Genomic DNA, 69,857 nt, shown 5'->3' with positions numbered 1-69,857 from the left:
GACTGAAATTTGGCTGGCCAACAGGTCCAAAACGTACAGGGGGCAGAAAGCCCAGCAAGTGGCAGGGAGATTTACAAGGGGAGCTGCACGAGCCCGTATGTTTCACTTTCTTAGGAAACCAGGCTATAAATATGGTGGCTAAGGGTCCCCCAGATAAGAGGTGCGAATCACAAACTTTGTGGATGGATGTGAGAAATAAACTGTTTGATTTGGAAAGGCACCTTGATTTCAAAGCCTGCCTGGGCTGTACTCGTACATCAGCACGCGTCGGAGAGCCGGACTGGATCTGGGGAGGAATTTGGCTCTGGGTTCAGCCCTGTCTCTGTTTTCAGCGGCGGTTCCCAAGCCGACAGCCGGCTCTGGGCAATCCGGCTCTCCTGATGGATCATCCAACTGCAGCGGATCTCCAAGGGAGTGCTGGCGTCTCCCTGTGTGTGCTGATGTCCCGGATTGTGTTATGATGACCCGAGGAGAAGAGCTGGGCTGCTCACGGGAGAATGGAGTCGCTCGGATGAATTAATTGTTGGACCTCTGGTGATGGGTCCTGACCCTGGTGAGGTCAATGGGAATTTTCCTGTTTGTTTCATCACAGCAAGAATTTCATCTCCCAGAGAGGACTTTTCCCTGGCTCTGACCAATGCCTTGCCTGATTGGCATAGCTCTCTTATTACATCATTGTTTTCTTGCTTTCACAGAAATGATTGACCCAGAGAGAAATATTTTACCTGGAAAGGGAGACCAAGAGCTAACTGGCAAAGGCGGGGTGGGGGGAGTGTCAAAATTTCATGCTGAAAAAACACAGAAGGGCTGAGAGTGGAGCTGGACAGCTAATGGTTTTATAGAAACATAGAATCGTTTTGGTTGGAAAGGACCTCTAAAATCATTAAGTCCAACTGTTAAGTCCAGCTGCATTTAGGCTGATGCAGCTTGTAGGCAGAAAGCTGTTAGGTGCAAACAGGCTAATCGCTTTGGGATGATGGCTGGGTGATTGCAGAGGAAAGGAGGAGCACCAGAAATGCAGTTCATGGGTGAGGAGAGCAGCCTGTCAAGGGCAATGGTACACAACTTTCAGATCCCTTCCCCACCACGTTTAAAAGAAGCAAGCCTGGGCTCTTCCATGGTCCTGCTGCATTGTGGAAGAGGGATGAACCCAGGACAGCCCTACTGGGTTTTGCATTTTCTGGTCTAGGTGGTGGCTGATGGACAGCACATTCCTGCTATGAACCCCATGGGCAAAAGGGTCTGTATGCATGTGGGGAATCCCTGCTCCTTTTCCATGCCTTATTTCTCTTGCCAGCCCTTCCCAGTACCTGTAAGAACCTGGCAAAGCTTGGAAATGAAGAGTAGCATGGGGCTTCTGTGAGAAACACAGACTTTTACGTCAAACCGGATAGCTTTTGCACCAAAAGTGATGGAAAAAAGGCTGCCCCCATTGCAACTGTTTTCTCTGGGAAGGGAAATAAAGAGGCAGAGCCACCCTGCTCTGCTTGGAAGGTGTAGGCTGCTGTGTTTGCTCCTGGTTAGTGGGAGAGCGCGCACCCCACCACCAGCAGCTTTGCTGGGTGTCAGCAGGAGTCACAGACGGGCACTTGCTGTTCTGATAAACTTCAGGTTTATTGCTTTCAAGTAAGGAGAAAGGCCATTTCTCACCCATGTGTGACAGGTAACAACCAGATGCCAAAAGGGGCAATATATAGTCTGAGTGGCAGCAATTTCTTCTTGTCACAGTGTTACCTAAAACGTCCCAGCAAAAGGAAAAAGCAATGTGTTCAGAAGGTCACAAGTGAGTCCACAGCCGTCTTCTCCCAGGGGAGCAACAGTCACAGCAAGGCACAACATTTCCTTCCCAACAGCAGCTGGTTCCCTGTTAGTGGAGCCTGCAACTCTCCACGTGCTGCATTTTCCTCCTTTGGAAATCTTCAGCTCTTTGCGGTGGTGGGTGACAAACTTTTACAACAGAGAATGATGGGTTCAAAGCAGTACCCAGCCAGGTATTCACCAGAAACACAGTTTCCAACTCGGCACAATCCCCCTTCATGGTTACAGCTGTCTGGTCCGTGAGCATCTCCTGTACAAAAAAGCAGCAAGTTGGTGGGTAAAATGCTTGGGGCTTCCTCTGGCACCATGTGCCTGGCCAGCCAAGCCAGCACGGTGAGCGTACATGGAGCCTGGGCGTGCATAGCTACAAAGAGCACACCCGGGATCCCTTTCCCAAAGGACAGCTTCAGACAGCGGTGTTAAAAAACCCAAGTTGCAGAGCCAACCTCACTCAAGGAATGTTTTATCGTGCAGTTCTTTTCTCAGGATGCTGGCAAAGACCGTGCACGGGAGGCCAGAGCAGTTGTCCACACCCTACCAAGGAGGCAACTGCAGCCTGAGAAAAGGCAGAAACATTTTCCCAGAGCACAGGACACCTCCTTTAGGGCTTCTCCAGCCAGTCTGCTCCTAGAAAGGCAGTGAGGTGCCCCATTTTCATAGCTTCTTCCCTGATCATTTTTGCATTACCCCAAGGGATTAAATCATGCATTTTGCCAAAGTGTCTAACCCACTATCTCATCCAGAAACCTGAGGACACCTTTCCCCTCAGTACCTATAATATTTTGATTTGATTACACAGTGAGGAAAGATTATTCCTGTTCCCAGATACCTCTGCTTACCACCCTCGGCCTTCCTGATCTTACCGTGATGGGTCAAGGAGATGAAGATTAAAATGAACCAAAGGATCCCCATTGCTTTGGTTCTGCTGGAAAATCGCAGGGCTGACCGTGAAATTTTGCAGAAGCCTCTGTGTGCTGCTGGCATGCTGGATGGCATCTGGGAAGAAGGAGGGAGTAGGCAGGAGTTAATTATATTCCAGCCTCAGGAGTAACATTTGCTGCTGAGAAACCCTCCGTGTCGTTCTGACCCAGTGCTGCGCCTCCAAACAATGTCGACTTGCTTCACGTTCGCTGGCTATCAGCTTCCCCGATTCCTCTCCCCGGCATTTGGCATTTTTGGACTGGTGGATTGCCAGCTGCAGGCAGCTCGGTGGAAAGAGGCTCCAGGGGATCCTCTGCCCTTCACCTCCAGCCAGCAAAGTCCCTGGGGAGCTGATGGGTTGGAGAGTGGCAACCTGCAAGGAAAACCTCTTGAGGACCTGCAAGGAGAACCGTGCAGGCTAGGAGTGATTAATTTTTTATCTGAGCTCGTGTGAATATTTTCTCCAGCGGAAACCTGGGTGTGATTTTTTTTTCCTGCCAAAAAGGCTATTCCAGCTTTGGCTTCCGAGGAATTTGGGAGGCTTCATTCCTAAGTGTGATGAGCACACAGCACTGGTGGAGGAGGTAGCTGGTTAGCTCAACAATGCACTACTCGGTGGTAATTATGTGATAGATATGCAGCTCTTGCTGTAAAATCAGCCTGTGATATTCCAGCTACTCTTGCCTGGCTGCTGCCCCTGCCTGGTCCTGCTGTTTGCTGTCCCTTTAGCTGTGTTAATATAACTGTTTGTGTGAATACGTCCTAAACTGGGTAGTTTAAAAATCAAGGTTAAAAATTCCCTTCTTCCTAAAAAAATGTAGTTCAGATGCACTTGACAGAATCAAAGTTTACTGTCCTGGATCAGCAGGGGTGAAACGCTTGATTTATGTCCCTTGAGATGCTTAGGTGCTGGGCATTTCTGCATGAGTGAGTCACAGACCAGACACTCTAGAAGCCCAGCATGATACCCCAGGTCCTTTAAAAAATGAACCCCTCACCTCTTTGCTTTTTGCCTCTGTGAAATAATCATTGGCTTTTTGAGACACCACTTCCCAAAAGGGACTTGTCCCACTGATGGCATACACATACCTGCAGTTTGTTAGAATCAATTAAAAATCAGGTTTGAAGTGACTTCTACAGGTCTCTAGTCCATCACCCTGCCTAAAGTGTGGCCATCCTCAAAGCTGCATTCTCCCAAGGACACGTACACTATGGATTTACAGTGCACCATACATACACTATACAGCCGTGGATATCTAAGTACTGTTGCTGTTAATAACATCTGCTCTGAGTTCCTTGGGCCAAGTGGTGTGAACAGGCTCATCTTCAATCAATCAATCAATCAATCAGTCAATGAGGTTGGAAGAGACCTCTGGGATCATCAAGTCCATCCATTGCCCTCACACCACCGTGTCAACTAGACCATGGCACTAAGTGCCATGTCCAGTCTTTTCTTCAACACCTCCAGAGATGGTGACTCTACCACCTCCCTGGGCAGCCCATTCCAATGGCTAATGACCCTTGCTGAGAAGAAATTCTTCCTAATGTCCAACCTGAACCTCCCCTGGCGAAGCTTGAGGCTATGTCCTCTTGTCCTATCACTAGTTGCCTGGGAGAAGAGGCCGACTCCCACTTCACTACAACCTCCCTTCAGGTAGTTGTAGACTGCACTAAGGTCACCTCTGATCTTCCTCTTCTCCAGGCTAAACAACCCCAGCTCCCTCAGCCATAAAGAATAATTCGAGTCGCAGTCGGCAGGATCTGAACCTGGGCAGGGACGCTCCAACGGATTTCTAGTCCATCGCCTTAACCACTTGGTCACGACTACACCGCTGGGAGGGTGTTCTGGCATGGAATCTTCACACCATGTGGTTCTGTGCATGGCTTTCCATACATAAGCACACAGCTGGTTCACTCTGGAGTGGAAATGGGGTGTAAATAGTTATGAATGCAGTACAGACAATCCAGTAGCCAGCATCTCCATGCAAAGCAAGGGGTAGACCAACACATTAGTACAGATGCAGCATTGTGTTAACTCCAGGGGTTACTAATGCTAAATTTTGTAGCTGGACTGGGGCGAAACATTTCTTTATGAAAACAGAGGCAGCAAAGGCAAGATACTCAGTGCCAGGGTTTTGGGGGCAGTACGTCTTTACTTACATGGATAAGCAAGATCCTTTCCACCTCTTTGGCAGAGTTGGGGTATACACCTCAACAAGCCCCTCCTCCTGCCCTCAGATAATCCATGGAGAGCAGCCAGTGATGGTTGTGTGTGTCTTAGGAAGGCTGGAGGAACATGGTGCTGGCTTTAAAACCACCTCATGACATCGCAGTCACTGGATGCACACCATCTGTAAACTGAGTGCAGCCCTTTGCGCTTGGCATTGACCCAGGATCTTCTGAGAAATGATAAACACTTAGCTGGACAGCTGCAGCTGCTGGGACCTTGTCACCCACCAGTCCACGTGGCTGCTGAGCAGTGAGTGTGTCTCTTTCACACCCCCAGGTCACTCCATGCTTGTGTGTGTTTGCAATGTGCCTTTGTGGGTGGGTGAATTGCTTTCAAGGGAGGGCTTTCATCTGTGGTTATGGTGACCTCGATGAGTCCTTTAATGAGTTTCTTTGGGAACTGTGCAGACTGTGACTCTTTCCTGTGTGTTTTATCTGCACCCACGCCATGATTTTGGACTAATAGCAGGCTCTTTATACTTTGCTGATTTATATCTGAAGGCACCTCAGTGAAATCTTCTAGTATGCCATTGACTTGCTAGTTAAAATGCCTCTCCCCCCTGTACTAAAGTCAAGCGTTGCCCTCCTTCGTGACTCAAGGAAGCTGAGTTCTTGGATAAATTAGCAAACAATTACAAACTGCCACCACCCAACCAAAATCAGATAAAACTAACAGAAATAAAGTGAGAAGAAAGAAAATGAAAGTAAGGCTCAATGGTGAGAGCCCATATGTAAGATGTAGGAAGCCTTAGGTCCGACTTCTGATCTAGACTTTCTGGATGCCTCTGTCCTGTTGTCTGGAACCAGTACACTTGTTCACCAGTGTCCTGGTTCACTGATGTCCTGAACCAATGTGAGGACAGTATCCTCACATTACCTCTGGAAGAATCTTCATGCTCAACACTGGAGTAAATCACGCTTCAATTGACGTCAATTCACCTCCAAGTCTCAGATGAGAAAGTGTCCTTTAGAAATGAATGAGCAAGACGTACCAAAGTAAGAAAGCAGTTTCATTATCACTGTCATAATGTTGATTACGGACAAGGGAGCATTTCTTGAAGAAGACCCAGGTTCTCATGGCTAACGTACATGCTGCAATGGGATATTTTCAGGATACCACACCTTCTCCAGTTTCTCGTGATATATATATATACCGACAGCAGAGCATGGTGTAACGTTGACTGGTTCTCACCTATTGCACAGGACCATGGTCACCATATTGGCATATACCAGGCACCCCAGGATAGACCAAGTCCTACATGGGCACATCACTGCTTGAAAAGACTCAGGGAGGTGGGAAACAGGTTTATGGAGACACCAGCAATGTGTCAGGGGACTGGACAAGAGAGGCTGGCTCTGATGTGATGATGGGGGTTTATTTACATGTGGGAAAACAGAGTGGGAACATAGACTAAAGCCCATTCATTGACTTCACTTGATTTTGGTGGGTCATGGGGTAGGCCGTAAATCAGTTTATTTCATTAAAAAAAACAAAAAAGTGGGGGCTTAAAAAATTCTAGTTACAAAAAAGATGTATTAATCTTCTCTCACACATTTTCTCTTTATCAAAGCTTGAACTCGTTGGATATATCTTTACAAGTAAACAAAACAGGGCAGGTCACAAGCACTGGGATTTGATCATCCAAACTGTGAAATGTTTAGCACATCCCTGGAAAGGTTTTGGTCCAGGCTATTTCTCTCCCAAACAATTGCCAAGTGTGTCTGGGATCAGGGATCGCAGCCACCAGGCAGTCTGGATGTAGCCATCTGTTTCTGGAGGAGAAGAGAGGATGAACGTGGCCAGATGATGATATTTGGCTTCAGGGCTAGAGAAGAGGCCCTGAGACTGCTCAGTTTACTAGAACAGTTTTAGCAACTCACATACTGATTTAGCATGAAAATGTACAGAGTTTTCTGAGAGTGAGTTGTCAGTTTGGAAGATATATGGGTCACGAAAGACCTGGGCTTTGTCCCCAGCTTGCAATGACTAGAAGTATGACCTTGGGATTTGAAGTCCTCAGGAAAACTCAGGAGCTTAGGGCTACACATGTGCCCAAATGCTTCGTGGAAGCAAAGCAAAATTGTTTGCCCAAGGGTACATCTGTCCTCTGGTAATTTGTGTATCTGGGTTTGATTTGCAAATCATAGAATCATAGAACAGTTTTGGTTGAAAAGGACCTTTAAGATCATCAGGTCCAACCATTAACCCAGCACTGCCAAGGCCACCACTAAACCATGTCCCTAAGCACCACATCCACAAGATTTTTAAATCCTTCAGGGATGGTGACTCCACCACTGCCCTGGGCAGCCTGTTCCAATGTTTGACAACCCTTTTGGTGAAGAAATTGTTCCTGATCTCCAATCTAAACCTCCCATGGCACAACTTGAGGCCATTTCCTCTCATCCTATCACTTGTTACCTAGGAGAAGAGACCAATCCCCACCTCGCTACAACCTCCTATCAGGTAGTTGTAGAGGGTGAGAAGGTCTCCCTTCAGGCTCCTTTTCTCCAGGCTAAACACCCCCAGTTCCCTCAGCCGCTCCTCATCAGACTTGTTCTCCAGACCCTTCACCACCTTCGTTGCCCTTCTCTGGACTCGCTCCAGCACCTCAAGGTCTTTCTTGCAGTGAGGGGCCCAAAACTGCACCCAGGATTCGAGGTGCGGCCTCACCAGTGCCGAGTCCAGGGGGACAATCCCTGCCCTAGTCCTGCTGGCCACACTAGTGCTGATACAAGCCAGGATGCTGTTGGCCTTCTTGGCCACCTGGGCACACTGCTGGCTCATATCCAGCTGGCTGTCAACCAACACCCCTAGGTCCTTTTCCACCAGGCAGCTTTCCAGCCACTCTTCCCCCAGCCTGTAGCGGTGCGTGGGGTTGTTGTGACCCAAGTGCAGGACCTGACACTTGGCCTTGTTGAACCTCACACAGTTGGCCTTGGCCCGTCTATCCAACCTGTTGAGATCCCTCAGCAGAGCCTTCCTACCCTCCAGGAGATCAACATTCCCGCCCAACTCGGTGTCATCTGCAAACTTACTGAGGGTCCGCTTGTCCAGATCACTGCTAAAGATATTAAAGAGAACTGGCCCTAATACTGAGCGCTGGGGAACACCACTGGTGACCAGCCGCCAACTGGATTTAACTCCATTCACAACTCTTTGGTTCCAGCCTGAGTAAAAACCACTGTGGGTGCAGACATGGAGGGTCCCAAGAGGGAGTCAGTGTTGCTGTTACTCCTAGGCACAGTGAGAGTCTTTTTGTCTGGAAGGTGATGAGATGTGCAGATGCTAAGCTGTGGTGGCCAGATAGAAACACCTAGGCTATTAAGTTTTTAAAATAAATTCTTCCTGGGAAGTAACTTGCAATGACACTAGGGAGAGGCTGGGGGGAGCGGATCATCTGGGTATCTGATCTGATCTGATATCCACTGCCCGAGACAGTGGAGAGGTGGATCATGGCTCATTAAATTCTTTGCTTTCCACAGACCGTCAAGGATGTGTCAATAAGCTATTTTTCTCAACTTGCATCAAGCATTGGAAAAGCCACTTTTGTTTCAGGTCTGGATAAATGCTTGTGTGCTCGAACCCATCCAACTTTTCCAGCTGTGCCAGTGGGCTTTCTCTGTGTACAGGGCTTGCTCTGCTCATGTCATTGAACCATCAGAGCTATAGTGAAATGGTAGAGTGATCTGAGAGCAGCCTCTCACCTGCAAACTCCCTCTGTGCTTCACTTTATTAGCTGTTTCTTTCAATAAAAAAGCTTAATTGTCCTCAATCTTATAAAGCATCCAAGCATAACAACAACATGATGCTGGTAAGCAAGATCAGGCTAATCAAGACAACTAATAGAGGGGTAGCTCTGCAAGCAGATGTTTCCCTCTCATGACTCCCCCACAGCACGGCGTCTGACATTGGGGTGAGGCAGAGAGCCAGGGACAGCAGATTCCTACAGACATAGTCACTGTCACAGTTTTCTCAAAAAAACTCAGTTTCTTATGCAATTAAAGAAAATTGGCTTCTCCTACCAACTCCTGAAGCAGCCAAGCCATCTGCAGCATTGCTTCTCTTTCCACATCTTTCTGTTCTCACTTGTCCTTCTGAGACTCCTCTGTGAAGAGTTACTGACATTAAAAACTCATAAAATAATGCAGACCAACTGGTGTAGGCAGACCATAAGCCTGGACTGGCATTTACTATGTAATGCTTATATATTTGTGGGTTTTTTCCTCCCTTCAGATTTTTTTCCCTGTGTGCAGTCACATAAATTGCCCTCCTCCTTCTGTAGCAAAAAATACGCAGGGCAGACAACAGTCAAAGGCAAATTGCTTAAAAGCATTCTCAAATAATTTCTAAATCTTTCTTCCCCTTTAGTACACCATCCTAGGTAAAAAATGTGGGTCCAGGAAGGGTTCTGCTGTTTCCAGCCACAATCCACGCACACCTGCCTGATTTGTGATACGAACTCGAGGAACACCTACATAAAATACTCCTTGCACTACTAGCAACACACATGGCAGAAAAAAACCCTCAGAGATATTGAGTGTAAAGAATTTCTTGCAGCATGAATTTTCCTAGGAGAAACTGAATTAAATTACTTTGAACAGCTGACTGGAGATCTCACTTGAAGAGCGTTCATCTCCAGTTGCTAAGAATCCCTGTTAAGCTCTTGCTTGGTTACGTAGATTGTCACATGGAGAGATGATGCTGCTATGGAAATAAAGTTTTCCTGTTGGCAGAGGTCAATATCATTTTATGTATCTTTAGAATGGAGGAAAAAGGTGTTAGACCAAGGTCTAACCTGTCTAAATGCTGGCTGACTAAGAGGGAGATCACTCTTCGGTCAGTGAGTGATGAGTGTAATGACGTTGCCAGTGGATCTGTTACTCCAGACCAGACCAGAAGAGCAGCCTAGGATGACTAGGATGATGGTTAACGCACTGATTCTGAGAATGGCCTTTCTGAAGTGTATGGTGGGGACGTGAACAAGCTATTTGCATTAGTTCAGGCCAGAGGAAAGGATATATCAGCCGTTGAGAAACAGGATGATGAAAGTTTCCTGCTGCAAGGGGCTTTCTGTCCTGTGTGGGAAGGGTTTGAAATCCTCCCATCCAAGGAAGGTGCCACAGCTTATGCTCTGAGAGTCATTTTTAGGTGGCTGGGAGATGAATGCCACCCCTTCTCATTTTCCTCTGCAAAGATGTCCAGCTACTCAGCATTCAATTGGATAAATTAGAAAGCCAGCAGTCATGACTGGGAGCTGCTGAGCACATGGAGATGACACTGGGAAGCAAACTCCTCTCCCCCTCTACTCTGCCCTGGTGAGGCCGCATCTGGAGTATTGTGTCCAGTTCTGGGCCCCTCAGTTCAAGAAGGACAGGGAACTGCTAGAGAGAGTCCAGCGCAGAGCCACGAAGATGATTAAGGGAGTGGAACATCTCCCTTATGAGGAGAGGCTGAGGGAGCTGGGTCTCTTTAGCTTGGAGAAGAGGAGACTGAGGGGTGACCTCATTAATGTTTATAAATATGTAAAGGGCAAGTGTCAAGAGGATGGAGCTAGGCTCTTCTCAGTGACATCCCTTGACAGGACAAGGGGCAGGGGGTGCAAGCTGGAGCACAGGAGGTTCCACTTAAATTTGAGGAAAAACTTCTTTACGGTGAGGGTGACTGAACACTGGCACAGGCTGCCCAGAGAGGTTGTGGAGTCTCCTTCTCTGGAGACATTCAAAACCCGCCTGGACGCGTTCCTGTGTGATATGGTCTAGGCAATCCTGCCCCGGCAGGGGGATTGGACTAGATGATCTTTCGAGGTCCCTTCCAATCCCTAACATTCTGTGATTCTGTGATTCTGTGATTTTGAATGGACAGTTAATAAATTCAAACTTAGCACAGAGGGAAGCACAGACTGCATAAAATGGTTTTAGATAGACGGTTTTAGATAGATTTGCCCAGTCACACATGAAGACTTCCCATAGGTGGTACCTGTGCTCAAGTGGGTGCTGTTTATTGATAGAAATAGGGAGGTGAAGAAGAGCAGCTGACTGGCATCCTGCTTTGGAGAATGGGAGTTGAGTAGTGTAGACATGGCCTGACCGCATGGTCCTTGTTTCTATCACTTTAATAGAAGGAAAAGACATTGTCTTCCCTTGTATTAGGAAGGAAAGGAAGGAAGGAAGAAAGGAAGACAGAAAAGAGAGGGAAGTGAGGTTTGGATTATGAGGGGATGTGGTTTCCAAGGACTTTACAGCAAAGTTTCTGTGGATTTCTGTGTGTGGGTGTAATAGAGAGACATTCTGCCTCTTTCCATACATATATGATTGTTATACCTGTTTATTTTATATTTATTGCCTTTGTTATATAAAGAAACATGCCCTCTCTAGTTAATTACACACTTCGCATGTTCAGAAAACCAGACATCATCTGTACAACACTAGGAAGAAAACTTGTTTGTTTTCTTGTCCATGCATTTCTGTGGTTTTCTGAAATTCCGTGAGGTCTTTATTACACTTCTGTGCAACACTTCCATTCTCTGTAAGGGCAAAGTCCCACTTGTTCTTGCAGACATTTGATTTCTGGAGGTACACAATGACCCCCCTCATCTTGACAAGTATGGAAGTTCGATGTCGTGTCTGCAATGAAAAGGATTTAAGTCAAAACAGAAGAGATTACATCACCATCTGAACCAACTCATACATGGAAAGTGTTGTGAAGTTCTGGTTACTGTGTCTCCAAAAGCAAGGACACAAAGAAGGACAATGGGGGTCATCAGAGCACTTCTGTAAAAAGAGGAATTTGTGACCCATCAACATGGAAAAGAAGCAATTGAAGGAGGGGTGTTGTAAAGGTATGAAGAAGGTGAATGCAGAATGACTGTATTTCATTTGCAGTACAGAAATAGGTGCTACTGAATAAAATTATGGGGGAATTCAGAAGGAATTCCTAATCTGAGGGGGAAAAATCCAAGGACTTCTAAACACAAAGGTGCTTAAATCTAAAAGTCCTGAGCTGCAAATTCATGAAAGCCTGGAGAATATGTAAGAAAGTGTAATTATGTGGTTGTGGTGTTTATTAATAGTTATTTTACACACCCAGCGTAACCGTATAGAAACATCCACTTCTGGGCACGGACAGATACAGGATGCTGGATCAGATGAATCTTAGGTCTGATTAGCACAGTTAGCTATGAAGCATGTATTGACTTAACGATATACATTGACTATTGAGGAGCTCCAAAAATAAGCAAGTCCAGAAAGGGTTAGATAAATTTACAGGGAAGAGGTCAGCTAGCAGTATTAAACACAGCAGTGTGGACGCAGTCAGTAGTCCCCCAACAGATGATTACAGGAAGATATACCAAGGAAGGAGTACTCTGTCAGGGCCACATTTTTGTTTTCTTTCCCCAAGCATCTGTTCTGTTGGAGACAGGAGATTGGCCTACATGGTATTTGGCCAACCCCAAATGGCAATTGTGTTCTTGTGCTCCATGCTGCCATTAACGGAAGAACATCCAGGTCCATCTTTATAGATGGGAGGAGAGGGCTTAGGCCATTTGGAGACAGAGCAAGAGTGTGTTTTGCTGACTTTAGTAATCTCCCCTCCGAATGTTGCCTGCCTGGGCAGGGTTTCCACACATACCTATGCAGCAGGTTTTCTGACGCCAAGAGCAAGTTCCAAACGCAGCAAATGGCTCTGGGCAAGATTTTGAATGGAAGCAGAAACCGTGGTATCCAACACAACGCAAGGTGTCTTTGGGTAAGCTGAGACCTACAGGAAGAATGGGATTCCCAGCTGTGCTGCAGGATCAGTCCATTTCTCATGGTCTTCCTCCTGCTGAAACCCCATGGGCCCCAGCTAGGGGTCTGATACAAATACCCCCAAAGCCCAAGGCAGCCTTTCAAAAAGCTTTGGGACCTCATAGGACTCCAAGGAAGGCCTTTGTACAACTAGAGTAAAATGCAGCGGTTGATGGCAAGTTTCTGAACATATCCTGGTCATGCATGTTGTAGTGGGTAGGGACAGCCCAGCCTTTGGATGGTTCTAAGCTCTAGGACTGCAATGCTGCAGGCCGGTCATGCAAGGGACAGCATGGTGCTCGTATGCCCTGAGATGTACCTAGATTTACAAAAAAAATCAAAAGCTGGGATCTGGCCCTGTTAACAGGGTCAAGAGGTTTGCCTAGTTCCTTCCTTCTCTGACTTACTCCAAGGTGAGGAGTTTCATTAAACATGAAGAAAAGCTAAGCTAAAAGCACAATCAGTAAATGAGTCAGGGCAGCAGAAAGGCTGAGGAATGGGAACCAGCATATTCAGAGAGCTTAAGTAAACTTCACTGGTGTAGTTCAACTTCAGTAATACAAGGGAACGCCTCTGACGCTCTTCTACCATACACAAAGGAGACAATTAAGAACCCTGGGGTAAGAAGAGGCAGATGATTTCCATGCTATCATCTTCCAATAGTGCCACAAAGTGGCATAAAGAGACTTCAAAGAGTCATAAGGAGCCAACAGCCTGTAGTAGCTTCTGTGGGGACGTTCTGGTTTGACGCCTGGTCACCATAGGTTCATTTTTCACTTCTGCTTCTAGACTGAGAAATAGGGAATGGCTCTAATGATAGGAGCTGAATAGCACAGAGGAGTACAGTCTGCACCACTGCACAAGCTAGTTGTACCTCCTACACAGGCAGACCCCAGCGTGGGTCTTGCCCCTTACCTGGAACAGCCTGGAGGAGGAAAAGGAGAAGAGCCACGGGGCAGGAGAATAGCTTCATGGTGGAAGGTCTCAGCTGCAGTGTGGAGACAGGGCCACAATGCCAGAATCTTTGAACAGGGAAGGAGGGAGCACACTTGCATTTATAGGGCTGTGGGAACAAACCTGGCTGTCCAGGGGACCTTGGCAGTGGTGAGCGTGGAAGGCAATGAGTGCAGCTTGACCGCTGCACACGGCTGAACCTGAACAATGGCAAAGGGTGACCATAATGCTCAGAGAGGTAACTATACCTCCGTACCTGGCCAGTAGGTAGGCTACTTCTCAATACCAACCCACCTGGAGAGCTTCATTACTTGTTACCTTCAAAGATCAATGTGGTTGGTAATGGACCACCTGGAGAAAATTAACCATCGTTGTGGTGCGAGAGAATGCACCTGGGAGTGCCAGAAGACTGTTGATGATGGTGAATATAGTAGAAGGTCTAAGGTTCTGCAGTCTCCATTCATCAATGCAAATAAGTGATTTTTTGCATCATTTCCCTAACTGAAAAATAAAATTTGAACCAACTAAACAACCAGTTTTCTTTCTGAATATATTAGTTGGTTGATATTATGGACTCAATTCAGTTGCCCAAATATATAGGCTTAACTCATGTGGACTGCTGTAGTGTATCCAAAGAATCTCATGGGACTATCTGGTAAGACACGGGATCTCTGGGACAATCTGCATTCCACTAGAGGTGCAAAGGGATGGCCATGTGCATGGCCTAGCTTATTTAACACTGGTCATGTGTGGTCAACCGACTGAAGCTTAATGGCGTTGGTCAGCGCTACACTCGGATACTGAGATGTAAGCATCTACAATGGATGTGGCTGCATGGGAATGAGATGTTTAATTAGTGCTTCTAGGACTTATATCACCTGTTTGGCTATAGTAGGACCTCAGGAGCCAACACACACGCAGAAACCTGTACTGTAGACACTTGTACTTAGCTGGCCAAGTCCAGAGCTAAGGGCATCTATTGTCATTGGAGATGCCTCAGGGCTCCCATCTGGCCTCCAGCTGCTGCTCCATGAGGGTGCAGATCCTCTGTAGCTCCTGCATGACATCTGCCAGCCCCAGGCAGACATCGACATTTCTAATGTCACAGGGCCTCTCAGATGACTGTAGTCTCTATGTGTGGGGAACTGGGTCAGTTCCTGCATGTTCTTCTCAGTTGTAAAATTCTGGCTGTGGTCATTTTGTAGAAAAAAAAAATGAAAAAAATATAAGTTTATAGAATTGTTTGTAGGGTCCTGCTTTGTGATGCAATGATCAAAAAGTTTAGTATAAAATAAAGCACTTTTGGTAGCAAGGAGTCCTATCCCAAAACACCATTGCATCAGCTATAGCACACCCGTGTAAGCCAGAAGAACCGGGGTACTGTCCCTACTCCAGTAGATGTACGGGTTTTTATACCACATACAACAGGGTAAAGAAGGTAAAACGAACATTTTTCTTTAGCACTTGATAGTCTGAAAAGGAGAAGTAATGAGTTTAATTACCCAGGGTAAAACAAAACTGGAGCTAGGCCTCACATATCCTACCTACAGAGCTGTCAGATGAAAGAAGCAATAACGTCCTCTTATCCATCAGTGTTGTACGAAACAGCCCTGAGGAGTCTTTCTTCCATGTGAATTGTTGCAGTGAATGCAACCTGCATCTACAACTTGCCTTGGTGTAACAGAAACCTGATTTATTCATAAAGAGCAAGCCTACCCCTCATTTTCACGCTTGGGTATCTAGTTTCAGGTATCTGAATACTTATGGATTTAGATACCTGACTGGTTTAGGTTTTTTCCCTTTTGAGAGACTTACCTGAGAAAATCCATTGAAATTTCTGGTAATGTGAAGTGTAGAAGATATTTTTTCCAAACTCTTCATCTTATACATTAATCAAATTTTTTCACAGAATCGCAGAATCACAGAATGTTAGGGATTGGAAGGGACCTCGAAAGATCATCTAGTCCAATCCCCCTGCCGGAGCAGGATTGCCTAGACCATATCACACAGGAACGCGTCCAGGCGGGTTTTGAATGTCTCCAGAGAAGGAGACTCCACAACCTCTCTGGGCAGCCTGTGCCAGTGTTCGGTTACCCTCACTATAAAGAAGTTTTTCCTCATATTTATGTGGAACCTCCTGTGTTCCAGCTTGCACCCATTGCCCCTTGTCCTGTCAAGGGATGTCACTGAGAAGAGCCTGGCTCCATCCTCATGACACTTGCCCTTTACATATTTATAAACATTAATGAGGTCACCCCTCAGTCTCCTCTTCTCTAAGCTAAAGAGACCCAGCTCCCTCAGCTGGGGATTTTTTTTTAAATCATCCACATAACTTTCTTCAGACAAACTGGGAATATTTTGTGAATGATACATATGTATTTTTTTCTGTCGTTATGACAAATATGAGTTAGAGCAGAAACTTAATAAAGTGTTAGTTAACAAAATAAAGTGTAATCTTAATAAAATATGAATCCTTCTCCTTTGTGTGAGGTACAGAAATCTGGCACGTTGTCAGGACAACATATCTTAATTTGTTATATCTAGAGTGGATAAAATTGGAATTTTTTCCCCTTAAACAACGTTATTGCATCTAGCAGTGTGAGCTTAACTCCAGAAGGAAAACAGGGAATGCATATGCTCAACACCAAAAATAAAAGAAAAATCATTTTATTGAAGAATCATGAATGAGCCTAAGTTTAAGAGCAGAGATATCTTTGAAGTTAAGAACACACCTCCTTTTTCTTTTCTTTATTCTTTGGGAACATAGAATATTCCTGGATGTTTCTTACAGCATCTGTATTTGTTATAGAAGCAGCTTCCAATCAGAGATTCATTTACGTGGCAGTAGTGTCTGCAGCTTCCTCTCAGACCACACCAGAAAGTGTCCAAGACGTCCCAAGACCTGCTGCCTGCACATAGAAAACTTTTTGTACTCTGATGAGAAAGGACAGGCACAAAATGTTATCAGATCACTGGGTTTGTGGTTAGGTTGCCTGAGAGCAGTCTACAGCCCATGTTGCATGCATAGCTGAACTTCTGAGTGACAGAAAACAGAAAGAGGTTTGATTTGGACTGAAGTGAACTGGGACTTCTCCAAGTTACTGCTATGAAATTGCCACTGGAAAAAAAAAATACATTATTTCACTTAATGTGGAAATTTCCGTTCATACCGAAATGAAATTTTCTGTGCTGTGCAGGTGTAAGACACAAAGGAAATAAAATCTGAGTCTTTAGAAACCCTCCATGAAATGGTGCTGCCTTACTTTTATCCAGGCTTTTAAGCAGCAGAAAGAACCAAACTCCAGCCTCTCTTTTGTATATAGAAAGCAGCTGAGGAACAATTAGCATCTCCAACTGAAATATCACTCATGCTGTTTTTTCTCCAGAATTATTTAATAAATGTAACCAATATCTGCAAGCAGTTTTCAGATCTCCTCACAACTTCAGGGCCAAATTGTTGCAAACTTCATACAAGCATCAAATTATTATTTCTTACCTAAGAAAGGATCCTTAGTCTACTCTGGGATGGCTAATGGCCTGAGGAGTCCTCAGGGACATGACAGACTTAGGTCCAAACCTCTCTCCTGCTAGTTTTTGACATTGCCTTAGCCAACAGGCTCTTCTGGAGCAAGTGTCTCATGGTCTCCTGCTGTTCCTTCTGCATTAAAGAAGTGCAGGGCACAGCTTAGCAAACAGAGGTGGGCTTCAGCCACATAGTCATAGGTGTCTCCACGTGAACTAGGTGTCTGAGCTCCCATTTTCAACAGTGGGTAGGGGATTTCTGTGGCCACAAGGTAGTCATCTAGTGATGTTTTAGGCATCTTGGGTATGAGGCTTGACCAATACCATACCTCCTCACCCTGTGCAAATGTCTTGAGTATGCCAGATAGCCAAGGGTTCACTAAAGCATCAAGTGCCTATGTTTAGGCAGATGAAGCCTGCTGGGAAGCACGAAGCAGGGCAGTCAGCAGAGTCAACTCAGTTCACCTTTACTGTGATGTGCACATGTGAGCTGCTGAATAGGTCTCCAGACTCCATGGGCTGTACAACCTATGGGCTTCAATGAGATATCTGCATATGGGAGGACAGGGCTGTTTGAGATGGGCCATGGTACCCTGCTGGGTTCCAGCTACCCATCTAGAAGGTCTCAGTTGTCCCACAGGGCCTGTGTCCCATCTACCCCCTTGAGATGGCTCAGGTACACTAGGGCATCTCAGTGCGTGCAGGTGCCTATGTCAAGCTGCTGGTCTCTGGAGACCATAATCCTACCCTAGCTCTTTCACTTTTCAGGTGGGTTCTCTAAGAATGGGGGGACTGTGTAATCCAGAAGCACTTTCTCTCCTGCTCAGCTTTCAATGGGAGTTCTCTGGAGACCTGGAAAACATTTCGTAATAGCATCTGTGACAAAAGCAGTGTCAACCTGTGGAATGGGAGAACTTTAAAGGGGTTTTTAATGCCACATTGTACCATAGCTATGGATTAGTCTTCAGCAAGAAAGCTTATAGGACATGAGAGTGCTCCCTAAACTGATGCACTGCCTGCTTATGGTGACCTTCAAAACTTCCTGGCTCTCAGTATTTATCATTCCATTATATGGGTTGAGTTTCATTTCCCATGGAGTCAGGGGTGCCATTGTACTCTGTACAACTGAAGACTTGCTCCTAAGCACTATTTTAAATTCTCCCAAGCCCCTAAATATTTCAGGCACTTTTGGACACTTTTCTTGAAATAACAGGATTGGTTCTCTAGTAGCCTCCCAGGTTTGCCTTGAAAAGGCTGGAAAATCAAGACGAAAAGAGCAACCAGAAGGTATGAGGAGGTGCTCATGGCTGGAGCTTGGTCTCCAACTCATGGAAGATACACAGAGAAAAAGACTTTCATATGCAAGGAGTGATGAGGTGTCCTTGTATTTGTATAGAGCAGGCAAATGAAAATCTCACAATAGCTCCATAAAATCCATAGCACTTTAAAGCTGCCATAATTTATTAGCTCAAGTTTCACTTTTATTACATGGCAGCAAAGGGCTATGGATGAATCCCTGAAAATCCCGGCTATAGGATGTGATGTAGGTAGTGAAAGGGGAAGGAGGGGTCCTAGATCAAGGTAAGGTAGAAACATCTCTAGAAGCAGTTTTCCATGCCAATGGTGTATAGGTGTGAAAAATGTCTTTTCTCATTTCCAGAGGAACAAAGGTGTCTCTCACAGGACAGGGCAGCTTTGCAGCATCAGTTGGCTCTCTGAGATGGTGGTGGAAGAGGAGAAAAGAAACCCTGTAAAAATCCATCCACCTGCGCTGGTAGAGAGGAGGTCCACCTTGCCATGCCGTTGCTTTAGGATCCCTGGGAATTGACACTAAGGACCCTGCTAAAAACCCCTCTGTTGGATCAGGGACTCTGGAAAATCATCTTCCCCTCTCAGCAGCAGATGATGAGGGGCGTACATAGGTACAAAGAGTCATGTACACAGTGGGCTGGCAGGGGTGTCACAGAGCATCATCTTATAGAGATGCATGAGGATATTGGATGTATTGCTCCCATACATCCAAAGGTGTCTTTGGATGTATGGAAGCAAGGGAAAAGGGTTTTTACCTCCCTGCTCTTCTCCTGGGGCTTTGGCTTTGCTGTCCTTCAGCTCATCTCTTTTTTTTCTGTGCACCATTGACCTTCTGAACCCAAATCTACCATCCTTCTAACTCATCCCTTACACCTCCAGAAACACAACCCAAATCCTATTGCCCTGTACCTCCTCTACCCCGCTCTCTTCCCACCTACGATGCCGCCTACTTCCTACCTTGCAAGCAAAATCTGCCTTGGACCCTGATCTCCAGGCTGCGGTTGAAAGGACAGATCTTGTCAGTGGCTAGGAGCTATGTCTCCAGGATGCTGCACTTGCTTATTTTGCTTTCAAACACGTTGGAAAATATCCAGATGGTTAGTTAACCCATTCAGGTCAAGCCAGCACAGACCACAGGTCATTTCCCATCTCCACTGTTAAGTCACACAGAGCAAGCATCGGAATATTAAAGAATTAAGAAGAATTTACACCTCAGAGGTAAAGTAACAGGTTATTAAGGAAAGCTGTGCAGATTAATTAAGGTTCTTCTCACGTGGTTTCAGTTTGAATGTGTTGTTATCTTACAGAAAATGTATGTGTCAGTCAGAATGCATCGACCTGCACTTCTGCAGAGAGCTCATTTGGTTTCATAATGCATTTAAGTAAAAGCATGTGGAAGTTGCTAGAATGTCTCCCCAGGGCTGAGTGATTATGTCCCACTGTTCTCCCACACCTCAGTTCCTCCAATGCTGGTGCCTTACCCCGAGAACAAGGTGTTACAGCAGTCTGGAATTAACTGGGTTGGCTTGTGCTCAGACTGCCAGGGGAGGTTCAGGTTGGATGCCAGGGGAGGTTCAGGTTGGACATTAGGAAGAATTTCTTTTCAGAAAGGGTCATTAGACATTGGAAGGGGCTGCCCAGGGAGGTGGTGGAGTCACCATCTCTGGATGTGTTTAAGAAAAGACTGGACATGGCACTTAGTGCCATGGTCTAGTTGACAGGGTCGTGTCAGGGCCACGGTTGGACTCGATGATCCCAGAGGGCTCTTCCAACGTGGTTGATTGTGTGATTCTGTGATTCTGTGATTCTGTGATTCTGTGACTTCATTTCCATGCAACATACTGTATTAATAAACCCACCATTTTTCTACTTAAAAAGTAAGATCTTGCCATCTTAGAAGTGATCAGCACTGCAGGCTCCTGTACCTATTGCCTGAAGCCATTGTTCAGCCTCTGGGTGCTCATGCTGTTCTCTTCAACAGGATCAAATGCTTTAGGGATGCCCATAAACTAGAAATTAGTATTTGTCCACTCTCTGCTCCAGGGAGTCCTGAGGAAATGCTTTGTCACTCTTCTGGCTTTTCAAGGACAGTTTGACAAACAAAAAGGATTTTTTTTTTCCTTCACAGTACCTTTCACAGAACAAAATAGAACTATTTGCTATGTTTATGGATGGGATGCCCATTACCCCTTATTGCTTGCTCTTGGGAATTGGTGTTGCACCACAGGACATACAGCAGGGTCATACATGAGGTGCAGATTATCAGGGTTTGCAGATATCGTGAGCAGCACCCTCGGTTTTGCAGGTGTGTAAAGCGCAGAGGACAAGTGGGATTCACGATACAGTTTTCATAAGGGTCTGTCCATACAGTGTTTGAATTCTGCTGCCAACAGCCATATCAAATGGTAGCTGACAGCACAGGTTCTCTTCCAGAGCAGAAGAAACCAGCGTCACTTACTTGAGCCTGTTTCTACACATGATATTTATTGATGTTGTTCTGACCCAGTGGCCTTGATATCAACAATATAAACCTTCCCCTTAGTCAGTGTGCATTGTTCTCTGCCTTTCTGGTTTCCTTGTTGGCTTTTCAGTTCAAATTTGCAGGCACCATTGAGTCTCCCAGGCAGCCATGTGGCAGGAGAGCTGTTTATGTCCATTTTCAGGCACTCCAAGGAAATGGATGAAACAAAGACCTTGACAAGAAAACGTCGGTTGGCTCAGGTTCCCACTGAAGCCAAGGGGACTGTCTCAGCTCTCAGACAGGATCTGACATTGTACTTTGTCAGACTGGAGCAGGAACCCAGCTTTCTAATTCTGCAAAATTTTTTTTAAAATTGCAAAAAATGATCCTGTTCTGTTTAACGATGGACTGGAAATGTTCGCTTTTTTTTTTCATGGGAAGTGAAGGACAAATGGAAAACCTCAGGTGAGTTAATAACCTTGTAGAGGAGCAGTGCTTGTCCAATAATCTTCCATTCAAAATCATTTCCAGCCATTGAACATGAATATCCTCACTGTCAGGCTGTAAGTGTTTGTACAATCACAATCTCCTTTAAATTATAATCAGAAATGTTATCCCAGAAAAAAATCTTTGGCTTTGGAGTGCCGTCTCATTCTACCCTGATGCTTCTGCACTTCATTTGCTCTTCTTTGTTCTCCTCCTCCTCTCCCAGGTTGTTTCAGGTAAGAGATGTGGATTATACAGATCACAGAAGAAATACACATGTGGAAAGGTCTGCCCCTTGCCTAATGATCAGTTCTGCAGCTGACCTACAGCTGGGGCTGCAGCGTCACCAACCCTCCATATAGTCAATACTTTCCTCATGCTCAGTGTTGCAATGGTCACGGGAAAGGCCTGTTCCCAGTTCACCCAGTCCAACATCAGACAGGGCTGCTGGAGAGTTTTTCATGAATTTCCAAGCGGAGTATGAAAATGCAAACAACTGCAGAATTCTGAGCAGGGTTGTTTTAGTCATCAGCATTATTAAGATGGGTCACCCATGATTTGAGATCTTCTGTTTTGTGGCTTTTGGTGGAGTATATCTCACATTAGATACATGCAAATTATAAGTGGGGTTCCATTGACCCCACTTGAGATGTCTACAGTTTAGAGCCTGCCTTGGAGCCACTCATGTAGCCAGTGTCCTTTCTACAGTGTGAAAACTTCAGTATTCTAACAAACTGATATCGTACAGACATTGCTATATTCTGCTCAAAAATAATATGGCCCTAGTGTCATACCAACTATCTAACACACAAATACACCCCTGTGTGGAGACACCTACTTTAAATGTCCAAAGCTTTGAGCTGACTCCCACCCTCAGGCAGGATTCGGTTGCCTGAACATAATATCACTATAGATGTCCTGGAACATCCAAGGTATCTGTGTGGGACAGAGGTCTGTGGGATACTCAAGAGATACTCAATGCTTCTGAATGGGCAAATAGAGACCAGGCAGCATATCCCATAACACGACATTAGATACCTGAATTTAGGCAGCTGGATCTCTCCTGTTATGTCATGCAGTTGGAAATTAAACAGGTACCAGAGTGGGATAGATGAGGAGAGGTGCCACTGTGAGGTGGTCAGTGGGGAGCAGGCCACAGGTGAATCTCCCCGTGACCACATCTGAGGCTGCACTTCTAGAAAACTGTGGGCTGATGGGGGGAAAGCCTAACAAAGACTAGTGGGACTGAACAGCCACATAAATATGGGCTGTGGAGAAAGAACTGTATTTCCAGTAAGGAAATAAGCTGAATTTCCAGCCTGACCTAGGGATGGAGGGTCCTCCACTGGGCAAAACGCATCTCCAGCCTGGCTTTGCAGCTTGTGGAGCCCATGAGCTAGTTCATGGCTCCCTCTTGTGGGAGGACATGCTGGAGGAGGAAGGGACATCAAAGCCCTTGTGGGGCAAGGTTTGATCAGATGGAAAGTTAGGTGCCTGCTTCTTTGCTCCATCTTCAGCACTGGTAATCCACAGAGTAAATACGCAAGGGTAATTGATATGTTTGGGGAGCAGGGATGGCTTTTGGTTGTAGACACCAAATTTTAGGGACTGGAGTGAGATGCTCACATTCAGGATAAGTGTATAACTATAAAGTTAACTTTTTTCTAACTTCACATAATATTATATCCCTTACATAGCTTTAAAAACCATTGTAACTATAGTAATAATGGGAACTCTGCTGCCTACAGCACAGGTAGGCATCTCCCTTGCAGACACATTCAAGTTTCTAAAGCAGCATCCCACCCCAGGAGACCTTCCCCTAGTGCTTCATACCTTGCTAATCAATGCTGCCTTGTACAGACAAAAAGCAGTAACCACATGATGCCAGTTGTTTGGTTTTTTTTAAATAAAAGTCATTTTCAAAAGATTGAAAATGCAGGATTTCAGAGAGTCTTCTGCTGAGATTTCTTTTTGCACAAGAGAAGAACGTTTCCATGTAGAAATGTACCCTACTGCCAGCTCAGGTGAGAGTGCCATGACTTGCTCACAAAAAATTATCCACAAACAGAAATCTGCAGCCTGTGCCATCACCTCCACCATGGCCAGGCTGTGGGCAGGATTATGTTGAGCCAGGCAGGAGTCTCCCTGTGCTTTGTCCATTGCACTGCTGGCCCCAGCCCCCTGCCCATATTCTGCCCTCACCATGTCCCTGCCCCAGCCAGCCTGGTACCCAACAGACTTCCTCCACCATGCTGCGGTGGGCATGGCGTTGGAGAGGAAAGAGGAAGGTTTCACCTCCTTTCTGACACCCTTGTCCATGACAACCTCACGCTAACCACCCATGGGGAAAGGACTGGGCAGCCAGAGCTGCTGGTGGACCTTGCCTGCGCTGGTGGGACATCTTGCCTTCCTTGCAGAAGGTCCAGCTGCCAATCCCAGCCAACACAGGGTTGCGGCTGGGTCAAGACATCAGGAGCTGTAGTGTCCAGCTGTGACTGGACTGAGCCCATGGCCTGTCTCCTCCTAACGCTGTCCATCACCATTTCTGGGTACATACCCAAAGCCCACCTTGGGCTGTGCTGCAGGAGGGGACCTGGTGTTCTGCCCTCGGCCGCCATTCTCCCTCGCAGCGTCCCTGAGCCTGGCTCCTGCTCACACTGACCCTGCAGATCACCCCATCCTACCCTGCATGTTCATCCTCCAGCCTGGACTTCTCTCTGCCATCAGGCCTTGGCCACATTCTCCTCAGGTTGCCCCTTCCTCTCCATAGCTACAGCCTTGCTGAGGGGTGCCCAGACAACCCTGGGGTGGTCCCCATGGAGAGGACATCTCCATCGCCCAGACTAGGGTCTATGCCGGGGAGTTGCATCCCTCCACCCTGACCTCGTGGCGCAAGGGCAGCGCGTCTGACTCCAGATCAGAAGGTTGTGTGTTCAAATCACACCGGGGTCAGCCTTGGGGCACCACTGGCCACGCCCTGTATTGACACTGCTTTTCTGGGGGGCTGGTCTGTGTGAGGGGCAGAGGTCTGCAAGGTGTTGGCCAACTATAGGGGGGCACCTTGGAGGGAAACATGATGCCCAGAGCTTTTCTTTCAGGCAGGCGCTGTGCTGGTTGAAGATTATGGATCATGATCAAAATAGAGACCAGTTCAGAGATGCGTTGTGGTGGGTGTCTGTAGCAGGTAGCCTCATCAACAAACTGAAGGAAGTCTTCCTCTTGGAAGTGCAAGAAGCTTCATGATTGCATGCTTAGTTGCTCCTGGGGGACCTGGACTTACCCACTGCAATACTTGCCTGGGAGGGTAACATGGGGTGGTACACTCAGTCCAGGGGACTTCTGGAGGGGATCAAGGACAATTATTCAGTGTAGGATTATGGAAATAGAGATAGGTTTCTGAAGAACAACATGAGAAGTTTTTTCAAGAAGAGTAAGAGGAGGATCTGGGGAGATCTAATCTGGTCAGACTCACCTCAGAGCCCACATGAAGACTATGGAATAAATACTCCTGAAGGCCATGCTCAAATGAAGGAAGGACGTGAAAATGACTGGAAACAGTGACCATGGATTTACGAAGCGCAGGCCACTCTTGGCCAGAATGATAGATTTCTTTGAAGAGATGACTTCCTCGGTGGTCAAGAGGACACCAAGGAACATAATTTATCTTGACTATGATTTGATCGCTGATGGGGTCTCCCACACTTATCACTGTAGCAGGACACAGAGACAGAGCGCCTAAGCTGAATCAAAAGGTAAAGTGGCTGCACCAGGGGGGTGAAGGGGTTGTGGTCAGTGGTTGGCAGTCCAGTTGACGTTCTTTACTGCTTCATGTTGCATTGGATGTTGTTTGGTATCTTTGTGATGGGCGCAGAGGATGTTCTACAGAATGAAGGATGAAGGAAGACCACCAGGGGCACGGGGCTGGTGAGGGGTCAGGGCCAGTGGCGCAATGGACAACGCGCCTGACTACGGATCAGGAGATTGCAGGTTCGACTCCTGCCTGGCTCGACACTTTTAGCCTGCTGGCAGCTCCTCCAGCTCCCTCCATGAGGACTCTCCTTTTCCTGCCCCTCATCCATCCTCCCAGGCCTTCTGCAGGGCAAAAGTGCTGGAGTGTCCTCTTGCCCTGCAAGATGGAAAGACTTTCTCCAGACCTTATGGTGAAGCAGGGCACCTTGTCTCATCATTCTCCTCTACTCCCACTCCTTACTCATGTTCCACACTGGGAATACTGCATACAGCTTTGGGGACCCCAGTATAAGGACACTGATCAACTGGAACAAGTCCAGCGGAGAGCCATCAAAATGGCCTGGTGTTGGAGCACTCGCTGTATGAGGAGAAGCTGTGGGAGCTGGGTTTATTTGGCCTGGGGAAGAGGAGGTTTCAATGAGGACCTGATAGCAACCTTCCAGCACCTATGAGGAGGTCATCAAGCGAGGTGCTTCATAGCATTTCGTAATGAGAGGATGAGAGACGATAGGTATAAATTGAAATGGTAGGTTCTGGCCAAATATGAGGGAAGAGTATTTTCCCAAATTTTTTGTCATTGATGAAGGTGGGAAGGAGCGAGGGATAAAGGAGGAGAGTGAAAAAGGGAGGGAGCTGCAACCAAGGCATGGGAACAGGGGGTCAGTAGGTAAGTTTTCAGTTGGTATAAAAGCGGCCTCGTGGGTACCAGGGACGGTGGCTGAGGCAGAGGAGACATCTCACCTCCCTTGCAGGATACTCAGCTGCAATGCCCATCTTATAATGGTTGGGATCACGCCTGGATCTCCTGGGAGCTACAGTGGCCAGAACTGGGGTAGTCCCCATGGGGAGCACATTCCCACCACCCATGCTGGATCCATGCCTGGGGGCTGCATCCCTCCATGTCGACCTTGTAGCAAAAGGACAGCATGTCTGACTCCGGATCAGGCGGTTGTGTGGTTGAATCACACAAGGGTAAGAGTTCCCCATTTCTGCAGGGTGCTGCTGGAGTGCTTCCTCCCCATATGGCAGGACTTTGCCTTTGTCCTCTCTAATCACAGAATCATAGAACGGTTTGGGTTGGAAGGGACCTTTAAAGGTCACCTAGTCCAACCCCCCTGCAGTGAGCAGGGACATCTTCAACTAGATCAGGTTGCTCAGAGCCCCATCCAACCTGATCTTGAATGTTACCAGGGATGGGGCATCTACCACCTCTCTGGGCAACCTGTGCCAGTGTTTCACCACCCTCACCATAAAAAATTTCCTCCTTATAACTAGTCTGAACTACTCTCTTTTAGTTTAAAACCATTGCCCTTTGTCATAGAATCATCATAGAATGGTTTGGGTTGGAAGGGACCTTGAAGATCATCTAGTTCCAACCCCCCTGCCATGGGCAGGGACACCTTCCACTAGACCAGGTTACTCAAAGACCTATCGCTACAGGCCGTACTAAAAAGTCTGTCCCCATCTTTCTTATAAGCCCCCTTTAAGTATTGAAAGGCCACAATAAAATCTTCCTGGAGCCTTCTCTTCTCCAGGCTGAACAACCCCAACTCTCTCAGCATTTCCTCACGGGAGATGTGTTCCAACCCTCTGATCATTTTTGTGACCCTCCTCTGGATCTGTTCCAACAGGTCCATGTCTTTCCTGTGCTGAGGACTCCAGAGCTGGATGCAATGCTCCAGGTGAGGTCTCACCACCATGGAGTAGAGGGGCAGAACCACCTTCCTTGACCTGCTGGCCATGCTTCTTTTGATGCAGCAGTATGGTTGGCTTTCTGGGCTGTGAGTGCACATTGCTGACTCATGTCCATTTTTTCATCCACCAGTACCCCCAAGTCCTTCTCAGCAGGATTGCTTTCAATCCCTTCATCCCTCAGCCTGTATTGATATGAGGGGGTTGCCCTGACCCAGATGCAGGACCTTTCATGAGGCTCATAATGTTCATGAGGTTCCTATCAGCCCACTTCTGCATCACAAGGCTTCTCTGAAGAGCAATCATGCCCTCCAGCATATCAGCCTCTGCTCCCAATTTGATGTCATCCAGAAACTTGCTGAATGTGTGCTCCATCCTATCATGCAGGTTCTTAATGAAGACATTTAAGAGTGTTGATATCAGTACCAACACCTGCAAACTCCATTACTAACAAGACACTTGTTACACTTCCAACTGGTGATCCCAACACTTCGGGTCTGGTGCTCCAGACAGGTTTTCACCCACCTTTTTAGCCTCTCCTTCAGTCTATATATTCTCAATTTGGCTACAAGAAGACTCTAGGAGACCCTATTTAAAACCTCACTTAAGCCAAGATAAACGAGTGTTTCTTTCCTAGGTTCCAGCAAGGCAGGCAGTTGGGTAGGTCAGGTAGGACCTTAGTAAATCTATGCTGGCAGTTTGCAACTATTTTTGTGTCCTTCATGTGTCTGTTGTTCTCAAGTAATTCCTGACTTCATCATCCTCTGCCATGAATAATCCACTGCCATAGGCTCTGTCAGAAGGTAAAGGGACATTAGATGACAGGAAAAAAATTTCACACATCAGATGTCATACATTAGAAGAGGGTCCCAGAGAGGTTTTGGAGTTCCCATGCTTGGAGACATTCAAAGCTCAACTGACAAAATGATCTAATGTCAAAGACTTTTTGTGCTCTGAGCACGGGATTAGATCACCTGCCTTCCAGGGATCTCATTAAATCTATTTTTTTCTGTACCTAACTAAATCCTCTTGCACCCTTCCCTGCTCCCCTCACAAAGCCCATCCAGCGATAGGAAGCCCCCAGAGCTCCAGGAGGGACAGGGCCAGTGGCGCAATGGACAACGCGCCTGACTACGGATCAGGAGATTGCAGGTTCGACTCCTGCCTGGCTCGCCTTTTTCCTACTACTAGTACTGATGTACTACTACATCAGTACTACTACATCAGTAGTAGTACTGATGGTGACAGGGCACCTCTTTCTCCACGGTGGCCTGCCTTTGCCTGGTGCTTCTCCCTTCTTGCTGGGCTTCCTGCCCAGCAAAACTTCCCTCACCTCAGTGGAGGTTCTGAATGGATATACTGGCAAACAAAATTTCACCATGAGGGTGGTAAATCACTGAGAGATGGGCCCAGAGGGGCTGTGGACTCTACGTCCTTGCAGCTATTCAGAGTTCAAGCTGGCAAGGCACTGATCTGAATGTCATAAGTTGAGCAGAAATTTGAAGTGGAGACCTCCACATGTCATTTCCAATCCAAATCGCTCAATTATTCAATGGAAAGTTTCTGTTTCTATGTTCTTTTGCTGCTCCATCCCATGTTGGCAGGCTCATGGACTTGTCACCACCTTTTGGTACCTTCACCCTGCATGTGGCTTGGACAAGGAGGGTCGAAGGTGCACAATGTACAGGCTAGCCGAGACCAATTGGCCATCAAGAAGATCTCGCTACCCACAACTCATCTGCTCTGCCCTCTGTCATCAGGCAGGAGTAAGTGGAGGACAAAATAGGTGGCCTTGGGCTGAGCTCACCCCTCAGCTGGGCACCACAGCTCCAGAGAGCCCTGGGCTGCTCCAAGCTCTGGATTGTTTGGGAACTGTAGCCACACTTCCCATGGGGCAGACAAGATGTGTCCTCCAACCCACCAGAGCAGCTGAGGGGCTAGAGGCCACCATCTACCCTTGCTGCCTGGCCTCCTTGTGGGGCGAGTCAGCACAGGCACCACTTCTCCAGGGTGGTGGGACCAGTGGGACCAATATTGACCTCTCCCCCATAGGTGAGGAGGGCAAGGCTGTCATGGATGGGCAGGAGGGAGCTAGCTGAGGTCTTGCCACTTCCCTTTGACCACCAACACATCCAAGTGGTACAGAAAGCACAGCGGGGGTTCCAGGTGGGACCAGAGGCTGGGGCCAGTGGTGCAATAGACAACGTGCCTGACTAGGAGACTGTAGGTTTGACTCCTGCCTGGCTCGCCCTGAAACTGCCTGGCTCTTGTGGAGGTGACAAGGGATAGCTGTGTTCATGAGGTCATTCCGCTTCCAGGCTTTTTGTCCATGTCAGCATCACAGGAGCATCATTTTGTGACATGCTACATCAAAGCTGTGAACATGCCACCTGCTTCAAGAGCCACCACTCCTCAAGTCCTTTTTGGCCTGGCCTGCTGACTTCCTAGATTGCTGGGCAGCAAGATTGCTCCTGAGGTCTCTGAGTGTGTGTTTTCCTCATAAGCCCTGTGCAGATCTCCTCTCTGTCTTCCTGAGCACCACTTTGTGAAAACTACCTGAAGCCTCACTAGTAACTGTGGGTAAGGGGTGGGTGGAAAATGGTCTGGGACATTGGGCTTGAGGGCTGTGGTCAGGGGCTGGAAGTGCAAATGATGGTTAATTGCTCCTAGTGCTCCTCAGGGGTCAATGCTGACACTGATACGGTTGAACAACTTCTTTGACACACTCAGTAATGGGATAGGATGAATCCTATGTGGGTTCATGGATGACACCAGTGGGGAGGGGAGCAGCTGACACTGGCAGGGATGGGTGTCATTCAGAGTGACCTGGACAGGGTGAAGGAAGTTCAGCAAAGGCAATCTCAACATCCTGCATCTGGGATGGGATAACCCAATCCAGCACTACAGTCTGAAGGTGACTGTCAAGAAAACAGCTGTGCAGAAAAGCACATAGAGGGTCCTGGAGAACAACGACTTGGACAAGAGTCAGCAGCGTACCCTTGCACCTGTGAAGGCCAACTGCATGCTGGGCTGTCCTAGTACGGACATGGCCACCAGCTCAAGAGGAGGGATTATTGCCCAGCATGCAGCACTTCTGAGACCATCACTGGGGCACTGTGTCCAAGACTGAGCTCCTCAGTACAAACAAGTCACTGACAACATGGAGCAAGTCTAGCTTTGTCTTTTTCCATACTTTTCTACACCTCTTTGAACTTTTCCCCTAGTTAATGATTTTTTAAAGCCTGCTGGCAGCCATACTTTTGCCTCTTCCTGTCTGATATACCATGTATTCTCCTGAGCAATCCTAATTTCTAAAAGAAGGTTGCAAAGTCATAAGAGTGAAGGGTCTGAGATGCCTGGGCGCTGCATCCCTCCGCCCTTGCCTTGTGGCACAAGGGCAGCGCATCTGCACCTGGATCACAAGGTTGACTGTCTGAATCACAATAAGGCCAGGCTTGGGACAGTCTTGCAGGTGGGTGGCATGTCCATGCTTTCCATGAGGCTCATCGATGTTGCACGCAGAACTTTGCAAGGCACTGACAAACAGCAGCAAGACCAATGTGAGCCTCAAAGGTGGCTGGGGACCAGAGCACAAGATATGCCAGGGCAGCCTGAGAGTCCTGGGTCTGTCCAGCATACAGGGTGGCAGTTCAGGAGGCATCTTCATTCTGCTGTGGGATTTGCTGTGGTGCTCCTAGCTGTGGTGTGGGCCCCAGCTCTGCACCTTTTGGAGTGCTCAGCTCCACCATAAGGTCTGGAGAAAGTCTTTCCATCTTGCAGGGCAAGAAGACACTCCAGCACTTTTGCCCTGCAGAAGGCCTGGGAGGACGGATGAGGGGCAGGAAAAGGAGAGTCCTCATGGAGGGAGCTGGAGGAGCTGCCAGCAGGCTAAAAGTGTCGAGCCAGGCAGGAGTCGAACCTGCAATCTCCTGATCCGTAGTCAGGTGCGTTGTCCATTGCGCCACTGGCCCCGACCCCTCACCAGCCCCGTGCCCCTGGCAGTCTTCCTTCATCCTTCATTCTGTAGAACATCCTCTGCGCCCATCACAAAGACACCAAACAACATCCAATGCAACACGAAGCAGTAAAGAACGTCAACTGGACTGCCAACCACTGACCACAACCCCTTCACCCCCCTGGTGCAGCCACTTTACCTTTTGATTCAGCTTAGGCACTCTGTCTCTGTGTCCTGCTACAGTGATAAGTGTGGGAGACCCCATCAGCGATCAAATCATAGTCCAGATAAATTATGTTCCTTGGTGTCCTCCTGACCACCGAGGAAGTCATCTCTTCAAAGAAATCTATCATGCTGGCCAAGAGTGGTCTGGTTTTGTTGGATCAAAGATCACTGTTTCCAGTCATTTTCACATCCTTCCTTCATTTGGGCATGGCCTCCAAGAGTATTTATTCCATAGTCTTCATGTGAGGTGAGTCTGACCAGATTAGAGGTCCCCAGATCGTCCTTCTTAATATTCTTGAAAAAAAAACCTCTCATGTTGTTCTTGTAGGGTTGGCCTTCCAACCCTAACCATTCTGTGATTCTGTGATTCTTCAGAAACCTCTCCCTATTGCCATGATCTTTCATTGAGTAATTGCCCTTGACCGCCTCCAGAAGTCCCCTGGACTGAGTGTACCACCCCATGTTACCCTCCCAGGCAAATATTGCTGGAGGGTAAGTCCAGGTCCCCCCGGAGTGACTGAGCATGCAGTTATGAAGCTTCTTGCACTTTCTTGAGGAAAACTTCACTTCCTTCATCTTGTTGATGAGGCAAACTGTGGCAGACACCCACCACAACACACCCCTGAATTGGCCTCCACTCTGGTCATGACCCATAACCTCTCAACCGGACCCACACTGCCTGGCTGAAAGGAAAGCTCTGGGCATCACATTTCCCCCATAGTTCATTCCCAAGGTGACCCCCCTATAGTTGGCCAGTGCCTTGCAGACCTCTGCCACTCACGCAGACCAGCCCCCCAGAAAAGCAGTGTCAATACAGAGGGTGTCCAGTGGTGCCCCAAGGCTGACCCCGGTGTGATTTGAACACACAACCTTCTGATCTGGAGTCAGACGCGCTGCCCTTGCGCCACGAGGTCAGGGTGGAGGGATGCAGGTCCCCAGCACAAGTGGGGTGGTCTGGGCGATGGGGATGTCCTCTCCACAGGGACCACCCCAGGGGGGACTGGGCAACCCCAAGAGAAGGGCTATTGGAGGTAGAGAAAGCAGGGCTACCCCTGGGGAGAGGCCGGCCAAGTTGTGCCCACAGCGCGGTGACCTGGCTGGAGGGCGAAAGCCCAGGGAGGGATGGGACAGAGATGCAGAGCGAACAGCATAGGTCTGGGGGATGTGGAGGCAACTGAACTCAAAGCACACTCCATCCTTGTGTTGGAGGGAAGGTGACCCCAGCCAGGCTGTGCAAAAGGCATGAGGGTCCCTCCTGCCACAGGGCTTGAGGCAGGTGCTGTGCATCTGCCAGATGAATGGGGCCTTTCTCCCCAGGAAGGTGGTGGGCCGCCATCCCTCCTGCCCCTCTGGAGACACCACACTCAGGAGGCTGTTTCTCCTGGGAGAGGCCTTGCAGGGCTGCTCTGGGCAATGGTCACGTTTTGGCCTTCCTCCTCCAACGTACCTCATTTAGAGCCCTCCTCGCAGGCTTAGCAAGGCAACTGCCAAAGATGTTCCCACTCCTTTGTCAGATGAATTGAAAATCCCCTTCCCTCAAAGAACGGTCCTTGGCCATAAAGTCCAGGAAGACATTTGGGCAGATCATCTTCCAGCCCTGGCCTCGTGGCGCAATGGTAGCGCATCTGACTCCAGATCAGAAGGCTGTGTGTTCAAATCACACCGGGGTCAGGATGCCCCATCTCCATGGGGTAGCCCTGTGAGATGGACATGTCATGGGCAATTGTTTTTGCCCTCCCACTCAGTACCCCACAGCCCTGGTGAAGGGCAGTAAATGAACCATGGCAGAGTGATCTTTCTTTCCTGGACCAGTGTTGAGAAGTATCTGGTTAGCTTCAGCCGTCCCTTGTCCTATGTCTACAGAGAAGACAGGATTAGTGGACATCACAGCTGTGGCTCCATGTCCAGGTACTGTTTCTCTTGGTCCCAGTCCCCCTCCAGAAGGGCAAGAGCGTCTGACTCCAGATGAGGACTTCTACAAAAAGCTCAGCCTGCAGTCTCCTGGTCCATAGCAGGGCGCATTATCCATTGCAGCTCTGGCCCTTGTGAGCCTGGCACCCCGTGGCAACGCGTTCTCTTGTTGCTATTTTTTCTTTTTCTGCCTCTCGTCTTACCACTGTGCACCCTGAGAAAAGTCTAGGTCCATCTACTCTGTACCCTGCTGTTAGGTGGTTAAAGGTTGGGATAAGATCCCTTCCCATATTCTTCTTCAGGTTGAATAAACCCATTTCTTTCCAGCTCCCCTCTCATCTCAAGTACGCAGGTCCCCTGCCACCTCGGTGGCTCTCACTGGACTTTCTTCACTATGTCAGTGTCTTTTTGTTGATTCTGTTGAAACACCTGTCAGTGGGGAACCGAAACCAAGCTGTCAGGACTAGTCATCAGGATCTTTAACTCCCTACTTACTCCTGGACAGAGGGGATGGAGGGCTGCAAAAAAAGGACAGTCGAAGGTATAGGGATGACGTTATATGAGTTATAGTTCATTAAAAGTAGTTGAACTTTTTAAAGGGCTCTTTAAAGTTGAATTTTAAAAGCCATAATAAACAAGAGGCATAATGAAAAGAGACAATGAAGCAATGAGAAAGGCAAGAAAAGAGCGGTGGGGGGAAGTAATTTCTCCAGATGTACCCACACCAGGGGTGCACCCTCCCATGGCAGGTCCAGGCTGCTATGCCTGTGCCAGGATCAGGCAATTAGCAGGAAGAAAAGTCCCATAGTTCTGCATCCTGTACACAGAGGAGGACATTGATCCAAAAGTCCATGAGGACAACACAAGTGTGGGACTCACCTAACAAGGAAGCATTGAGCTCACACGTCCAACGAACTCAGGCATGTTCCTGATGTTTGGACAGCAACTGAATGGTGATATCTGAACCTAGTACTGGACTAACATCTTCAGAAGCTCATGTAGCCATCCAAATGTTATTTAGCCAGTGAGGAAGATCAGCTAAGGGTATCTGGTAGATGGAGTGTCTCAAAAAGGTAATTTCCATGGATTCATGGGTGGTGGAATTGCATGTGGGCTTTGGCAATGCTGCTGGTCTGAAAGTGCAAGGGGCTTAATCTACCTGGACGGAGGCTGTCCTGTCTGACCACCAAGCCCTGGAAGACCCCTTTTCTGCCATTGGTTGCCTGGCACCATCCACAAATGTCTTAGGGGATGGAGACAGAGGGGAAAACAGACAACCCCTGGGCTCAGACCATCCCACAGCCACAGACAGAAGGCAGAAGAATCTGATTAACCAAAGAGGGAAAGGTCCTTCAGGGTGCTTCCACCATTCCTAACCCTATATCAAAAAAATAAGTGTAGGTCCTTCCATGACTCCCGTTTTCACCTACCTGATGGATGTAGACCTAAGGGCCCCCATCCCATGTCCCAAAACTCCTGGTGTGTCACCGATGGGTTGAGTGAGAGGAGGATCTCGGCGGTGGCTGTCCTCCAGGTGTCACTGCCTCACCGTCGTTTCATGTCCTTAGCTTTTCCAAGAACAAATAGGCAAGAGGAGCACCCAAAGGCAGGGGAGATGGCTCCTGAGTGTGGACCAAATGCACATAGCTGTGACATGGGGAAAACATCGCAGCTGGAATCTGTACATGCCAAACCCTGAATGTGCTGAGTGCATTCACTCAGCTGCGATCGCTGCTGAACCAGGGGCAAGATTTATATCCTCACTCCGTCTCTCTAATGTGATTTTCTGTCCCTTTAACTTCTCTGAATGGAAAGAAACTCAGGTATTTCCTTTTGCAGATCTTCCACATCTGAAAAAACCCAATATAGTCCAGGTTGCTAGATGTATTTGCTGGGAGTGCTAGCACACTCTTGAAAGAATGGCATCTGCTAAGAAGCATTACTCTGGTATACTCCTGGTTAGAAGTATTATCTTCACTACAGCCAATGGGAACAGTTTTTACATTTCATAAAAATGCTGAGGTTTACAATTGTTCTCACCCTTCAAAGGGCTGAACTTTTAAGACTCTTTAAAGTCTTTTTTTAAAAAAAAGCAAGAGTGACTCGAGTCACAATATAGGCAAGATCTGGCTGGTGATGAGGTTTAGTCAAAGAAACAGTTTACCAGGCAGTAGAACTTGATGTCTCCCATGCAAGGAAAGCTGTCATAGGTTACTTAATAACCAAATTATTTAATAATCTTGAGGGTCTTTGGATTTTTCTAGTTAAAACACTTTACCTTGCATTAACAAGGAAATTTCTGAGTCTGTATCAGATCAGGAAGTGTGAGGGAGAAAGGCTTAAAAATATTACATGAAATTATAAATCTTTGTAACAAATGCTGTTTCAGATATATCTTTATTTTCCAATGAAAAACCAGTTCTCAGAAAATTGTGATCAGTCCTGTTGAGGTCTATTATACAAAACAGTTTACTCTAAATATTGACAAACAATGAGCTTGACCAGAGGAGGACACGAAGTCTGTGAGCACAAGCCCAACTTTCCTGAGTTGGGATCCCTGCTCAGAGCACTGGATTTGGTCCAGCTCTGGATTTTCTGGGTCTGGTGAAAATAATTACAGACTTTAATCTGTCTCTTGTTTCCTCTGGTCAGGCCTGTCCCTGGAGGCTCTCATCCCTATCCCTGTTTACACCTAAGGCTCACCCCTGCCTTAGTGCAGAGCAGGATGGAGGTGCCAGGGCTGTGACTGACGGTCATCCATGGGGTGCCCCAGTCTTCAGTGTGTGGATGAATTTTTGTAAATATCTTCAGCAATGACATGGAAAAAGAAGCAAAGAATGAAATCTCTAAGTTTGCAATTTTTATTTCAGGTATTTAAAAGCTGTGCCAGCTGCAAGGAACTTCATAAAATGGAGTGAGTGGGAAAATTTACGATAGAAGTGCTTCAGTACACTATATCTAGGGGAAAATAACCCAAACTGCCACACTGGGCAGGAAAGACATCTTGACATTTGCAAACATCAAACTTGTTGACCTTGCTGCCATGGGAGGCTGTGAAAGCAGGCGGCACCAGCAAGGTCATAAAGGTCTAGATATAGATGGTCCAATAGAACATTGCTCTGTTCTTATAAAGTGTGGTCAAGATTGCCCCAGCAATGAGTTGTTGGGGATTATTTGTTTCCCAATGTATATTTTGGTGACAGCATGTGGCTGATATTTATCTTTCTCTGCAATCAGGAGGCAGAAGGGCTTTCTGATAGTACACTGGTATCTTTAAAATCAGACCATAAACCAGATGTGGTATGAGATGGATTATCAGCCAAGAATTCACAGGAGAGAAATATTTATTTGGAATTATTTCAGGGCAAATCAACAATAAAAAGGGCTCAATCCCCAAACCTGAAAGTCTTCAAATCTCTTTGTGATGCCAGGTTCAAGACCTGCATTCATAATCACAGAATCACAGAATCACAGAATCAGTCAGGTTGGAAGAGACCTCTGGGATCATCGAGTCCAACTAACGATTTTTTTTTAAACTCTTTTTGCTATTTTTCACTTGTTTTTCCAGGCACAGACCCAGGATATACTCTGAGTAAATGTCAAGTTGTCTCCTTAGGAACTGGATGAATGTCAGAACGAAGTCCAAGAAGCCCTAGACAAAGCACAAGGACCACCCTTGTGAGCAGACACCAATGCTGACAGTGAGATGCAATCAAGAGTAAAATTTTTAAGTGGATAAATGTCTAAATGAGAGGTATACAAGTCAGAGCTCACCAGTTTGCACGTAACTGTTATTCTAATAGTATTCCCTGCTCTATCACAGTTCATTGGGTTTTCAAAGCCCCAGAAGTGTGCTAGACACTCCTTATGCCTTCTGTTTGCAGTGAAGAAGTCATGATGTGAATTTCTCCTGAAAAAGATGGAGCTGGAGCATATACCCCCACTCAGCACATCATTCCCCTTCTTCCAAGGTTGATAGAGGAATAATACTAAAGAGTCATTTTCCTTACAGCATCTCAGATGTACTGTCATCCCCTGGGACAACAGAGCATCATCACCATGCATATGTTAATTCTTACAATACCCCTGGGAAGGAGGGGAGAGCAAACCTTCTCCTGGTTTTACCAACATGGGGATGGAAAGACTTTCTTGGAAACAGATCGTTGAGGCAAGGAATCAAACTTGTGTCTTCAGAGGCTCCACGTGTGGCTCACCATGCCACCCCTGAAAGGCTCTACCCTGAACAACCTTCTGTTAGATCTTAGGCAAGTCATCTCATATGAAAGTTAGGAAAGGTTCTGCAGAGTCATTCCACATCTACTCCAGGTCCTGCCTCTTGTAGTGGTCCAGGTGTCCACAGAAGACATTAAAAAAAAAGACAGGTGAAGCCTCATATTTTCCTTGATACACACTATGAACTTCCCACTGACACTGACTTCCAGAAATGGGATGGGTTTGTGTGCTTATCACCCTTCCAAGGTGTTTTCCTGGGGACTTTCCTGGTCATTTTCAAATATACAAACTGCCAGAAAGAGGACTATGAGCAGTTTTTCACATTGATCAGGAGTAGCTCAGATACCACTTTTGTCGCTGTCCCAAATAATTTAAATTTGCTGTAAGCATCAGTTAGTTGCAGCAGCAAGGCAAGTTCAGATACCACTGGATAACATGCAATACCCTAACAAGACTCAACAGATTCCTGGATGCTCTCCCCTCCTCTTCCTGCTGCTCTGTGTGCCTCTATTTCTCTTTCCAGTTGGTGACTTCCCACTAGGGAAGGGCTCGTCCAGGTACCAGATGGGTTACAACAGAGACTGCTGAATTCTAATGCAAAGGAAATCATGATGAACAAGGCATGGAGAGCTGTCTGTAAAAATCTCACTGTTCCAGCCTACAGTACATTTATTTACAAATTTACATCAGGAAAAAGGGCAAAATCCACTGTTTATCCATTTTCCTAGCAGGGTGAGGTCCCTACTTTACACAGCTGAAGAAAGGCAGGGGGAAAGCCATGCAGATACAGCATATCTGGGTAACATTAATTCCCCCATGTGAAAGAGCTGGGAGACCTGGCAGACCTTCTCACCTTGCTATTATCAGTACAATTTTCTTTGGTGCCTGATCTCATGGTCATGTTGTTCTCTCAGCACACCCTTTGCACAAGGTTTGTACCGGTGGAAGATGAGCAAGTGCTTCTTAGTCTTTCGTGCATGCAAAATAAACCAAACCTTCTTTTCTTTGTATGAACATTTCCCTGGGATTTTGTCACTTACGTAAGAACAGGAGCTGTCTGCCAATAGGATTTGGTCCCACAGCTTGCTTGCTAGATTGCTTGCTAGCTTCCTTCCTTCCTTCCTTCCTTCTTCTGAGATTTTAAATCATATGCCTGTACTCAAAACTGTTATTACAACTAAATCACTGCAGGAGATCAATGTCCTTTATACTGGGGAAATGGCTGATTAAATAAAGAACTGTTGTAATCAAAAGGGCCCGTTAACTGGTAGGGGAAAAGCCAGAGATTTCACTCATTTGTAGTGTGATTGCAACAGCTTTGGTCCGAATCATATACCAGTGTAACTGAGGAATGTTTGGGGGCAGGAGGAGTGAGTGGAGGGGAAGGAGAGAGGGAAAGTTTCTATCTACCCTCTCCTCTGAGAACATCCATAGCAATATCACCTGGGGCAGCATCATGTCCATGTTGGCAAGTAAACCAGTGTAGGGGCAGAGATACAAGACCATGGGTCTATAATATCAGCTAACCCGGGCACAGTTTGGGCCCAGGCCAACTAACACCGACCCAAAGTATCCCTGGGCACAGCTGGGGGTTGGCATGGGCCGGGGACCATTCCCAATAGACAGTTTTAATTCAGTCACCTTGTTCTGGAGGGTGAAAGAGTTTAAGAGCGTGGATGTGGCCAGCCATCCTACTTGCCCTAGGAGTGGTCCCTGTCACGTTAAGCTGCATCGTTGACACAACTCTTCTTTCCATCCTTCCTCTGGCAACCTCCATCTGATCCACTGTTGGACTGCTCCACTGTCACCCATCACAAGACTCCATCAGCACACAGGAAGGTATACCAGAACAACTTTTGGCATACCAAAATTTCCCTGTTCATCATCTATCCTTCTGCCCCAACCCAATGGAGGGAGTCAGACAGAAAGGAAAACCCAGATTTTAAGGCTGAATATGTACCTATTGATAATCTATCAGCTTCAGATGATCTGACTAGGCAGCCCAGAGGACTCTGCCTTGCAGATCCTGCCTAAAGAGCAGTGATCCTTGGGGCTTGCCTGTGAAGAGGTGACACATTTTTGCATTGATAAGGAGTCAGGCTCTTTACTATATTTTTCTAATTCCTTACCAAGGCCAAACATTTACATGTGCTCTTTGTACCAACACCCACAGAACCATACACAGTGCCCCTCTGAAGGGCTGGAGACGAAGGTGAAGGGTGGGTGAAACCATGTTTTACACCCCCAGCAAAGACGTGGGCGTGAAAACTGTACAGAGGATGCTTGAGAAATGCAGCCTGTAATGCTGCTAGAAAGTCTTGATCTTTCCAAAGGTCATTTGCCTGGCAGTGTCTGGCTCATTACCCAGGAGGAATCCCATCCTAGGAGGGGGGAGTTGAGGTGCTGCCATTAAAGGCATGGTTTCCCAGCAAAGTCATGCACGGGGGAGCGGGAGCTATTAGGCGTGGGTGGTTCTGTGGAGACCTTTATGCAGAAGGCTGGAAGTGACCCTTTTAGCTACTGTGGGGTTGGGTTCCTGCAAACGGCCTTGAGCATTTTGTCAGCTTCAGCAGATGAAAATCAGATTGGCTTATGCCCTAGAGGTGCGTCTGTGAACAAGGGAGTTCAAAAATTAACAACTCAAGGGCTTCCTTTTCTGTTTGAGGGACTCCTTCAGGACTGACCAAGCCTCATTCCCCAGCATGGGGGCCAGAGTGGTGGGGAAACACCACCCACAGATGGGGAGATAAATAAGGAGAGAGGCAGAGAGCAGACTTACATGGCGCTCCCAGAGGCTCACCTGATAGGTACTTAACTGTCCTTATCCTCAAGGAGATATTTAAGGGGCGGAGACAGCAGATATCAAGGAGATGCTTAGGGTCCTGTCTCTGACCTCTAAGAAATGGCATAGTCATATATTGAGATGTTTTCAAACCACAAAGGGCACAATTCCATCAAGAAAATTAACTGAAGCTTATCTTAAACTAGAAAATAGGAAGCAAACATTTTGGTGATGAAGGCACAAGGAAAGAGCTCTTGGTCCCCAACCAGGCATTGCCCCTTTTCTTCCTGTCCCCAGCAGACATAGCCCACTGGGTGGTAGAAAGCAGATATTGCATACACCTCCAGCCCCGGCGCGCATTACACAATGCACTGGTTAGTTCATTGGAAATTGATTATGTACTTTATTATGTCATGGTTATATAACCGGGTTTTGCCTATGATATTGATCACAGAAGATGCGAGTTGCTTTCCAGAGGGTTAGAAATGAAGTAACTAAGTGAAATGAAGTAACTAAGTGAAATGAAGCAACTAGGTATTTATGACAAGGAACTCTTCCAGGTGTCTTGTTTTCTTTGTTCTTTAAAGGATTGTATTTCAAGTCAACTTTTATAACTCCATGGACATATTTTGTTTGTTAGATTAGTGATACATTTTCTTTTAGTATTATCCCTCACTGTGTGTCATCTGTCCAAGTAGAGATCTGCAATGGTTGACTTCCAGCGTGGGATTTAGATGTCACTCACAAGCACCTCATCACTGTGGTTTCCTTTGGTGACAGCGGTACCCAAGCAGAGACAGGCACAGTGAGGAAAACCCGTGCAGCTCCAAACTTTAATCAGGACACTGATCTGTGTAGAAGATAGTTTTCTTAATCCCAAATCATTTATAGCACAGGAAAGGTTGGTTGCTGAGCTAAGGGTAGAGGGAAGGGAGGTGGTTGCTCGAGCACTTTGTTAAAGGCTCATTTGCAAGAGGTGCAAAACGAGCCAGATATGAATACCTGTAATACGATTAGCTGCAAATACAGACTGGAAAGCTAAACTTCTGTACACATAACAGTGCCTTTCTCTGAGTCCAGAGATCTTACAGCATGGTGGAATTTTTAGCAGAGAGTTAGCAGAGGCCAAAACTGCCGGGGCTGTTCTAATAATTTAATATTATGGATGATCAGGTTTCAGTGATCGCATCCTGATGCTATTTAATCTGTTTGTGCCAAGAGGTCAACTGAATCACCATTCAGACTCTACTAGCTGTATTAGCTGCAACTCGATAGGTTATAGTGAGATCTTGGATGTAGCAGACACAACAGACTTTATTACACATGAAAACAAGTGTGCTTATGCAGGTGAAGGTCAATGCCACACCGACCTGTCTGACATATATGACTCCAATTCTTGTGGTTGCAGCATTAGCAGCCTCCTACCTAACAAGAGCCAATGGAGCTCCAGTGATTTTACTTTTGATGGTGATAGTGCCAAAGTCAACAGAAATCTACCTGATACACCGTAGGAGTAGACATTTTGGTGCTGCACAGAGGGAAGCTTTTAAGACACTGCTCATTGTCTAATAAAAATACTTCTAGTGTTTTAGTTTGTCATCAGCTGCACAGTAATTCATAAAAATTAAAGCTTCTGTGCTATTTCACATGATACTATCCACACAGAAGGCTCAGCCCCTTGCAAGAAAAGCACCACTCCAGCAGCATTAGTGCTGTGTGATAGATCAGAAAACTCAACATGCAGGACCAGAGAAGTACTAGTCTTTTCTCCATAACATATAGGAGATCCCACCTCCCAGCCTTCCTCTCAAACACTGATTATTATTCCTTCTTGCCCTCGTCTCTACAGAGGAATCTTCCTTTTGTGTGGGCTTTAGAGGCGCAGAGAACATTACATTCTCTGCTGATTTTCAGCATTGTCATGTAAAGGTCAGATGTTGACTCACTGTATGGATTGCAACATGAGGACACATGCAACTGAGATTAAAGCAACCAAGGGTAGGTAATAATTGACTAGGTTCCCAGACCTCAGCATTGCAGCATCGCTGAACATTACGTGCACAGTGGCAGTCCATCCTTCTCTTGTGCCTTTTCAGTGATAATAGGAAGTCTCTCACACATCAGGATTCATTAACTGCTCTGCTGTACTTTTCTCCCTCTAAAAAGTTTAAGAAGTTTCTCTAATAGAGGACCATTCTAGCTACCACAAGCACAGTGAGGACTGATGGAAGAACAGAGGTAAAATGTGCCTGGTGGTCTTTGCTTTGAGCCTGTGCACCTTTTTAGCCTGTGTGAAATGGTGTAAAACCCTCTATTGACAAGCCACATGTGGGAGTATTTTGCAAAGAGTGAAGGCTATCTATTAGAGGATTTCTACTAATATAGCCCCATGGATGAAGCAACATCAGCCCTCATGTTCCCATTCTCATTGTGCCCTTAGCAAGACTACCCCAAAGGATACCTCGTGAGGTGGCAAGTTAATCAATTTTTTCTTCTCATAAAGGGTTATTTTTCTTCTCAGAAAGGGTCATTAGCCATTGGAAGGGGCTGCCCAGGGAGGTGGTGGAGTCACCATCTCTGGAGGTGTTTAAGAAAAGACTGGACATGGCACTTAGTGCCATGGTCTAGTTGACATGGTGGTGCCAGGGCAATGGTTGGACTCGATGATCCCAGAGGTCTCTTCCAACCTGGTTGATTCTGTGATATAATGGGCATGAGAGTGGTTGAGATACACATGGATTTGCAGACTGATTGGTCTGAGTTGCTCCTTCCCTGAACTATGAGTGATATGTCTATGTGCCAAGAGATGTGAGATGCAATGGAGAAGCAGGTGGGATGTCAGTGTTACCTGTAGCTGTCCAGGAAGGATGCAAAGAGTGCACATCTCTTACTACCAGGTACCTTCAGTCAGCTGTGGGAGAGAAACACCCCATTACTTACACTGCAAAGGAAAGAGACGTGAATTTGGTTCACATTGATTTCCCACATAGAAAACTGTAAAAGAAGACTAGCCAGCTACAAAAGTAGGAAAACTCAGATGTGTTGTTAAAATTGCCCTGTGTGTACATGGTGCTGATGATAAAATGAATGTAAGATTTCAGCCTGTGTTCTTTTATCTTGTTTGCTAAGTCTTGGAAGTGTCAGACAAAGTGCACAATTAAAGAACATATTATTATTATCAGAATTAATTAACTTATTGGTGACTAATGGAAAATGAAGCACTGCAGACATAAATCACTCTGCATGTATTGTAAGGATTTGTGCTGTAATTAGGAAAGCCAGGAGAATATTGAAGTGTGTGCTAACAGGAACTTGGTTTTAGTGGTACGTAAACCTATGCTTTCGTAAATAACTATATCTCTATGTGGTTTTAAAGGCACATTTATAGTTAAAATGGCAAAATCAAGTCCTACCAGTGTCCAGATACGTGTATACCATTGTAAATAACCATTCTCAAAAGTATAATAGTTTTTAGACTCTAAAAGCCCCTCATCTCAACATTGTATTAGCCATTAGCTGTTAAGTTGTGCTTAAGAGAACTTCTTTGAGAAAAAGTTGATGCCAAAGGCAATTAACACCATATATGATGCTCATTATGAACTTCTATGGGAGACAATTTGTCAACCAAGAAGGGAAGAAGAGAAGAAAAACACCTGCCTTGCAGAAGACCAAGAAATCTACTCAGTTATTGCATGCTCTTTATCAGGATGAGAAGGTGTTTGCAAGGGCTGGCCCCACTCAACATTTCAGATTTTGCTTGCAATATCACCTTTGGAAAGCTGTGCTGCTAGGGCAAAATTCAGCAAAACTGGATTGCAAACATTAAAGAGTAAATTTCTATTAATACCTTACAGATTTACAAAGTTGCGTATTATTATATGGGGAGAAATAAAGGGAGCACCATTTTGAGATATTGTGTCCTTCATGATCATCCAGAGATCTGCTGATGTACCAAGTCCTTCTTTTGCACTCAACTGTTGGAGCACAGGTGAGTGAGCTTCTACTGTTATAAGCTGCCCATCTCTTTCTGATCTCAAAGACAAAATTAAATGTCTTTTCAGTGTCACATGTGTCTTCCCTTTCTCTTGTTTGCTACCGATATTCTTATGGAATCTTTTATGTCTTATTTGCATTGCAGTATTCTTGCATAAGGTTTTAAGTAAAGTCCCCCCAACACCTATTTGCTTAGAAAGCTTGATTTCTCTGGGGTTGGTACCTACAACTCCTTGAGTTCCCAGTGCATGTCTGGAAGTTAACGTTCCACAGAGATCTCCAGGACTCCTTCCTGGCCCTGACTGCCATGGGACACAGCTCCATACACACAGTCATGCTCTAGCCCCAGGTCACTGCTGTGCTGCACAAATTACTCTGCTCCTCGGGTGTTTTATACAAGTTTGACCTGGTTTTAAGCAACCAGCTTGTGCCTGTCTTTTTGTTTTTGCAAGGAGTCAAAGTCACAGAATTTTCCTATGGCTCTGAATGACATTTTCAGGCTGCCTGTGCTAGCAGGGCTTAAAATGTTGCTCACTTTCACAGAATCACAGAATCAACCAGGTTGGAAGAGACCTCTGGGATCATCGAGTCCAACCATTGCCCTGACACCACCATGTCAACTAGACCATGGCACTAAGTGCCGTGTCCAGTCTTTTTTTAAACACATCCAGAGATGGTGACTCCAGCTGCTTTCCTTCTGCAAGCAATAAGATTGTTCAGCAAAATCTATGAATTCTATGGCAATTTGCATCACTGAAATTTAAACAATTTGACTCTAATAATGGATTTATTCTGTTCCACAGGTGGGAAACAGTACAGCCCTGAAAGCGAGCGGAGCTTGTTCAAATACTGCACGTGATAGCAAAGAGTGGTCACCACCTTGCCCAGTGCCACATTCTGATTTTATTTGGGGAAAACATGACTCCTCCCTAACATGAATTTCTTTAGGGAGAAATGAGTGCTCAAAAAACACACTTCCATTTGCAAAACGTCACAACACCGTTGTCCATTGTCCAGTCTACGTGACAGACAGATGGGAGAAATTCACATTTCAATGGGTCTGCATAAAAACAAAAGGGTTTTGTTTCCTGGTTTCTTCACACTCATGTTGCAGGTCAGGTGTCTGTCTCTCCATCAGGGTGTCCAGCTGACAACTCACTGAATGAGAAAAGAGAGGAGTGACAAATCAGCAGTCCTATCCATTAGAAATGGGGAAAGCTGGAGAGCTGCTGGCAAAAGAAGAGATAACTTCCAAGGCAAGGGTACAAAAAAAGGACATTCTGGAGTGCTTGGTATTTCCTGGTTAATTAGATTTTATGGGTGGAAGAGGGAACCCAGTGTTTATCTTACTGTTATTCGCTGCATAAACACTTAACTCACCTTGTTGCTACTTTCTCAGCTGCTTAAGCTTGCCCATTAGTATGTAGATTAAACATAAACATCGGTAATGTTTTCATCCATCCTACGAATAATTCTTAGAACAAAAATAACATTAACTCTAAGTTAAATATAATAAAAGAGGTAATAAGGAAGCAAACCACTGAACCAGAATGCCAGAGCTAGGAACTGCAGAAACACCTGGGCTTTGACAGAGATTAACCTGTTTATTATGTGTGACGGTGTTCGGGCAAAGGGAGGATTCCTATGGGTGCAAAGCTGTTGCAGTTGTTTGACATCTACAAACCCAGGATTTCGTGAAGTGGGTTTGATCCCTTAACCAAAGCTTCTCAGAAAATTTACAGCCACGGGGATCATGCTCTGAAGGGAAGCCTAAGAAGATGGTGCACTTTGAGGCATTCTCATAGAATCACAGAATCACAGAATGGTTTGGGTTGGAAGGGACCTTAAAGATCATCTAGTTCCAACCCCCCTGACACGGGCAGGGACACCTTCCACTACACCAGGTTGCTCAAAGCCCCATCCAACCTGGCCTTGAACACTGCCAGGGAGGGGGCAGCCACAGCTTCTCTGGGCAACCTGGGCCAGTGTCTCACCACCCTCACAGAAAAGAATTTCTTCCTAATATCTCATCTCAATCTCCCCTCTTTCAGTTTAAAACCATTCCCCCTCATCCTGTCACTCCATGCCCTTGTAAAAAGTCCCTCTCCAGCTTTCCTGTAGCCCCTTCAGGTATTGGAAGGCTGCTAGAAGGTCTCCCCAGAGCCTTCTCTTCTCCAGGCTGAACAGCCCCAACTCTCTCAGCCTGTCTCCAGAGCAGAGGGGCTCCAGCCCTCTGATCATCTTCGTGGCCTCCTCTGGACTCACTCCAACATGTCCATGTCCTTCTTACATTGCGGGGCCCAGAGCTGGACACAGCACTGTCTCAATTCTTATGGAATCAGCCCATTCGCCCAACCTGGGGCAATATGAGGGGAAAAAAAAGATGTCAAAAGCTGTAAAAATGAAAGCAGTCAAGATGGGATGTAAGTGAGAATTAAAGGAGGGAGAGACTGCTGTGTCAGCCCTCTGCAGTAGGTGAGGATGTCCTGAAACCTGTTTAAAAAGTGACAAAGCAAAGTTGGATCGTCTCAAATGTTTCCCAATGCTTTCCTCTGCCTTTGACATCATCTGCCTGGTGACAGGTATGGGGAGATGGAGACAAAACGTTATGTGACTTGTCAGTGAGCGATGGATCCAGGGTCAACACTGGGACCAGACTCCAACAGTGACTGACTCTCAAGCCCTCTGCCTGACCCATCCCCATGCCTGTGTTGGAAACAGATCTGCAAAAGCCGTGCTAAATGGTGCAGCTCGGTGGGACTTGGCTGATGGTCACATTATGTAACTGACACGGTCAGTGGAAATTCACCCTCGGGGATTGCAAGATGGTCGCTGCACATTTCATTGCAACCTGTGATAAGGGGGATAACCAGTCTGCTTTCCAGAAGGTTGGTTGCAGTTACTTATTGACAAAGCACTCAGCCGTCAAACTTGCACAATCCCGCGGGCCCTATAAATACCAGGTACCTTTCCTAGCCTCTTCCTCAAACAAACTTCATCCTCCATCGGTCTTTCAGGTGCTTTTCAGGAGCACACGGTCCGACTGGCAGCCATGAGGATCCTCTACCTGCTCTTCGCTGTTGTCTTCCTCCTCTTCCAGGCTGCTCCAGGTGAGAAGCAAAGTAAATCCTACAAAGAACAAAAGGACTTGTAAGCAGAAGTGTGTGCATAGGAGGAAAAGAGCAACCATCAACTGACAGGCAAACTCTGATGCTGTCAGGATGGCGTTATGCAGTGGATGGGACCAAGAACATCTGTGCTCACGACGGCACTCTTTCTAAAAAAGCAACACGTGATTTATTGCATATTTATCCTTCATGATTTTAGGCAGAAAAATGAGATTTTTAACATCTTCCACTTCCCACAGGTTCCGCAGATCCTGGTCTTTTTGCTGACACCACACAGTGCAGGAGCGAGGGAAATTTCTGCCGTGTTGGGCCATGCCCACCCACCTTCGCTGTTTCGGGGTCGTGCCACGGGGGGCTGCTGAAATGCTGTTCCAAGTAAGTGCTGCAGGACTGAAGGGCATCAGAGGGCATTTTTGTCCTGCCATTTCATCTACTGTTTCTTTGAATAATATGCACAACTCCATGGGGCTTGCAGGGCAGCCATTTGTGCGACAGTCCAGATGGAGGTTGCACATGTATACATCGTAGCTGTGTGTTTAAGGAGACAATTCATTTTGATGGAAGTTATGTATGAGAGTAAAAGTTCAGGAAGTTCAAAATTTCCCAGAATTCAGTATTTTTCACTTAATTTTAAATTTTGATAGGGAGAAAAAAAAAGAAGTTTTTTCAATAAATTATTAGGAAAATATTTCACAATGTTTTCACCCATCAGGGGAAACAATGTATCTTCCCTCTGTTCTTTTAATTTCCAAAATGACCTAGAAAATTGAATTTTAAAAAGGGAAAAATGTTCACAGAACTCTGCTTCTCATTCTCTTCCCATGTCTCCTTCCTCCCACCACTGTGCAGCTCTTAGAAAGGCGAAGAAGAGTGAATTTCTTAGTGACAGGAGGCAACTGGGTGTGCATTTCACTTTGACTTTGGAGACCATTTTCTAGTCATGTCTGGACTTTCCCCGATAGCAATATTTTTTCTTTCTTTAAGGTTTTGAACATGCTTTTAGGTAATGCACTTTAGCTTAGGATGAAACATATTCCTCGGGCATTTAATTCTTAAAACAGTTTTGTTCCACTGATGTCCACATGATGATCATTGCCAGCTGCAGTGACTGTCACATACAGTGAATTCAGTGCCAAATTAGGAGAGGTTCCCGTATCTTTTGATGAAAAGGATGGGTGTGATGACATAAGTCATCCCAGCAGGAGATGTTCAGGCAGATCCTCAGCCATTGAGGTGACTGGACAGAGCCTGGTTCAAAATAAAAAGAGAGCTCAGATTTGTATTTTCTGAATTTTCCAGAACTCCTTATTCTGTTATTTATAGAATTGCTAGGGTTTAAAGGTTCCCAGAAACTGAAGAAAGCATGATGAGATGGCTCTAGAGAAGAGGTTTCATAGCATTTGTTCAGCACATGGGGATCCTCAGTCAGACAGTGGTTTCAGGAAATCCAGTTCATACCAATAATAGGACATTTGATGTCAGGAGATTAAGATGCTCAGGAAGCATCCACTTAGGAACTCAGGAAAGTAAATGGTACAGAAGCAACCTACTATTAGATGATTTTACAAAGGAATGATGTGATCCCTCAGTCTCTGTGAATGCTCATTCTCTTTAGGAAGCAATTTCCACTGATAGCAAATAGACTGGGAGGAGACACAGTACATCTCCCACATCATATTTCTGTAAGAACATGTGTTAGGCCTGATTGATGGAGAATTGCGGCTGGGAAAGGAACAAGACCTCTTCAGTTTGGGTCCAGGTGTAATTTTTCTACAGAAATACTCCTTCTCAGTAGAATGTACCCATATATGATATTGATGGATGCTAATGGTCAGGATTAAAACTCTTCCTAATGGGCTGTTAGATTTTCAGCTGGGTTGATCAACACAGCAGTAGAAGTGGAAACCAACAGGGTATTCAGAGGTACAATATAATTGTTTTTCCAACTCAGGATTCAACCTACTGAGTTGCTTGAAAAGAAATCTTTGAAATTGGACAAAAAGAGTTTGATTTAGTAAGTTACACTGAGATGTTTAGTGGCATTTGAGGTGCCTTGGAGTATTTAAACCATATATACATGTCTGGCTGAGATAGCTCATGACCTATGGGAAAGCAGTTTTTCAGAAAAGACAGCTGGAGGCCAAGCAGATACCCCAGAGCTCTTCGAATGGCACTAGAGTTGTGTGATTCAGTAACTAAATCAAATCCTCGATCTTTATTTTGGGGTGAGCTGAATCAAAATTTTATTACTAGTGGTAATATTGATTTGCCAGTGACCATAGTTCTTGTGGACTGGATGTCTGCAGACCTAGACATCCAGCACACATGAGGACCCTTCCATGGAGGCATCTAAATGTAGGTTTTTAAACCTACAGGCTGAACCCACCCTGTACATTCATTCTGAAAGGTAATTAGCAGGTATTGAGGCTTTTAGAGGTTGAGTTTAGATTACACTTCAGCAAAATAACAAGACCCTTTGTATCCTTGCAGGGTTTCGGCAGAGTAAGAAAAGAAGTCTTTCCTGGGTCAGTGCCCTTGTACCAGCAACTTTTCCACTGCCTTGAGGAGGTGATTTTGATGGATTCCTCCTCTGTATAAACCCTCCTGCAAATGAGCATTAAAAGAAGCTTCCAGAGGGCACGTCCTGTTAGCACACCGCTTCTGGAGATACATGGTTTTCCTCGCTGAAGTCACTCCCTTCTTTGCTTTTAAAACACAAGCCACTTGGGCACCTTGGCCACCTATTCCAGCCTACCTCACTGGGATGTTTGGATGTTCAATCAGTTCAGGTTCCTGCAGTTCTTGGAGGATGTGAAGCAATATATATATTATTATTTTATTCACACACAAAAATAAATGGCTTCTTAAACCAATAACTGTCATCTTTTATTGTTACTAACAGTAATTTTCTCTGTGGTTTTGACTCAAGGCTCATTGAGTCATGTAATCTTTTTAAACAAGTAAGTCTGTGCAGTCTCACATATTCCCAAGTGATTTGGAAAAGGGAATGGCTAAAACATCAACCAGTTTTGGTGATGATACTAAAGTATTCAGGATGACAAGACTGAAAGTAGAGTGTGAAGAACTGTACAAGCATCTCTTGATAGTGAGTGACTGGATGGCAAAATGTCAATCAATAAACACCTCCAGTATTGCAAATTTTACGTATAAACTCCACAACATAAACTTCCTAACATAAACTTCATAAACACAGTGATGGGGTCTGAACTATCTCTACCCAGAAACAAGATTTGGGGTGATATATAGACTGTTTTTGAAAACATCAGACGTGTGTTCAATAGCAGTCATAAAAGAATTAAATGTCCTGTTCTATTCAGTAGCACAGATACAACCATGACCTTTATAGTGCTCAAAATGCAAAACCAAGCTGTTTTTAACTGTTACCTTCAATAGCTACAGATGTACAATCAATTTATTTTCTCCCATCACAACTAGTTATGGAGGCAAGAAGTCCTTTTCTTTTTGAGTCAATTTCCTACATCTATCTTGAAAAGATGTTAGGGCAATGCAGGGCTGATTTCATCAAGGTGCATTAGAAAAAATCCTATGAGTCTCCCCATGGCACTGGAGCCTATTTTTAGGCCGTTTAATTGATCCCCATGTCTCTGAAACTGGAGCTGTATCAAGCCAAAGAAAGAGATGCTCCTTCCCCGCAACTGTAGTCTTTTTTTTTTGTATCTATGAAGAGTCTGAAAAGAACCTCAATCAAAACCTCAAAGGAAATACAGAAATCAAAAAGGTCATATTAACACAGAGGTTGTGCAGCATTGCATTTCCTTCTTCTTGACTTAACTTCCCCATTAAAAGCTTGACAATGGTTCTGTCTTGTTAATCTGAAGACGACATATCCAAATTTTCCCTGTTATTTTGGAAATATCCTGCACAAGGTTTCTATGAGCCGTATTTGTACAAGTAAAAAAATCTCTTGACTTGCGTAGCTTTGAGTCTGTCAAATGAGGCTAGATCACTTTCTTCTGAATCAACATCTACAACAGGACCATAGTCTGTAAGTGTGAAATGACACAGAAGGGCCACATATTTCACCTACTTCTGTGGCTTCTTAGACGTAAAGGTCTGAGGATGTAGCAGTAACCCGTGTTTGAAGCTGCCTTGAGTAATCATAGAATGGTTTGGGTTGGAAGGGACCTTAAAGATCATCTAGTTCCAATCCCCCTGCCATGGGCAGGGACACCTGATGTGTCTCATAATCTGCCTGACTACAGTAATCTTACGTTTATATCAGCAACTGAAAAGTCCAGGGACAGTTTTCTGGTGAAATGGAAGAATACTCACCAGATCTCTTGGCCTTCAAAATAAGATGGTTGCATTCAAGGTGTGTATCAAGAACTGTTTCTTGTCTGTGCTAACCCCTGAACCATGCCCAAGATTTGTTCAGAAGATAGCTAGCTGACCCACTCCTAAGCTACACCAAAGATCCTGATAACATTCAAACATTTTCTTTGCCTCGGTCTGTAATGTCAGGACACATTGTCCTCAGGAGACACAGCCCCCAGAGCCTGAAGTTAGGGATGGGGAGCTGTGTGAACCTCCCGTAATCCAGGAGGAGACGGTTAGTGACCTGCTGTGTCAGCTGGACACACACAAGGCTATGGGCCCGGATGGGATTCACCCCAGAGTAATGAAGGAACTGGCAAATGAACTTGCCAAACCACTCTCGATTATCTACCAGCAGTCCTGGTTAACTGGAGAAGTTCCAGCTGACTGGAAATTAGCAAATGTAAAGCCCATCTACAAGAAGGGTCGGAAGGATGATCCAGGGAACAATAGGCCTGTCAGTCTGACCTCGGTGCCAGGCAAGGTGATGGAACAGATCATCCTGAGTGCCATTACATGCACACGCAGGACAATCAGGGCATCGGGGCCAGCCAACATGGATTCATGAAAGGCAGGTCCTGCTTGACCAACTTGGTCTCCTTCTATGATAAAGTGACCCGCTTAGTAGATGAGGGCAGGGCTGTGGATGTATCTATCTAGACTTCAGTAAGGCATTCGACACTGTCTCCCACAGCATCCTCCTAGACAAACTGTCTGCCCGGGGCTTGGATGGGTGGACTCTTAAATGGGTTAAAAACTGGCTGGATGGCCAAACCCAGAGAGTGGTGGTGAATGGGGCAAAGTCCAACTGGCGGCCGGTCACTAGCGGTGTTCCCCAAGGCTCAGTTCTGGGGCCAGTGCTGTTCAATATCTTTATAGATGATCTAGACGTAGGGATTGAGTGCACCCTCAGCAAATTTGCAGATGACACCAAGCTGGGTGGGAGTGTCGATCTGCTGGAGGGTAGGAAGGCCCTACAGAGGGATCTGGACAGGTTAGATAGATGGGCCGAGACCAACGGCATGAGGTTCAACAAGAACAAGTGCCAGGTCTTACACTTGGGCCACAACAACCCCATGCAGCGCTACAGGCTGAGGGAAGAGTGGTTAGAAAGCGGCCCGGTGGAAAGAGACCTGGGGGTGCTGATCGCCAGCCGGCTAAACATGAGCCAGCAGTGTGCCCAGGTGGCCAAGAAGGCCAATGGCATCCTGGTCTCTATTAGGAATAGTGTAGCCAGCCGGTCTAGGGAACTGATCGTCCCTCTGTACTCGGCACTGGTGAGGCTGCACCTTGAATCCTGTGTCCAGTTGTGGGCCCCGCACTTGAAGAAAAATGTTGAGATGCTGGAGCGAGTGCAGAGGAGGGCGACCAAGCTGGTGAAGGGTCTGGAGGGTCTGACCTCCGAGGAACGTCTGAGGGAGCTGGGGTTGTTTAGCCTGGAGAAGAGGAGGCTCAGAGGTGACCTTATTGCAGTCTACAACTGCCTGAAGGGAGGTTGTAGTGAAGTGGGAGTCGGCCTTTTCTCCCAGGCAACTAGCGATAGGACAAGAGGACACAGCCTCAAACTTCGCCAGGGGATGTTCAGGTTGGACATTAGGAAGCATTTCTTCTCAGAAAGGGTTATTAGCCATTGGAAGGGGCTTCCCAGGAAGGTGGTGGAGTCACCATCTGTGGAGGCGTTTAAGAAAAGACTGGACAAGGCACTTAGTGCCATGGTCTAGTTGACATGGTGGTGTCAGGGCAATGGTTGGACTCGATCCCAGAGGTCTCTTCCAACCTGATTGATTCTGTGATTCTGTGAACATGCTAACCATTTAGTAAGCACATCACACTGCCCATAACCCGGTCCTGTTCAACTTACTGCTACAGCCATGGATGAGCTCTTCTCCATCCCTTAAGTTTCTCCTGAAAAAAAAATCTCTGGTATTAAGTCTGGATAAATTCAGGGCAGACTGAGCCTCAGATTTCCCTCCTTTCCCAACAAAATACCTCTCTAGTGTATAAGTCATAAAGGTGTTACTCCAAACAGGGTTGTCTCCACTTCTTTCTCTAGATGCTTCACCTCAAGTCCACCAAGGTCTTTCATTTCACCCTTGAAGCCACCCTCACTGCCATACATGGGCAACTTCAGGCTCCTTCTCCCATTTTTGCCCAATTTCTATGGAGCCCCTTGAGTCTCTATCTCACCTCTGCAGTCCCCATGTCACCTGAGTGGAAACTGGGATTGGCCTCATGTGGGACAGCACACACAGATCTCCTGTGTCAACAGCCCTAAAAGGGTCTGCTTCTCCCATACCAGTTTCCTGGCTTGTCTCTCTCATGCATTGACCACTGAGAATTCTTCCCAAGAAGTTCCCATACCACGTCTATTGAGAACTTCCCTCCTAGGTCACTGCTGTGTTTTTCCCTTGGGGGGCTGGCAAGAAGGCAGCTGGAACAAAACTCTTTGACAGTGCAGCTCAAGCTATGGGAGAAAAGAGATCTCTTGATTGATGCACACTTTCCTAAGCTAATGCAGGACCTTAGAAAACCTCCTCCTTGATCACTTGAAGAATGGATCAGTTTTCGAAATGGTGATTGGGATAGGGACTTTTCAAAAATTTGCTGATCAGTGACTTCTTCCCCTCACAGCTCTGTTCCTTGGCAGGGAGCCAGACTGGAGACATTCCCGTGGCTCATCTTGGACAGCCACTTGAGTGACTTGGACTGGAGTTCCGCCACTGAAACCTAGTTTAATGCATGAGCAGTGTCTATCAAGCGCTCCATCAAGGGTAACGAATATTGTGTACCTTCCACCCACTGTCATCTTCATTGTGTCTACAAATGTCTGTGCCTCTCACTGTCATTTTTTCCTTGCACTTCACTTTGGGACAGGGGAACTCAACACCACTGCTTGCTGCCTCCTGTTTTTCTACTCCTAGACCATAGGAGATTTTCACTAAATTAATTTTTCTCTTCTGCTCTGGCAGATTAGTTGCCCATCAGTTGTAATTAAAAGCAGGGATTCTCCTTGAGGTCCGAAGACGTTTGTACTCCCTGCCCTGCAGCCCAGAAAACAGACTACAAGTGGCAATTTCCCAAGCTGAAAATGCAAACAACAAACCAACAAGTCCCCTGAAGGAAAAGCGAGCCAAAGAGACAAATTAACTCTTTCTGGGTGATGAATTGCTGTTTCTTCACAAGGACAGGTCCCATGCAAAATCCCCCACCCACTCCTTTGCTACCAGGTCAAATATTAACTCTGACAGACACCTCAAGATCAACAGTTTCCCATCAGTAACAGTCCTACTGCTCCCTCTGTGCACTGGTGACTGTTTGCCAGCATTCAGGTTGGATGGGGCGTTGAGCAACTGGGTCTAGTGGAAGGTGTTCCTGCCCATGGCAAGGGGGTTGGAACTAGGTGATCTTTAATGTCCCTTCCAATCCAAACCATTCTATGATTCTATGATCTTCTCGTGGTCCTCAAGAAGAAGGAAGAAGTGGGGCACCTTTCCCAGGCTGCCTTTCCCCAGTCCAAGCAGTCTTCAATGGGGCTGTTATCATTCCAGGTGTATTTACCTTTCCACGGAGGGTACCTGGACCCAGGACAAGCATTGCTGCCACTCTCCAGCTGGAGCTCGGGGAGGGAGGTGAGGAGGATGAAGCTGTTCACCCTTCCTTCCCTCTCCCCAACATTGTTTGGTTCCAAAGAGCATTGAACAATGTGTGACGCTGTGGGCCGACCTCGGCAGGGGGTTTGCTCAGCAGTTTCACTCTCCAAAACAAACACCCCTGCCCCTTGTGCTGCCTGGGACAGGCAGGAGGAGAATGATACAAAGAGTAGACAAGCACATTTTCCTTCTGCATTAAATCCTGACGTTTCTGCAAGCAGCTTGACCCTTAATGGCTTGCCTAATGCTGGGCATGTTTTATGATCATGGACTTCCCCTTTCTTTCCCTCTTTCTGGCCACGCTCTGTTTTCAGAAATGAAGATGAGGGTGCATGTGAATGGGGTGCCTGTCTGAAACCTTGAGCAGGTGTTTTGGGTTGTGGGGTTGTGCCTATGTCTTAGCTCACAGATCAGAAATCAGAGAGCTGGTCAATGTTCCCGATGGCTTGCTTAAAAAAAAATCCAGCACACGCACACAGCATTTTATTATACAAGACTGACTCCTCAAAACTTCTTTTCCCACATTCAGGAGGAAAATAGAGGAAAGATAACAGAGGATTCCTTCCTCATCCCCTGCCTGAAGCAAAAGAAGGAGGCAACACAGTATAGAACACAACAAGGTGCAAGTGATTTCACCTCATGTACCCCTCATCTCCATGGATGGGGTCAGTGAAGACACCAGCCTGTTTAAGAACCTGGGCCTCTGCCTCAGCCACTGCTCTGAACAATGTGTCTGAAAATGCACGGCCTTTCCCTAGCCCACCACTGCCCACCCTGGTTCTCACAACTCCATAGCAGAGGTCTGAAGCTCCATTTTCTCATCACATTCCCCAAGAACTTCATCACAGCAACCCACCACTGGCAGCCTGGGAGGTGCAAAGAGACGGAGATGTGGGCTTTATATCCCCAAGCATCTTCTGGGTATTATGCCCATCATATGAGACAGACAGATATGAGGCTTCCCCTCCTTCTCTTGGACCTCAGGGGAGCATGGCAAAGTCCTGGCCACCCTGCCAGCATTACATAGTTTCCTAACCTGTTGAGCAGCGACAACAGTTCATGAAGCAAGGCAGGGAATTTGTCCGCTTTTCCACCTGCCTTCTCTTGCTCCTCCTCAACCTCCTCTTCTGCATGCCACTATGAAGCACCCTTCATGACCTACACCCTATTCATTGCAGCTAGTTTACCAGACACAGACCTCTCCGCCCTCTGCATCCAGACATAGCTCACCTCCTGCTGTTATTCTCCATAGCTTCAGTTTGCTGCTCTCACTGAAGCAGTAAAAAATTAAGCAGCCTCATGACTTGATTTCGTTAGTGATTCTTGGCTTATACTGTTTGTCTGAAAAAAAAAACCGCACTTGCAGTTCTTATCTGCCTCAGGAGTGGCATTTCTTGGAGACAAGCACAAGTATTAAGGGTGGTGTTCAAAGCTCTGGTGACTCTTCCTCTGGTCCATCTATACATGACTGGTCCTTCACATGCATGAAAAAGATTTTCAGTTTGTTTTTTTTTTCAGATACAGGAAAAGGTTAAAAGGTGATAAGAGACATCACACACAAGTAGATTTGGCATGTTGAATCTAAAAAAAATCAGAGAGAGATGTGATTCTCCTCATAACCACATCAGGAAGGTGACTAGAAGCAAGGTAAAGTGCTATTAAACTGAAGTAGTTTTTGGGCAGAGAATGAATAGGTTTAGACTCTCCACAAAGGCTAGACTTCACAAGAAGGTTCGAATCATCAGAGTAGGGTATGAGAATTCAGTGTCTGTAGCAGCAGTGAGGCACGCGACCTCACCGTTTTCAAGACAGAGCTTAGCTGATTGCTGAAAGGGAACTGGGATGCAGTCTCCTATGATTGTGTGGCACAACACACAGTGGTGTCCCTTCCAGTCACTTCTGTCTAATGACTTCCTCTTCAAGGTTCAGTACAAACCCATGGCTAAGGTCCCAAATATAAGGTGCAGAGAACAATTGAGCTCTGAACGATGCTAGAAGAACACCTGGGATAAGGAGCTACTACCATGTCTGCAAATTTCAGAGCCAGGAGGGGCAATGTCCACAACCCTTTCATCCTTACCCTGCCTCCTTCAACTGCAGCCCTACAACTCAGACCCAAGCAAGAACTGAAGCTCTGATCCATTCCTGCACCCAAGGAGGAGGGTCTGTTGCCTCCTTGTTTCATACAGCCTTGCAGGCCAGCTGCTCAGCCTTTGCTACGCTCACTGTGCCTTGTGGCTGGGGGGAGGATAGCCTGTCACAAGACCATGGCCAAGAGCCATGGGGCATCAGCAGATCTGCGTGGTTTACAGTATTGCAGATCACAGGAACCCACCTCCCTCCTCCTCCAATCCTGTGTCCTCCCCAGGTGCAGCCCACCAGCTGGCACAGGGCATGCAAGCACAGAGTGATTTGGCTGCTCAGGTCAGCTGATGTGATTTGGTCAATGCTCAGGTCAGGCATCTTCAAATGTGTTAGGTTGCAACATCTTCATACATCACCAGTCTCTACAGTAATAGGGCAATGAACTCATTCTTCAGACAACCACTCCTCCGCCCCGCTAGTTCTCTTCACTGCTCCATCCCAGAGCCTTTATAAGTACAGGGAGTAGCCGTCTTCTGCCTCGAACATCAGATTCTGGCCATCTTCGAGTATCTTCATACCTGTAAAGACCATCCTACTACCAGCTGGCAGTCATGAGAATCCTTTTCTTCCTCGTTGCTTTTCTCTTCTTCCTCTTCCAGGCTGCTCCAGGTAAGATGATTGAAAATAGGTGAGGTGGAGGCTAAAAGGGTGCATGTGCAGAGGAGTCCGTTAAAGCCCAGTGTTGAGTTTCAGATGATCTCTGTGCTCTTGGACTCCATGACTTTCATATTAGAAGCCCCCTTCCCTAGTCATAGTCCTAATCTTTCAGCTATTGAGTTGAGGTCCTTGATAGTCTTCCTGATGGTCTCTTTCTAGCATCTTGTCTTCCAGTTGCATGATGATATGATGAAAGAAAAATCCTCCTGTGTATTCAGGCAATTCTTAGGTTGATACTTAAGACACCATCCTGCAACGTGAGAGCTTTCCCTTCTCACATTTGCACCCCCACCTCCTTATTGTGTATTCCAGATTAGTAGACCTCTTATATTTTTTGAAAAAAAGTAGTTGTGACTGTGGGGCTTTGCCTAGACTCTATACTGTCATTTGCATTGAGTTTGGAGTACATGCATCATTCCAGGCTGTTTGAGGGGCTTCAGAGAAGTTTAAGCTATCTCCATCCCTGCTTTGGTTTGCCGTAGACTCAAATTTGTACTTACTTTCCTAGATGAGCAAATGTCTGTCTACTCAGTGAAGAAATGTAGAACCACTTAGGCTAAAAGCAGGCACTGGTAGGAGCTTCAGACAAAGCCTGCACTGTGTGCTTCTGGATTGCTTTCTTGGACTTTTCCTGTTTTATGCATCACAAAAAATATTCTTGATTTCAAAGCAAACTGTGGCCCCTGAGATGGCTTCAGGGCTGGTGCAATTCCAGTAGAGTCTCTGAAAAAGGGCAATCAGTTATTTTATATCTCTTCATAAAGACCTATGCACATAAAAGACCCATAACACTATAGGGCTTTTTAATTTAGGAGACAAGGGAAACCAAGGTCTAATGATGTTTTTAAAATCAGTTGAGTGAAATCAGCAACGCGCAACCCTTGAATAATACGTGATTAAGAGAAAAGGCTTGAGAATCACTGGGACAAAGTGGTTGAAATGTGGTAGAGCTGATTTTGAATACAGCTTGGATGCCTTTCAGGTTAAGGATAGAGTCCAACAGCTGTGGATTGAGCTAGGCACAGCAAGCACGGGGTAAAATGATCACTTTTGTGCTTAGCAAGATGTTGATACAGCTGATAAAGGCCTCTTTTACCTTTTAAGTGCACAGATACACAAGGCTTCAGGTGATATAAAAGATCCACTTAGAACATACAAAAATAATACAGTTTTAATCCCAGACTGAACATCCCAGTGGGAACAAGTGAAGTTCAGCCTGGGAATGCTCTGAACCCAGACTTGGATCTGGCTTTTCAGCTGGGAGGAGCCCGGGCAGATCCCCCAATGATGGTGGATGCACAGTCTTTGCCACCACCTGAACATTTGGCCCTTCAGTTCTGAATATACCGGCACAGCAAAACCAGCATAGCATCCAGATAAACCATATGCAGCACTAGCAACAACAGTCACTGACTTTATTTTATGGTGTATACTTAAGTATATAAAACATTTTAGTTGGGTAAATGTTAGTTCTATTGATTTGGCTGTGCTTAAAAATTATTTTTTGTGACGCTTTATGCCATCTGTGTTAGTTGTATGATATTTTACATGGTAATAGGGTGCACAGGTTTCCTGTGAAAATGCTGGTCGTGCTTGTAGTGCTCAATGCTTCCTGGAAGGAAGCTATTCAAACTAGGAAATAACGGTTACGAGTCATAAATATGCTTTACATTTGCTGAAACTTGAACTGAAAGTTTGAAGAAACTCAGGACATTTTTATTTGATTATCATCACTTTTTTTTTTCTGAAAGTAATGTGAGATTAATTTTACAAATACATTTTTCTGTGTTTCCTGTGTTTTTTTCACATAACATAATATTTCTGTAGCTGGAATGACAAGCACATGTCTCCAGGAAAAATGCTAAGGAAGCAGACAGTTATCTTCGGGTCACTATTAATCGGGCAGACTGTCTCTCCGTGCTAGCATTACAACCTGCTTTTCTGGTTAGTTTGCATTTTCATATGGATGTAAAGATCTTAAGAAGGTGTGATCAGGTTACCCCAGTCACAAACCAAGAAACCACACACCACGCAAGGTAAATCCAATACTGTAACTCTCCAATCCTCTGCCTTGACAAATGAACATGAATTTTCCCTTGGGTTTTTTTGCAGCTTACAGCCAAGAAGCTGCTGACACCGTCGCATGCCGGCAAAGCCGGGGCTTCTGCTCCTTTGTTGCATGCTCTGCTCCTATGGTTGACAATGGGACCTGCCGTGATGGGAAGCTGAAATGCTGCAAACGGTAAGACGGAGTCCTCCAAAGAAACGCCGCTACACCAGGAGCAAATAGACTTACTGGGCTTTTCCCCCTTTTGGCATGAAACAGACCACCTTCTCCAGCCCCCTACACCCTCCAAAAAAAACCCTCAAATTGCTGGGTTTTGTGCCTGGTAACAAAAAAGTAGAGCCTTGTGGTATCAGAAATACCAGTCTGCTTTCTCTGAAAAACCACAGGGAGAAGTTGATGATGAGCAGGGAGGGACCTGGAGGTTGCACATCTAATATTGCTGATAACATATCACATATCACTAATAATTTCTTCCAGCATGAGTCTGGTACCAGGGCAGAACCAGCTCATGCTCAAACTCTGCCTCTACTAAGCAGGGTGGATACAACAACTTGAGAGAGTCAGCTCTGAGGACTCCCCCTCAATCCACACAGGCAGCAACGTGGACCTTCGCACTACCAAAAAGAAAAGCTTACCGGCACAGAATAACCATTAAGCAAGTCAGGACTCATATCAGGGATGAAGTTCTCGATCCATTACTTTATCTGGTGCAAAGTGCCAGGTATTAGACCAAAGTGCCACAGGACATTTTTCACCCTCTAAGAATAAAGCATGTTTTCATCAGCACCAGTGAGAAAGCGCCCGCACCTACAGGCGATATCCCATGCAGAGTGATGCTCTAAGATACCATGGTCCAGCTCTGCAGTTGGTGGCATTTCATACCAAAGGAATTGTAAGAAATCTACCACTTTTTGGACCTCATGCATCTCTTTTTTAATTATTTTTTTTATTATTATTTGCATTTATATTTAATATAATTGAGTTTCTGTTAAACATCATGCTGAAGGATGCAAAAAAAGGGAGAAACCTTGTCACCCTTTTTCCTAGAAAAAGGGCATGGAGGGCATGGAGGAAAGTGAGAGGATCAGCCACTTTCTCCAGTGCAGCTCTTTATTCCTAAGCTAGTTTAACTCTTAAACTACACCCTGGCAGGTATTCTGGGTCATCAGCAGCTGCAGCTGAATAACTGTGGTGTGTGCTGAGGGGTAACATCCACATCCTCCATTTTATCTGAGTTATGGCCAGAAACTCAGGTCAGCAGTCCAGATCACAAGGATCTGTGGTAGTCTTTAACCTTATGTGTTACCTTATGTCTATGTCAGTCTGAGATGGCAAGGTATAATTGACTTCAGAATCACAGAATCAATCAGGTTGGAAGAGACCTCAGGGATCATCGAGTCCAACCGCTGCCCTTACATTGCCCTGTCAACTAGACCATGGCACTAAGTGCCATGTCCAGTCTTTTCTTAAACACATCCAGAGATGGTGACTCCACCACCTCCCTGGGCAACCCCTTCTAATGGCTAATGACCCTTGCTGAGAAGAAATGCTTCCTGATGTCCAACCTGAACCTCCCCTGGCGAAGCTTGAGGCTGTGTCCTCTTGTCCTATCGCTAGTTGCCTGGGAGAAGAGGCCAACTCCCACTCCACTACAACCTCCTTTCAGGTAGGTGTAGACTGCAATAAGGTCACCTCTGAGCCTCCTCTTCTTCAGGCTAAACAACCCCAGCTCCCTCAGCCGTTCCTCGGAGGTCAAACCCTCCAGACCCTTCACCAGCTTGGTCGCCCTCCTCTGGACTCGCTCCAACACCTCAACATCTTTCTTGAAGTGTGGGGCCCACAACTGGACACAGTAGTCAAGATGCGGCCTCACCAGTGCCGAGTACAGAGGGACGATCACTTCCCTAGACCGGCTGGCTACACTATTCCTAATAGAGGCCAGGATGCCATTGGCCTTCTTGACCACCTGGGCACACTGCTGGCTCATGTTTAGCCGGCTGTCGATCAGCACCCCCAGGTCTCTTTCCACCGGGCCGCTTTCTAACCACTCTTCCCCCAGCCTGTAGAGCTGCATGGGGTTGTTGTGGCCCAAGTGTAAGACCCGGCACTTGTTCTTGTTGAACCTCATGCCGTTGGTCTCGGCCCATCTATCTAACCTGTCCAGATCCCTCTGTAGGGCCTTCCTACCCTCCAGCAGATTGACACTCCCACCCAGCTTGGTGTCGTCTGCAAATTTACTGAGGGTGCACTCAATCCCTACATCTAGATCATCTATAAAGATATTGAACAGACTTTTTGGATGGAGATACACGGACTAGCTAAGAGCGTGGTTTTTCTTTGCAGGCCAACCAGTTCCTAAAACTGACACCTCACTGACCACATGGACAAGAGCTCTCGGCATCTGAGACATCTCCCATCTTTTGACATCAATGGATCCCAGCCTTGGTACAAGCCTGGGGAGCCTTTCCCATGGAGGTGAAGACCCTTAGGAGCACAAGAAGATCTGAAGAGGAGTTCTTGTACCCTGATAAAGAGATTTGCAGCTTCAATTCTAATAAAAGCAAATCACTGTGAAACCACATTGCTGACATTTTCTTATGTATGTCACGGTGGTTTTTGCTGTTCTTATTGTCTATAAAAATCAACCTGTAAATGAAGTTTATTTAACTAAATTAATTTAAGTGCATGTGTCATTGAGTCCTGTTAAATCATCCTGCGGAGTGTCTGGGTTGCAGTGATTTCTGTGGCAACACATTTACTAATAAATTAAAAAGCACTAGAGCCCATTCCCTCTGCAATCCCAGTCCAGATCACCAGGCTGAGGTTCAGGAGACAGTCTCAGTCCTCCACTTCTCTGCAGGGATGCATATGCTAGCCCAACCTTAAGTGCTAGGGATGGCAACCCCAGGGTGGCAGAAGGCCAACTTCTTTAGGTCTTAGAACTGCCTCACCACATTCACGTCATTCTGCTCCTGCTGCCTCTATTCACAGAATCACAGAATCAATCAGGTTGGAAGAGACCTCTGGGATCATCGAGTCCAACCATTGCCCTGACACCACCATGTCAACTAGACCATGGCACTAAGTGCCTTGTCCAGTCTTTTCTTAAACACATCCAGGGACAGTGACTCCACCACCTCCCTGGGCAGCCCCTTCCAATGTCTAATGACCCTCTCTGAGAAGAAATGCTTCCTAATGTCCAACCTGAACCTCCCCTGGTGAAGCTTGAGGCTGTGTCCTCTTGTCCTATCGCTAGTTGCCTGGGAGAAGGGCCCGACTCCCACTCCACTACAACCTCCCTTCAGGTAGTTGTAGACTGCACTAAGGTCACCTCTGAGCCTCGTCTTCTCCAGGCTAAACAACCCCAGCTCCCTCAGCCATTCCTCGTAGGTCAGACCCTCCAGACCCTTCACAAGCTTGGTCGCCCTCCTCTGGACTCGCTCCAACACCTCAACATCTTTCTTGAAGTGCGGGGCCCAGAACTGGACACAGGATTCAAGGTGCGGCCTCACCAGTGCCGAGTACAGAGGGACGATCACTTCCCCAGACCGGCTGGCTACACTATTCCTAATAGAGGCCAGGATGCCATTGGCCTTCTTGACCACCTGGGCACACTGCTGGCTCATGTTTAGCTGGCTGTCGATCAGCACCCCCAGGGCTCTTTCCACCAGGCCGCTTTCTAACCACTCTTCCCCCAGCCTGTAGCGCTGCAGGGGGTTGTTGTGGCCCAAGTGTAAGACCCGGCACTTGTTCTTGTTGAACCTCATGCCGTTGGTCTCGGCCCACCTATCTAACCTGTCCAGACCAGGATCATGTCTATGGGATTTTACTTCTCTGGACCCTAAACTAGCGAAACTATTTACCACTGCACTGTGCTGTCTGGAGGCAGTGGGTTGCATGTCCATCAGCCTGGAATCTCTGCACCTGCTGCTAAAAGGTATAGACGCGTCCCCTGCTTCCCTTCCCCATCCCTAACATCCCAGAGTGCTAATGCAAAGGCCAAAAGGATTTGAGATAAGGGATGACTAAAAGTATGTGTGCTCGCCATGCCAAGAGCTGCTATGGATCGTTTTAGGACTGCCACAGGCCCTGAACATGGTCAGTTTGTGACAGATTTCTACTAAGCTAATCACCGTGGGTTGAGAGGAGTTATTCTTGACTGTTACTGGTCAACCTAACGATGAATAGGACCAGGTCATATTCCTGTCCATACATGGGTTTGGTTTCTTCTCCTCTTCTTGGAGTTTACCACAAGACACATGTCACACTGACCTTGGGTGAGATGAGAGCCAGATCCTCCAGCAAAGAACCACACCAAGACACTTCCTCACAGGTATAAGTATCAGACACAAGGTCTTCTGGAGCAAGTTTATTAAAATTTATGGAAATATGCAGACTATGAAATATGAACATCCCAGCAGAGCATTCAGTGTCTCCTGGAGCCTTTGTCTTCTAGTGCTAACCACATTATTGTTAACTCTGAAAGAAAATGATGAGTATCTGTTCTGAGGGACAAAGGAAGAACCTGCTCTGCATCCTCTCGTGGGGACAGACTGCTGCATGTTGGTGATCTGCTTTCTGGGATAGATGTTGGTGGCCACAGTATGGTTTCAACAGAAAAACATTTTAGAAAAATGAGAAATATTCGTCTTTTCTGGGTGGTTCAAGAATTGCTTTGAGTTTCTTCAGGTCATTAAGCTTGTTTGTGGAGGAGTTTATTTTCTTTCTGTTGTGATTCATGTTTTGGTGTGTGCACGTGTATGTTAAATGCATATTTTCAGCTCAAAATTCCAGATTTTCCCATGGGATGCTGCATCTTCTAAATTGCTAGAAGCTCTGCTTAGCCAGTCTGAGAAGCCAACAGTCACTAATCATACTGCAAAAAAAGGAAAAAACTCTCAGATTTTGTACTTATAACCAGGAAAAGATTTGAATAAGAAGCATAGAAGGGATTGAATGAGCACCAAGAGCTGGTATTCCTGGATAACTCATCAATTCTTAGTAGGATATTCATAGTCCTGCTGATGATGATTTTTAAACGTTAATTGTCTTTCTATTTTATTTAATAATGAATTGTCAGGTCAGCTTCCTTCTCATCTTAAAACCTCTGGTGTGCAGAGGAATTTCTCCATATACATCTGCTGCTCGTGCTTTGCTTTTAACATCTCTGCAATTAATATTGAACAAAGTTTAAATAAGAGCCTCCAAAAATAAGGCTAGTTACAGCATCTTACAGCAAAAAGAAACAGAAAATGAAATACTGGAATCAGTGGAGGCAGAGTGCAAGTTTTTATGGATGTTTGTTTTTACAGTTTCACGTTGGAGTAAAGATACAGGCTGAACTTAACGGTTCTAGTAAGGAATTCAAGAAAAATTAAGATTTTTTGTTTTGTTTTTGTCTAAAAGGGGAGAACTATGGAACTGCAGAAAATATCTAGCAGAACAACATGAATTTCAGGTCGCTTTTCTGACTGCGGCAGACTTTGCCGTGTAGAACATGCAGGTTTCCTATGAACTTGACCCAGTTGTCCCAGGTCTCCAGACAGCGTGCACAGTCTATTGAGAGATGCGTCCTCTGAATCCATATTACTCATCATGAGCGATTTGAACCAGCTGATGGGAACAGCAGAGAAAAGAGTTCCTCTCTAGCTAGTTGCTTATCTCTGTCAAAGAGATTTGACTGTGATCTTTCCCATGAGGAAAAAGCTACGTCATTAATGGTACAGAAGAAACCAGTGAGGAAATCATCAGGAAATCCTATATCTGACTGTACAGAGTCCCTTGCTGGCTTGCACTAGAGGAGTTTAGCATCTGAAGGGCAGACTGGATGTGTGACAGTGAATAATAAATGTGTTCCCCCAAGAAACACCTGATCTTCATCAAATCCATCACTCACCACAGTCCGACAGCAAGGGACCCCTTGCTGGCAACGTCCAAAGGACTTCATGTTGGGTAGAGGGCAGTGGTCAGTGGAACAGGTACCCCCAGCCTGCTTGCATTGCACATCGTTATTAGGTGCACGCATGAAACCTGCACAAAAAAACCCCAAACCAACAGAGTCTTGATTTTCCTTCCCAAAGAAGACTAAGAACAATTTAGGGTTATAGCACGACATCAATTCTAGTTTGCCTGCAGGCTGGCCACATCCGTACTATTAAATTCCCTTATTTTCCAGCACGGGAGGGTTCAGTGCATCCAATGGACCCAGCTGGTGTCTGTTCACTGCTAAAGTCTGCCCAACACACTGGCATCACTAGTTGGCTTTGGGCAAAAGCGACTAAAACCCATTTTATTTCTATTTTAGGTTCTCCATACCCACAAACTTCCCTCTGCATTTCCTTTGATTTTATGTAGCTCTTACCTAAAGTGCCTTGGAGCACTAAGAGGAGAACAGCAAAGAACAGGGAGAAGATCTTCATGTCTGAATTCAGTGCCACCAAATACAGCAGCTACTAAGAAAAAACCAGAAAAAAGTCATGCATTTGTCCTGCATTTGTCATTACTCGATCCAAACACTATTTGTGACATATAAGCTGCATTTTGTTAATAAAAATTGCTATTTATGCAATAGAGTAAATGTTTAGAATAAATCTATTGAAATACCACTTTCAGAGGAAAGATATATTTGAAAGTACATCGCATGAAATCAAGAAAATACATTTACGCCTACAAAATTTAAAAGAATTGGATGAATATTATGATTTTCTTTCCGTCACCTGCAAAGATAGCCTACACCAGCTCCAGCGAAGACTCCTGTATTTGAATCCCATTCACCCTGGCTGTTATAACTTTAAAAAAAAGAGTAAGAAATGTAATTGATTTCCTCCAACTTCTATCCAAGTCTTATAAAATAAGTGAGATTTTCTTAAGTCTCTCTTACAACTTATAGGTAATTCTGCTACATGCACAAAATTGTCAAAACTTCCATTTAGAGTTTTATCTATTTTTATTTGAGCAACCGTACTGGGTCTGTCTGGAATGGAGTTAACTCTCTTCATGGCAGCCTGTAAGGTTTGTGGCAAGTTGGTTAATTACTAAAATATCCATTTTATTTAACTATCACATATTTTGCTTCAGGTATGTGCAGATAATGACTTAAGCCATTCTAATTTCACTGGATAATAAACACTTGGAAACTTTACTTATTCAAATAATAGTCATTTTTGTAGTTTACAAGCCAGTAGTATGTCCTTGAAAACATTTTTACAGAAAAAGCTAACGAGCCATCTGTCCTTTCTCTCCCTGACACCTCTATAATGTGTGCCAACTGAAAGCCTCAAAGTCTCTCTCCACCATCATTTCTTGCTGCAAATTCCAATTAACTTTTGAAAAGAATACAAACTACTATAATAATTCAGAATCACCATTATTGACTACAATAAACAGGCAAATGTGTTACTGAAATACCAAACGTTGTACATTCCAATTGTTTATGAGTATTTAATTAAGCTGCAAAATTATACGTCTTGGAATGATGACTTTCTTTTTAGAGAAGCAAAGAATAGTATTAAAAAAGATATGTATTTTTCTCCCTATGAATTGAAACTGATGTGGAAACTACACCTTCAGCTCACCCTAGAGGACTTCAGGAGAGGGAGCATGGTGGCTGATCTGTCCTACCTGGTTCCTCTCAATGGGGAGCTTCAGAGTGATGTCTTGCCCCAAAACAACTGTCTTTATATATTCCTGTTGATGACAAAGCTGCCACAGACCATCTGGCCAAGGACATGTTCTCCTCACAGTGATTCCCAGCAGCTGAAATGTCACTTCCCAGCAGCCCATGATAAACAGTGACCGCTCATGAACTCCCCTTTCTCTGGCACATGAGTTGGCTCTTCTGAAAAGCACCTTACACCACCCCATTTTGTATGTAACACATTAATCCATCGTGGGCTGTGAAAAAAAGCATCCTGGGACATGTACTGAAAGCTTCTGGTTTGGATCCATGGGGGAATTAATTCTGCAGGGCTGTCCCATGGCCACAGTGCCTGTGCTGACAGCAGAAAGGTCCTCTCTGAAGCCTGGAAGATACCTACCACAGCACCTGAACAGCTGCATTACGAAAGGTCAGTTTTAGCACAAGACTTTAAAAAAAACAAACTTCCTGATAGGTCCTGTGCGCTGTAGATAATGTCTTGAGAGCAGAGAGGAGCTGAGTACCCAGACGAGTTCGAGCAATCTTTTGACAATAGCGCAATCACACAGAAGAGCACTCTTATCTGTGCACCAAGAATATTTTCATTTTCATGCATTTATCATATCTATATTCGATTCACTGCAAGGGAAATAACTATTGTTTAAATAATGAAAGTTTCAGAAAGGCACTCAATTCCACGCACACACTTTCTAGGTGACCAAAAGAAACAATCTCCACAAAATGTGTTTTGGTCAAAGATGTGCCCCCAGAGGATTTGGACCAGAGAGATGGTATCTCCTGGACCCTGAAGGCACCCAGGTGAGCCCAGAAAAAGATGTCATGTTTTGATTGTTGTACCACTAGGAATCTAGGAAAAAAAACAACATCCAAAAAAACCAACATCCAACAAGGCCAAGTGCAAGGTCCTGCACGTGGGTTGGGGCAATCCTAAGCACAAATACAGGCTGGGTGGAGAATGGATTGAGAGCAGTCCTGAGGAGAAGGACTTGGGGGTGATGGTTGATGAGAAGCTCACCATGAGCTGGCAACGTGCGCTGGCAGCCCAGAAGGCCAACCATGTCCTGGGCTGCATCCCCAGCAGCGTGGCCAGCAGGGCGAGGGAGGGGATTCTGCCCCTCTGCTCCGCTCTCATGAGACCCTCCCTGCAGTGCTGCTTCCAGCTCTGGGGCCCCAACAGAAGAAGGACATGGAGCTGTTGGAGCGAGTCCAGAGGAGGGCCATGAAGATGATCAGAGGGCTGGAGCCCCTCTGCTCTGGAGACAGGCTGAGAGAGTTGGGGCTGTTCAGCCTGGAGAAGAGAAGGCTGCAGGGAGACCTTCTAGCAGCCTTCCAGTACCTGAAGGGGGCCTACAGGAAAACGGGAGAGGGTCTTTTTACAAGGACAAGTAGTGACAGGACGAGGGGGAATGGTTTTAAACTGAAAGAGGGTAGATTTAGGTTAGATATTAGGAAGGAATTCTTTGCTGTGAGGGTGGTGAGACACTGGCCCAGGTTGCCCAGAGAAGCTGTGGCTGCCCCTCCCTGGCAGTGTTCAAGGCCAGGTTGGATGGGGCTTGGAGCAACCTGGTCTAGTGGAAGGTGTCCCTGCCCGTGGCAGGGGTGTTGGAACTAGATGATCTTTAAGGTCCCTTCCAACCCAAACCATTCTATGATTCTATGAACCTTGTACTCCAAACAGCCATCCAAACAACATCCATCTACCCAGGTCACCCACCTCCCAGAAGAGGGCAATGAAGAGCTAATACTGAAATTTCTCTCCAGCAGCCTTCTTCAGTCAAGAGTATGTAAAATACGCTAGCAGCAGGGTTTTATGGATTTTTTTCTTAATTATACTGATATCTTCTGGTTCTCAGCATTGATGTTAGTGAATTACCTTTTTTGAGAGTTCAACCTCAAAGCCCTCAGTGTTTGGCAATCTGCTGCAGACTCCTGCAATGGGCAAGAAG

General features: G+C 46.0%; 3 protein-coding genes and 6 non-coding genes across 9 annotated transcripts; 6 read left to right on the top strand and 3 right to left on the bottom strand.

Moving 5' to 3' along the window:
• Positions 1–1,919: 1,919 nt before the first annotated feature.
• LOC137671157 (gallinacin-12-like) lies at positions 1,920–2,885 on the bottom strand. The gene is made up of 2 exons (XM_068414524.1): positions 2,682–2,885; positions 1,920–2,068 (listed from the first exon to the last, which is right to left on the bottom strand). The coding sequence occupies exons 1-2, from the start codon at positions 2,812–2,814 to the stop codon at positions 1,920–1,922; spliced, it is 282 nt and encodes a 93-aa protein (XP_068270625.1). The 5' UTR covers positions 2,815–2,885.
• Positions 2,886–24,370: 21,485 nt separating this feature from the next.
• On the top strand, positions 24,371–24,442 carry TRNAW-CCA (transfer RNA tryptophan (anticodon CCA)). Its single transcript has one exon. It is a non-coding gene; the product is annotated as a tRNA-Trp (tRNA).
• Positions 24,443–25,425: 983 nt separating this feature from the next.
• Positions 25,426–25,498, top strand: TRNAR-ACG (transfer RNA arginine (anticodon ACG)). Its single transcript has one exon. It is a non-coding gene; the product is annotated as a tRNA-Arg (tRNA).
• A 2,753-nt stretch (positions 25,499–28,251) lies between these two features.
• TRNAR-ACG (transfer RNA arginine (anticodon ACG)) lies at positions 28,252–28,324 on the top strand. The gene has a single exon. It is a non-coding gene; the product is annotated as a tRNA-Arg (tRNA).
• Positions 28,325–31,049: 2,725 nt separating this feature from the next.
• TRNAR-ACG (transfer RNA arginine (anticodon ACG)) lies at positions 31,050–31,122 on the bottom strand. The gene has a single exon. It is a non-coding gene; the product is annotated as a tRNA-Arg (tRNA).
• A 1,051-nt stretch (positions 31,123–32,173) lies between these two features.
• Positions 32,174–32,245, bottom strand: TRNAW-CCA (transfer RNA tryptophan (anticodon CCA)). Its single transcript has one exon. It is a non-coding gene; the product is annotated as a tRNA-Trp (tRNA).
• A 685-nt stretch (positions 32,246–32,930) lies between these two features.
• Positions 32,931–33,002, top strand: TRNAW-CCA (transfer RNA tryptophan (anticodon CCA)). The gene has a single exon. It is a non-coding gene; the product is annotated as a tRNA-Trp (tRNA).
• Positions 33,003–47,260: 14,258 nt separating this feature from the next.
• On the top strand, positions 47,261–47,757 carry LOC137669714 (gallinacin-10-like). Its single transcript, XM_068411987.1, has 2 exons — positions 47,261–47,360; positions 47,618–47,757. Exons 1-2 carry the CDS (start codon positions 47,303–47,305, stop codon positions 47,755–47,757), a joined length of 198 nt encoding a protein of 65 aa, XP_068268088.1. The 5' UTR covers positions 47,261–47,302.
• A 10,238-nt stretch (positions 47,758–57,995) lies between these two features.
• On the top strand, positions 57,996–62,835 carry LOC137669276 (gallinacin-9-like). Its single transcript, XM_068411298.1, has 3 exons — positions 57,996–58,138; positions 60,299–60,428; positions 62,598–62,835. Exons 1-3 carry the CDS (start codon positions 58,081–58,083, stop codon positions 62,611–62,613), a joined length of 204 nt encoding a protein of 67 aa, XP_068267399.1. The 5' UTR covers positions 57,996–58,080; the 3' UTR covers positions 62,614–62,835.
• The last annotated feature ends 7,022 nt before the right edge of the window (positions 62,836–69,857 follow it).

This window comes from Nyctibius grandis, chromosome 1, assembly GCF_013368605.1.
Source record: "Nyctibius grandis isolate bNycGra1 chromosome 1, bNycGra1.pri, whole genome shotgun sequence".
Classification (NCBI taxonomy): domain Eukaryota; kingdom Metazoa; phylum Chordata; class Aves; order Nyctibiiformes; family Nyctibiidae; genus Nyctibius; species Nyctibius grandis.
This window is presented reverse-complemented; position numbering and strand designations above follow the sequence as displayed.

Bases quoted from the DNA above. Each gene is read 5' to 3' on its own strand.
- LOC137669714 (XM_068411987.1), top strand. From the start codon at position 47,303: ATGAGGATCCTCTACCTGCTCTTCGCTGTTGTCTTCCTCCTCTTCCAG. The intron at 47,361-47,617 runs GTGAGAAGCAAA...CACTTCCCACAG, and splicing joins CCTCTTCCAGGCTGCTCCAG to GTTCCGCAGATCCTGGTCTT.
- LOC137669276 (XM_068411298.1), top strand. From the start codon at position 58,081: ATGAGAATCCTTTTCTTCCTCGTTGCTTTTCTCTTCTTCCTCTTCCAG. The intron at 58,139-60,298 runs GTAAGATGATTG...GTTTTTTTGCAG, and splicing joins CCTCTTCCAGGCTGCTCCAG to CTTACAGCCAAGAAGCTGCT.
- LOC137671157 (XM_068414524.1), bottom strand. From the start codon at position 2,814: ATGCCATCCAGCATGCCAGCAGCACACAGAGGCTTCTGCAAAATTTCA. The intron at 2,069-2,681 runs GTAAGATCAGGA...TTTTTTGTACAG, and splicing joins CATCTCCTTGACCCATCACG to GAGATGCTCACGGACCAGAC.